This window comes from Dendrobium catenatum, unplaced genomic scaffold (genome assembly GCF_001605985.2).
Source record: "Dendrobium catenatum unplaced genomic scaffold, ASM160598v2 fragScaff_scaffold_353, whole genome shotgun sequence".
In the NCBI taxonomy this organism is placed as follows: Eukaryota; Viridiplantae; Streptophyta; class Magnoliopsida; order Asparagales; family Orchidaceae; genus Dendrobium; species Dendrobium catenatum.
In genome coordinates this window covers 214,668-286,756 of record NW_021318815.1, presented here as the reverse complement: position 1 = coordinate 286,756, position 72,089 = coordinate 214,668, and the positions used below count along the sequence as shown (strand labels likewise).

The following is a 72,089-nucleotide window of genomic DNA, read 5'->3' as shown; positions in this document are numbered from 1 at the left end:
TTTTCTTTAGTAGATTTTGTTCATATTTTCATTCCTCCCTGTTAAGTCACCAACGAATGCAAACCATACCCAGCCTCCAATGAAAGTCTTAACAGAAGCCTCTTACTGATGAGGACATCAGCAGAAGATTTCGGCGTGTCTATCATAAGAGGAATCGTAGATCGACGACTACGATTCGGAGTCTTTATTTATAATGTATTTTATTTTTATTTATGTTCTGGTTTACTATTGTACCCCAAGAGAAATTATTTTATGTTTTAGCCCCAAGGGCATTTGAGTATTTGTGTTTTTCTTTTATTTGAGGCCTATATATGTTGGCCCTCCCTATTGTATGTGATGATGATTGATTAATGAAAATTTTTAGCTTTTTAGTTTTCTTGAGTATTGAGAGCTCTAGAGAAAGGAAAAGTCCTTAGGTGAGGGCAAAGGCAATACCCGTCAGCCGTTGGAAGAGTCTGGGCTCATGGTCTACCTCCCCATCCCTTTCCCCACCACCGGCCTCCTCCCCTTTTCTTCCCAACCGACGGTCCCTCCCCCATCTTCACCCAAACCGCCGGCCAAATCCCATCTTCCACCCAAACCCATTGGCTAATCCCTTCCCCGCCCCCCTCCCAAAAGCCCCCACCGTCAACCCCTTCACCCAAATTGAGCCCTCCCTATCCTCCGACCTCTGCCTAGTCAACCCTAGCCGCCGTCCATGCTAACCCCAATACCCTTGTTTCTATTTTCCAATCTCCACGTTAATGCTTTCGTAATTTAGAGTTATCTAATTTGAAGGATCCTTTAATTCAAATTCAAATGAATTTAAATTTCATATAATTTTCAAATTAAAACAAACTTATTTTAGGAATTTCCCCAATCACCTCAAATCTGAAATTGAATTGGAATTAATTCCAATTTCAACATTCATTACACTTAGACACATTCATTGAACGTGGACAAACCTTCCCTCCCCTTTGGCCGGCCCTCCCTCTCTCCCTCTCCCAATTATTTCCTTCCTCATTAAGGACTTCAATTAAGGAGATAATTAGCAACCTCCCTCACCTCTTTCCCTTTGTATTTCCTACAATTTATCCCTCTAATCAATCACCCACTTTTAATTTCAGAAATCTAAAATTAACCGATCCTTTCCTAGTCTTGGCCGATACACCTCCAAGCCCCTTTCCCCTCCATCACCTCTCTCCTCCCTCGCTCCACATCCCTCCCAAGGAAGAAGATACACAACCACTTGGCCTACTTTCTCCATGAATGGCTAATCCCGAGCACGATCATGGATTCGTGTATGATCTTCAAGGACGAGTAGATATTCTTTGGTCTCCCTTCTTCAACCTCAACTTGGAGATCGACGACACCGTCGACGACTACGTTGATCGAATCATTTTCACTTTGATGACTGCCATTGACGAGCACCAAATCTCCGGACAGTTTCGAGTTATTGGACACCCACCGACTTCTTCCCCTTCGGCTAACTTTTCCTTGGGCAATACTGCAGGCTTTTTCTGTCTTTTGGTGGCATCTTTAAGTTTGCTAAAATTATTCTTCCGTTAAAACCATAACAAGAGTGAAAGTGAGGGGAACTCAAGGTGCAATTTCTATTTGTTAAACGGTGCAATTCCTGTTAATCTTTCTTGTAACTGCATGCCAAAGCACAACTACAACTAAGAAATCCTAGAATCTAATCTTGTGAAACATTAATTTTAAATTAACAAGCTTAACAACTTTTCATTAAATTCCTGCAATTCCTATTATGTTTCACATCACTTACTTACTTGAGCTTAAGTCATGTTAGGTTTTGTAATAACACTGTATGATCTGCAAGTAATTCTCTATGTTATAGCCAATTAACTCTATATTTGTCTTGTATTGCAGTATTGTTAAAAAATATTATTTTCCAGAAATTAATAATTTACTCCCATGATATTTCGGTGGAGGGAACGGTGGTGTTCCTTTTACTTTTCTTCAGGTTACAGGTTGAAGTCTTCTTCAATTGGCTTGTCTCAACACCCGTCCATGCATGTAGTAATGGTATAAAAGTTATATATCAGTTAGACATTGCGGGATTAGGTTTTTGTTTGGATGCTAGGGAATTGAAGGAAATGAAAATTAAAGGATTGAAAAATCAACTATTGCATATTCAGAATCAACTCTTAAATTATTAGGATTTCATTTTATTTCATCCCCTATAGTGGTCCTGTCATAAGTCAGTGAATTATAAAGGATGAGTTCTTCTGTTATCAGCTAGATTGATTTATCTAAAGAATTAAAAATAAGGAGGTAAGAAGCAGAGTTAGGTGAGATGAATACTGACTTTCGTGTGACCAAAAATTTCAGTTATTGATGAAGCGATAAGAAAGTCCTCTAGAAAAATTGAGAAAGAGCATTCAACGGTGTAAGAAATGTCTAATTACATGTTGCTTATTGCTTGATTGAAGAGGCTATTTTTTAAGAGACTCTTAGCACTTTGGCTAATTTTAGATTGTTAAATGTATGTGAAATATTGGGTTTAGTTTTACATTCAATTTTTGAAAAATATGTTAGCGTATAAATATCAACTGGTTTGCCTTCATTCATAGATTTTAGTTTTCTTATTATAAATTGATTTGAACATTGGTCTCAACTTCGCCCACCCCCCCATTGATTCACACTTTCCAGTAAGTGTTATTAGATTTGATAGTTTATTTGAGATTGATGAGTCATGCAGTTTATTTTTTCATGAGTGAGGCTTTCGTTTGAGTAGATCTATAACTGAATATATGGAATGTAATTTTAATAATGATAGTTCTAGTGGGGGATTGTGACTTTGGGTGATAAGTCATTAATAAGAATACACATTTTAGATATCTTGGGTCTATTGTTCAGAGTGATATGGTGAAATAGATGGAGATATTATTTGTAGAATTCAAATTGGATGGTTTAAGTGGAGGAATGCATCGCGCTTGTTGTGTGATAGAAAATTCCCCCTCAAATATTAGAAATTACCTTTATGTATTAGATTTAAATGAAAATTTAACTTTTAACAGGGCACAATGGAGAAAAAGGATTCATGTAGCCGACTCCACATAGTTAGATAAAGGCTTGATGTTGTTGTTATTGTTGTACCATTTTTGAGGAAGGTTGAAGACTGCTTAACTCACACAGTAGATCTACATAGTTGAGTGGTATTTTGGTGCATAATACTTGATAAATCCTTCATCTAAATGAAAGTGATTATTGATGGAGAGAGCGTTCACATAAAGGAGATATTATTAAGGCACGTGATGATTGTATATAAGTTTTAGTCCAATTTTAATTAGTTGAAAAGTAGGTTGGTGTAGAAATTGTAAGTGATGATCTCTCATCCATAGATTTAAGTTTTTAGGTTGAAAATGAGTGTAATCATTGGTGTTGTTGGCTTAATTTTAATTCCTCTTTGGTTCACATACACTAATATAGTTGGATGGAGTAGGATGGTTTTTAGTGATAATTTTAGGTTTCTAAGATAGCATATTTGTTAACTTTTAAGATCCATTTATTTATTTTAAACATTTAGGCTAAGAAGATCATTGTTGCTGGAAAATATGAGGGCAATTAAGGGTTTAGAAAATGTCTAATGCCCAGCTCATTAGTGCTCTTACTAGATTCCAGAGGGTATTTTATGAAAACTAATTGCATTTTGCTCCTTTTAAGTTAGTTAGTGACAACTCCCACTACGCACTGATTTTTTAAAGCATTTTGGGCTGGTGGGTCTCTGTTTGTGACATATAACCATGATGATGATGGCTTTATCTATCGATTTAAAAATTTGAGCATTTTTTATGCTTGGCCTTATGAAAATGGTTGATTGTCTCCTAGTTTTAGAGCTTGTTAGGATTGCAATATTCTTATGATTTATTTTACTGTTTGGCAATAATTAATGAGTATTTCCCATCTGATGCTTACCCCAACCTTTTTCATTTTGCTTCAGACCAACATTAGTTATTGATTTTGCTTAATTTTTTTTCCTTGTCAGCCATTCGGAGGGATGAGTTTGGATGAATTTTGTCGAGCACTCAATACCATAATCTTTTGATAACATTAATAAAGTAATAATTAGTACATGAATTTTACACTGCAACAACACCAACAACATCAAGCCTTTGTCCCATTATGTGGGGTCGGCTACATGAATCATTTTTCTCCATTGTGTCATATTAAAAGTCAAATTCTAGTTTAAATCTAATAAAAAAAGATCATTTCTAATATTTTCTAACCAAGTCTTTTTAAGTCTACCTCTACCTTTCTTAACATAAGTCAAATCTAATACCTCTACTTTCCTAACTGGTTCATCGGAAGGCCGCCGTTCATGTGACCAAACCATCTAAGGTGGCTCTCTCTAATCTTATCCAAACCATCTAAGGCGACTCTCTCTAATCTTATCTTCCACTAGAGCTACTCCAACCTTTTCACGTATATGCTCATTTTGTATCCTATCTCTAAGGGTAAAGTCACTCATCTACCTGAGCATCCTCATCTCTGCAACACTTAACTTAGTATTATGCTTCTCTTTTAATGGCCAACATTCGGCACCATAAAGCATTGCAGGTCTCACCTCCATCTTATAGAATTTTCCCTTAAGTTTGAGGGGGACTTTTCTATCACACAACAAGCCCGATGCATTCCTCCACTCCAACCATCCAATTTGAATTATGTTGATAATATCCCCATTTATTTCACCATCACTATAGATCCAAGATACCTAAAACGTGTACATGAATTTTACACTGTTTTCTTAAAATACATGGGATTTTAAATACTTGCTACTAAATAGACCCATAATATTTTTGACCTTTGACAAGGATATGTTGAAATTATTAAAGATATAAAACATTTATTGGTATTGAAATAGTGACTGTAGAGTTCTAATTATGAAAGGACTGCAATAAGGATTAAAATTAGTATTTATCATTTTGTATTAGTTATAGAGATGCCTACAAATGATATCCTAATGAGGCTCCTGGGTATATGTTTTTCTAGTAACTTGCATAGTTTAGGATTTGCTTGGTAAGTAAATGATAAATCAGAGCAACGAGGAGAAAATATCTAGGAAGAGAAAGAGCATAGGATTATTAAACAAATAGTAAGACTATGCGATTATCCTTCAGTCGATATGATATTAATAATTATTAGTCAAGATTAGTAGAAGACAAAATAATACCTAGCTATGATATATGTTTTTAAGTATATGGAAATAATTATAAAAAAATGGAGATGTGGATGAGGATATTTAAGTTTGAACAATTAAAATGGAGATGTATCTTAGGAATATTTTGTATAGAAGAGAATCATGGAAATCTAATGGTAAAGTTTATTTATTGTGATTACCCTACCTATGTGATATGGATCGAACATCTATCTGTTCAGTGAAAAAATAATTGATAGCCAAATTGAGTTGTGGAAATAAGAATATATTAAAAGGATGAGGAGATAAGATAGAAGAGACTAGATTTTTGGGCTACCCCTTGTGTTAATATTCTATATGTCAAACAATTAATTTCCTGTCCAATGTTGAGCTTCTTAAATTTTCTTAACAGTATTCCTGATTCATTTCTTGCCATGTTGAAATAGGAACCAGAATTTTATGTCCTAAAGGAGGATTTGTCACCTTGCATTTTGGGCCCCATTGAGAAACAGAGGTGGTCCTATGCATGTGCCAAACAACTCACCGAAAGATTAATATATGGTACGGCTATATTCTCTTAACAACTATGAACTAAATAAAGAACATTCACTTATGCTGACCTCCTTGTATTTTTGTTTCCATTTTGAACTTATTGCAGCCGAGGGTGCAGAGAATGGTCTCGAGTTTACCATTGTAAGACCTTTCAACTGGATCGGACCAAGAATGGACTTTATTCCTGGAGTTGATGGTCCCAGTGAGGGTGTGCCAAGAGTTCTGGCATGTTTTAGCAATAATCTTCTGCGTCGTGAACCTTTGAAGCTTGTTGATGGCGGGCAATCTCTGCGAACCTTTGTGTACATCAAAGATGCCATTGAAGCTGTTCTTTTAATGATTGTATGCCTGCATTTTAACTAGAACCCCCTTCTACTTGTACTAACTAACACCTGTGGTAACACAGTGAGCTAAACATCTTTCCTTGCAGGAAAATCCTGATCGAGCAAATGGCCATATATTTAACGTGGGAAATCCTAACAATGAAGTCACAGTCAAGCAACTTGCAGAGATTATGACTGAGGTGTGTGATTCAAACAGTAGTAATATGTAGACTAGGGGTGTCAATATTTGACACGACATGAAAACCGACTCGTACCCGACCCGGAAATTTTGGGTTGGAACTGACCCCGAAAACTCATTTGAAATGAGCTGCCCGAGCTGCCCACACCTGCCCTGGCTGCCCGCACACCTGCCCGCACTCCCGTCGAGACTGCCCGCACCTATCAGCGGCTGCATGCGCGCCCAAGGCTGCCCGCAGCCCACGCACGTGCTCACTGGCGCACGCGCCTGCCTGCTCACCCCCGCGCCCGCGCCCGCCTACAGTCCACTGCCTGCCGTGCCGCCCGCCTACAGCCGCTTGCCGCCCGCCGTTCCGTCGTCCCGCCGCCGCCAGAAGCGGAATTGGGTCGGGTCGGGTCAACCTAGCAACCTGACGGGTCCGGTTCGGGTCCGAATTTCCGACCCGTTTTCATACCTGGTTTGGGTTAGGGTCGACCCGTTTGAACCCGGGTCAGTTCCGGGTTCAACCCCAACCTGACACGAAATCCAATTTTGACACCCCTAATGTGGTCTACCAAATACCAATTAAATCTGCTAGGCAGTTTCCTGTGATTTGATCCTTGAATTCCATCTTGCAGGTGTACTCTAAGGTATCTGGCGAGCCTCCACTTGAGGTTCCAACCATTGATATTAGTTCAGAAGAGTTTTACGGTGAAGGATATGATGACAGCGACAGAAGGATTCCAGACATGACTATAATCAATAGACAACTGGGTAATTGCATTTATATAACTTTTCTTGAAATTTACCTCAACAAATCTTCCTTGGTTGAGATAAAATTTTCAATTGATCATATTTTGTAGGTTGGAATCCGAAGACGTCTCTGCATGACCTGCTGTATTCTACATTAACTTACCAGCGTAAGACATATGCAGAAGCCATCAAGAGGATGATGGCAAAACCTACTGCAACCAGTTAGAAGATGTTTTTCGAAGCAATTTTCATTCGTTTACATTTTGCTTTTACCTTTGTGTTCGAATGCCTAAGTGTTGGACATATTCATTTCTGTGGCTGGAATGGTTTACTTTATTGATGATAAATTTTTGTCATTAGTATTATTGGCATTGCTTACTTTCCAAAAACAAAAACATTTACTTACAGGTTTGTCCTTGTCCTGGCATTGGTGCAAATTTGTTATTTGCAAAGCTAACAGAATTTTGTTTTTGGCTAGTACCATTGTTTTTGTTAAGTTAATTTTACATTTTTTTTTTTAGTTTTTCTATTAGATTATGATAGTTATTAAAAATCTGCTGTTTGACTTGTTTTTTTAAAAAGAGAAAAAAAGCTTATAATATCTCAACTTCTGAAATATATGATGGAGTTCTATTAATAGTGAGAGTATTCATTATGCCAAGCCATATAGATTTGTAGAAATCACATATTTCTATTATTAGATATTATTAAAGTTAGAGGATGGTACACGTGCAATTATTTTTTAACATGGAACAGGTTCAAAAGGACCATCGGCCACACGGTCGATAAAAACTTTCAATGATTTTGTAGATAATGTTACATAAAGCAATTGGCCTGAAGTTAGTGAAGAAATTAACATGCTTATTTTAATTTCATCATCCAGGCCAGGAGCAGAGGAGGAAGCCCAAACGAATACAACCTTTTAAATTTGATGCTTCCAAGGAAGTCAGATTGAATTTTGTGGAGACCGTCAACATGAGATTGAATAATGGAAGAGTTGGCCCATGCTTTCTTTTTGATATCTCCTTTCAAAATCCCAAGTTTGTTATAAAGATCCAGAATCGGATTACCCATAGAAGGGTCATAAAAGACCTCAAGAGTCATTTCCCAATACCTATCCAGTTTGGTCCAGAAGTTTTTAATAGATATCTGTGCTTTGAGTTTTGAGGGTTGCTAGAGTGAAGAATGATGGGGTAATGATATGAGCAGGATGGGCTTTGTAAAGAACAAAAAGAATTAGGTAAAGCATTCATCCAATCATGATTCACAAAAGCTTTGTCCAGCTTAATGTGAATAGAATTGTCAAGGCATTGACTATACCAAGTGTAGCGATTGCCAACTGATTGCAGGTCCATCAATCTCGTGTCAAAATCAGAGAGTTAAGTTTCATGAGGTTATTTTGAGAAAGAATAGTACCACTAGCTTTCAGAAGCAAGTCTACATCCATTGAAATCTCCTATAAGAATTAATGGAGTGTTATGAGACGACATAGACTATTTAATAAGATCACATAACTCCACTCTGTCAGAGGCACTATTAGAAGCATAAATAACTTAAAGATGAAAGGGGGATAGGTTCCCATATATAAATGTACGAGAAATGAGTTGAGCAGAGATTAAGGTAGGAGAGAATCACACTTTATTAGGATTCCACTTAATCCAAATGCGGTCTGACTTAGAGAGCTCAAAATTGTTGCAACTTTCGTCAATAGCAAAAACATGATTGGAAATACTAAAAAAGGGGTCCTGAAGGGAGGATGCATGAATCATGTTCTCCATAATGCAAAACATGTCCAGTTTGAGCGAAACAACCATGCACCTACAGCAAACCACCTTATCAGGGTTATTGAAATCTTTGATGATCCAAACTGCACCAGGCTTTGTTAAGTCTAGAGTATCTACGCAGAGCACACTTTCACTCCATCTTCTGGTGGATTGGGCTTTCCTTATGTGACGTCTCTTCAGTATGCTTTTAATTGCTCTGTGATTAGTAGAATGTACAACCAAGTATCCCCTTTATCTACGTGGCTAATCCATAGATACACCTCCCCTTGGTGACCTGCCTCGTCATATGCTACCTCCTTCTGAAAATCCATATGCAATACTGATGTTTTGGTTAGGAACTCCTTCCAGTTCAAAGTAACCCCTTCTTCTCCCATTTCTATGCACTAGGATCACTGGTGCGGTGGTTCTACCCTTGCTCACAACCCTAAATCCCTAAGGGTAACATTCTTCTTCAGGCATATGAATCGAATGCACTTGTTAAGGATTTAATTTCAGAGAACATCTGGAATCTGCTTGCTTCTCTACCCTTATCCGTTGTTAATACTATAAATGCTACTCTCATATTTGAAAGCTCCAATTCTTGCTTAGTATGGGGGAATTCAACTGAAGGTTTTTTGGCCAATATGTCACGGATTACTACAAAGATGCGCCTCTTTGCCCATAGTCTGCTATGATTTGGCACAAATACTTCGTTTTGAGATATTCTATTTATGCTTGGCTTGCTTTAGTTAATGATCTTAAAACGGCTAATGCTCTGCTCAAAAGAAATATTCGAATTGATCTGATATGCCACCTGTGTCACTCTTCAAATGAAAGCATTTCGCATAAGTTTTTTTAATGCAATTATGCTTTCTCTATTTTATCCAAACTTCTGCCATACACCAGTACATTACTTCTTAGACTAACAATCCCTCTTATGTTGGATTGGATCAATGATCAAGAGTACATTGAGGCTACTGTTAAAAACTTACATTTTCTAATTACATGCTAGGCTATTTATCATATCTAGAGGGAAATGAATGATAGGAGTTTTGGGGGTTCAATGAATAGCCGGACTACAATCATTATCAAAATAAAGAAAGCTGTGTTTGCTAAAATTAGCAAGTGGAAAGGTTTAGAAACTTTACTAACACATCTCTAACGTTAAGGCATTTGTGAGGCTTTCTCATTTTTTGTGTTACCACTGTGGTCTTTTTGCTGAGGTTCCTCATATTTTACATGATTTTTATGATGCCTTTTTTTGGCGTGTTGGGATGTTTATGTTTTTCCATGGACAATGTTGTGATCTCATTTACAGGCTACCCCTCGGATGGTCTTCGGGCAACCAGGGGTACGTATGATTCGTATGGTTTAAACTTCTTGAGTTCTGGCTTTCGTGGTTGCTATGGTTTTTGCGACTTGGTGGATCTCCTCTTTCAGGCTGCTATCATTGCTCTGATTTTGTTGCTATCCAATTTTTTGTATTTTCCATTCTAAGTTTGTATAAGGGTCCTCTCCTTCATTTTAGTTAGTTTGTCATCTTGTTAGCTCTGTTCTTTAACTTAATTTTTGGCTCATCTGAGCTGGCTCCTTTTTTTTTTTATCTGGAGCCGCTTTTTTGTTCTCTATTATATTGTATTTTGGTGATTAATCTTATGTACGGGCTTGGCCTAATCAAACTGGCATACGGTCATAAGCTTTTATTATGACAAAAATCCAATCCTAACAATGCATTTCCTTGGGAACCATTCATTTTTATCAGATCGGACATTTAAAATAATTAAAATTTGAGGATATTAAGTTCTCAATTTTAAATTTATTTTAGGATAATATAAGTGAATTTCAATCTCAAATAATAATAATACTACTACTTAATAGATAATATATATGGTATTATTTTATTCATGATAAGAATAATTGTTTTGCGTTAAAAAATTCATGATGATGAAGTGATTATTTCTTGACTTTGTATTGCATCAAAATTTACACAAAAAAAGGGAAGTTTGACTTTACATGGCTCATAATAATGATAATTAGAGATGAAGTATACCTAAAAGTTTATTTTAGACTAATTGACCTTCCCTTATATTTAGGAAGTCTGGTGCTTTGCCATTCTCATTTCGGCCCCTCATTGCTAACATCATTCATTTCTCTCTCCTCTTTCTCTCTCTTTAAAACGAATCAAACCGTGCTTAAAAAGATATTTACGATTATCCGGACGAAAATTTACATTCATCTTGGGACGATCAGCTTTGTCATATCCTCAGATCACATTTGTACGGACGATATTTGATTTTCGTCCTAGGACGATGGGCTCTATCAAAAAAAATTGTTCAGTTTATATAGACGAACTGACGGTTCATACAGACGAACCTGCACCTTGTTCAGTTTGTACAGACTAACTGCATAAAAAAATTCTCCAAAAATAACTTGAAAGTTTAAGGGTTTCACAATTCGTACCAGATCAAGATAATTTTTTGATGATATATCAGTTACCCCCTTATTTTCGGACGTCGAGGTACATAGTGTCTGAAAATATATGTCACAACACTTCAAATTGATCGAATCGCAAAAAATTGCATTCCATAAAACACGAACTTGCTTAAACTCAATCATAGAGGCCTCGTTGAGCTCCGAAACTGTCAAAATTGAATACATAACGTCAAAAAACGTGTCTGAGAACCTAAAAAATGTCAGATCTAGACTGTCCGGCCCAAAATTGGAGCCCGAACACGCATAGGCGGTTGAACTGGCTGGTCGGCGCTGCTGTCGGCGAAGCGGCCCCCACATCCGCAACTAAAAGGACGCACGACAATTAATTTTTTTAAAATTAAAAAAATAAAATAAAAAATTTTAGAGAATTCCAAAAAATTCAGAATATTCTGGAAGCTTATCCTTTTCCAAGAAAATACTATAAATACCCCCTAGCAGTGGCGGAGTGAGGGGCGGGGGGGCCACGGGGGCACGTGCCCCCCCTCGGTAAATTGAAAATTTCCTTTAGAGTGTTCGCATGTATTAAAAAAAAATTCCTATGCCCTAACCCGACTGCGGACTGCTCGTGCTCGGTGCTCCAGAGGAATCGCCTTCCAGCGACGACGCGTTTGGCCCTCTGTTCGCTCCTCCCAGAGGAATCGCCTTCCACTTTATCGACCTGTTCTCAGTTCTCTCCTCTCGCCGAAGCTTGAATTGACCACGGCTTGTTCACTGTTTGACGGACGAAGGGCAAAGATACGACCATACGTCCAGACCTCCGATCTGTTCGCCACAACTGCATATAAGACTCGTCTAAATGCATCGGTTGATTGTGTGCGCTTTCTTTTAAGGCAAGGGCTAGCCTTTAGAGCCCATGACGAGTCTGACACATCCAGAAATCAAGGGAATTTTCTTCAATTGTTGCACTTTTTAGCTGAACATAACAATGAGATAAATAATGTGGTGCTAAAAAATGCTCCAGAAAATTTAAAGTTAACTGTACCAGAAATTCAAAAGGATATCACTAGAGCTATATCGATTTCAATCACAGACTTTATAAAGAAAGAAATTGGAGAAAATTACTTCTCTCTTTTGGTTGATGAAGCACGCGATATTTCCTCAAAAGATCAAATGGCTATTGTGGTTCGACTCATTAACGAAGAAGGTCAGGTGGTTGAACGTTTTCTAGGCATTATTCATGTTCCTGATACAATGGCTAGAAGTCTCAAAAAATCCATTGAAGAATTGCTTTCAACTTATGATTTAAGTATATCCAAATTATGTGGTCACGGATATGATGGAGCAAGTAATATGAGCGGGGAGTTTAATGGGTTAAAGGCATTATTTCTCACTGAGAATAAGGCAGCACATTACATTCATTGCTTCTCACACCAGCTCCAGTTAGCCTTAGTATATGTTGCAAAAAATCATGTTCAAATTACTCTCTTATTCTCAGTATTTTCAAATATGATGAATATTGTCGGGGTTTCATGCAAGCGACGTGACCAACTTCGAGATAAGCAACGAGAGAAAACTTTAATGGAATTACATAATGGAGAACTAGTAACTGGACAAGGGTTGAATCAAGAAATAACTCTCAAGCGAGCAGGTGATACACGATGGGGATCACATTATGAATCAATTATTAGATTGATTACAATGTTTTCCTCAGTTATTGATATTCTAGAAGTGGTTGTTGAAGATGATATCAGTTCTGAACAAAAAGGCGAGGCTTTCGCATTATTAGGGACAATGCAATCATTCGAATTTTTATTCTGTTTACTATTGATGAATGATATACTTGGTATAACTGCTGAGTTATCACAAGCTTTGCAAAGAAAAGAACATGACATTGTAAATGCCATATCTTTGGTTCGAATATGCAAAAATAGGCTGCAAGTTATGAGAGATAACAAATGAGAAGAGTTCATCACCAAGCTAACTTCTTTTTGTGAGCAACACAAAATAGATATTCCTAACATGAATGATAGATGGGTTGCTCGGGGACGGCCTCGTCGTAGAGCTCAAGATATGACAAATTTACATCACTTTAGAGTTGAAATATTCTACAAAGTTATTGATATGCAACTTCAAGAGTTAAATAATCGTTTCACATAGACGAATACTGAGTTACTTTTATCTATTGCTTGTTTGAATCCATCTAAATCTTTTTGTGCATTCAGTAAAGATAGATTAATTCGAGTGGCACACCTTTATCCATGTGATTTTACTCCTGTTGAATTGGAAATTCTAGACAATCAGTTGGAAACTTATATCATGGATATGCAGTCAGATCCATAGTTCTCATTATTAAAAGATATTGGACACCTTGCTGAGACAATGATACAGAACAAGAAAGATATTTTGTATCCTCTTGTTTTCAGGCTATTAAAACTAGCTTTAGTTTTGTCATTTGCAAAAGCAGGAGTAGAAAGAGTATTTTCTGCAATGGCTATCATTAAAACTCGACTGCGAAATAGGATTGGAGATCAGTGGATGAATGATACTTTACTCGCATATATTGAGAAGGAAATATTGGATTATATTGAAAATAGTGTAATTGTTAATCTTTTTCAAAATATGAAAAGCAGACGCTATAAATTATAAGTTTTTTTTATCTTATATTTAGTATTCAATCTTTTTTAAAAAAATTTTAAAACTGCCAATGCCGGTCCCAAGCCCGGATGCAAAAAAGTTGAGGGAAAATTTTTTTAAAGCATTTGTGCCCCCTCTAAAAAAAGTTTCTAGCTCCGCCACTGCCCCCTAGGGCCAGGGGGAAAACTGTTCCTTCTTCTTTCTTCTCCCTATGACTTTCTTACACTTGAGATTTTTCACTATTTTTTTGTATGTGATTTTTCCTACGCAAAATCAGTGCTCATCTTCTTGTATAAAAGTTATAATTTTTGTAGCATTTTTGTTCCTTTCTTCTTTTTCTAACTTTCTTACAGTTGAGGTTTTCCACTACTTTTTCGTAGGTGACTTTCCCTATGCAAAATTAGTGCCCCTCTCCTATGTAGAAGTTAGAATTTTTGTAGTCATTCCTGTTCTTGTCCTCTTTTCTTCTTCTTAAATTGAAGACATTCCACTATTGTAGATAGACGTCATTCCTCTATCAAGCTTCAGCGTCTCTCTCTTATGTAGAAGGAGATTTTTTCCTCATTCTTCTCTTGTGTTCTTCTTTTTATATTAGAGGCATTCTACTATCGTAGATAATCGACATTCTCCTATCAAGCTTTAGTGCCCTTATTTTGTGTAGAAGGAAAATTTTTCCTCTTTTTTTTTTCTTTTCTCCCTCACTTTGAGACATTCCCCTATTCCTTTTCAGGTTTAAGATCACTGAGTAGGAGTCTCCCCTTCCTTCTTTAAGAGATCTTGCGGTCGAGGGAAAATCGATGATTGTCAGCATACTATTCAAAGTCTGATGAAAGTCCCATAATGAGTAGAAGTCCAGTGACGTGAGAAAATTTAACATATGGTAGAATTTCGATGAAAGTCTCGCGATGGGTAGAACTCTAATGATGGGAGGAAGCTCAGCGTTAGGTAGAATTTTGACGAAAGTCTCACGACATGCAGAAGTCCAGTGATAGGGGGAAGTTTAGCGTTGGGTAGAATTCCGACAAAAGTCCCGCAATGGGTAGAAATCTAAAAATGGGAGGAAGCTTAGCGTCAGATAGAATTTCGATGAAAGTCCCACAGCAGGCAGAAGTCTAGTGACGGGAGGAGAATTTTGATGTTGTTTGAGCAGAAGTTCATCAACGATGGATGATCGAGTGGAAATCTGTTGGCAGACAATAGTTTAGTGAGGAGCAGAAGAAGAGAGTTGGAGGATGTAATACTATTAGTAGTTAAGCGAGAAGCCGACGATGGCTGATATAAAGTAAAGGACCGTCGGTAGACATCGGACAAAGGGCCGATGATGGCAGGTGTCTAATGACATTTTTTAAGGCAATATACATCCATACTGAAGCGTGCGAACATCAGACATCTCCGATGGAAGGGGTCGAAGTAGTGTGCCATATTAGTAATCTAGCGACATATTTATGGTGTCGATTGAGTAGAGGCTTGATGATGATAACGTTATAACCTTTCTTTGAAGAAGAAGTTGTATGAGATGTTTTAGTGTGCAGTAGAAATGAAGTCACTTGAATCTATTAAGGATATATGACATATCCGAGATTGTATATTAGAGCCCTGCTCGATGACATTAACTTATATGGAAGAGGTCGAGAGAATCCACCAAGGATGTATGACCTATCTGAGTTTTTATGTTAAAGCGTTACTCAATGATGTTAACCTATGTGCAGTAGGTTGAGAGAATCCACCAATGATGTATGACCTATTTGAGATTGTATGTCAGAGTGTTGCTTAATGACGTTAACCTATATGAAAGAGATCAAAAGAATCCATCAAGGATGTATGACCTATCTGAGGTTGTATGTCAGAGCGCTACTCGATGATGTTAACCTATGTGAAATATGTTGATTGAATCAACCAATGATGTATGACCTATCCAAGGTTGTATGTCAAAGCGTTGCTCGATGATGTTAACCTGTGTGAAAAAGGTCGAGAGAATCCACCAAGAATGTATGATATATCCGAGATTGTATGTTAGAGCGTTGCTCAATGACATTAACTTATATGGAAGATGTTGAGAGAATTCACCAATGATGTATAACCTATCTGAGGTTGTATGTCAAAGTGTTGCTCAATGACTTTAACTTATATGGAAGAAGTCGAAAGAATTCACTAAGGATGTATGACCTATATGAGGTTATTTGTCAGAGCGTTGCTCGATAACGCTAACCTATATGAAATAAGTCAAGAGAATCCACTAAGGATGTATGATTTATCCGAGGTTGTATATTAGAGCATTGCTCGATTATTGTGGAAGAGGTCGAAAGAATCTGCCAAGGATATATGACCTATCCTAAATTGTGTGTCAGAGCCATGCTCGATAACATTAACATGTATGTAAGAGGTTGAGAGAATCCATCAATGATGTATGACCTATCCACGGTTGTATGTTAGAGCATTTGCTCGATGACGTTAACCTATGTAGATGAGGTTGATAGAATCCACTAATGATGTAAGACGTATTTGAGGTTGTATGTCAGAGCCTAGCTCGATGACGTTAACATATGTGGAATACGTCGAGAGAATTCATCAAGGATGTATGACCTATCTGAGATTGTATGTCAGGGTCTTTGCTCAATGATATTAACATATGTGAAAGAGGTCGAGAGAATCCACCAAGGATGTAGGACCTATCCGAGATTGTATGTCAGGGCCCTGTTCAATGATGTTAACCTATGTGGAAGAGGTTGAGAGAATTCACCAAGGATGTATGACCTATCTGAGGTTGTATGTTAGAGCATTTACTTGATGACGTTAACCTATGTGAAAGAGGTCAAGAGAATCCACTAAGGATGTATGACATATTCGAGGTTGTATGTCAGTGCCCTGCTCGATGACGTTAAACCTATGTGGAAGAGGTCGAGAGAATCCACAAAGGATGTATGACCTATCTAAGATTGTATGTCAGAGTCCTGCTCGATGACGTTAACCTGTGTGGAAAAAGTTGAATTGAATCCCCTTAGGATCGATTTTGTCTTGATTCAGAGGGGGCGAATGCCGCGTGTATCTTGAATCAAAGGTAAAGAATGATCCATCTTTAGAATATTACTTCCTTTTTGATGTCAAGATTAAAATCTTGCTCAAGAAGTAGAATTCTAGATATGAAATGTATAAAGCTTGCAATTGATTGGAAGTATCCTTTCTATTATTGGGATTTTCCTGAAATATCATCTTGATATTGAAAGAATTGGAGGATTTTTTTTACCATGGTTGGAGCCAAAGTTGCCTCCCAGTCTGCATCTAATTCTTATAAAATTGATGCAGCAATGATTGATGTTATGAAGTTGATATGAATGACCTTCTAAAATTGGAGTAAAATTGGACCCCTATTTGGGAACCACATTTCCCACCGACGACGCCAAACTATTGCGACCTGGAGTATTCACGGCGGCAGAGAAATATAAATTTAACGTCTTAACTTTGTATGAAAATCCGGCATGCAATCATATAAGATAGATGGTGTAGAATTTATGAGACACAAAGTTTTTTAAGTGAAAAATCTCTTAAAAGGGGGGAAAACTGCGGGGCCTAGCTCGGTTTGAATGAATGCACTATTATTTAAAATTAATTACAAATGAGGCCCTTCCTTAGGGGGAAGGCCCTGTTTGATGTATATTATATGAAGTATATGATGGGAATACAATGAGTCACTTTGGACATGTTCGTTTGGTTGGAAGGACCGTAGTTGATGGGCGATGGAGGTCGGTAGGATCGATGTCTAACGACAGAGGTCAGAAGGAAGGCGTCAGGTAGAAATCTGGTGACGAGTGAGGTCCGACGTCAGACGTCAGTCGACGACCGGGGAGAACTCGGGCGTTGGATGGTATTCGGGCAAAACTCTAGAGTCACTTGGAGATCAGACATAATTTCGGCATCCCTTGGAGATCGGGCGAAGTTTCAACGCCACTTAAAAGTTGGGTGAAACACTGGCTTCACTTGGAGATTAGGTGGAGTTTTGGCGTCACTTGAAAGTTGGGCGGAACTCTGATGTCACTTGAAAGTCAGGCGGAACTCCGGCGTCACTTGAAAGTCAGGCGGAACTCCGCCAGTGGTCGATAAGGAGTTTCTTCCCTCCTCTTCTTCTGTTCTATTCTTCTTCTTCTTCTTCTTCCTTCTTGGGTACCCCTCTTAAGAGAAATGAGGGGCTATTTATAGTTTTATGAGAGTGACATGACCCGTAAATAGGAGGATCAAGGAAAAATGCAGAGTGGTTTGGATGGATGGCAGATATTGAAGCCCTTTATTGTGGATCTTTCATCAGACATTTGAAGGTCTTAATGATATCGGAATTCAGTGATCTTGGGTTCGTTGGATTTGTCTCGTCGAGCCGCTCGATTCGACTATAAGCATGTCATATTTGGAAACTTTTTGATAATCCAAATTATGGATTGGACCTTCCGAATGTGCTTCGGGTTTTTGATTTGGACCCATTTGGGCTCGGATCGAGTTGAATTTTGTGTCGTTGGGTTTGTATTTTTGAGATGCTCATTTCGACTATAAGTTAGCTAAAATCGGAGTTCAGATGGTCCTAGATTTAATTTTTGAAACTTCCGACCTGATTTTGCCTCGAGATTCGTATCAGATCAAGAAAATTTTTTGATGATATATCAATATAAATATTAGAATATGCGCCTCATATTTATAATAAGAATCTATAATACTTATTTTTATAATATATATATATATATATATATTTATTTATTTATTTATTTATTTATTACTCTCTTCTATTACTTGTTTATAAGCACCATCCCTTATAATTCTAGCTCTCTAACATGCATAGGCATTATTTTGTTGGGGAAGACTTTTGAGTGTATAAATTGTTACTGTGATCTTCTCTAATTTAGAACGCACGACTATAGCTAGAATTTGGGATCATTCATCAAAGAGTGTAGTTTGTTCTCCTAAACTAAAATATTTAGGATTTATTTGAAATAATTTTCTTACTATGCTTTCTAAATCGCAACCATATTTTATGTTTGGCTACTATTTCTTTTCTATTTTCAATAAATTTAGGCTTCGTTTGGGATGACTTTCTTACTGTTTCTTAAAACAATTTTTTAGTAGAAAATTTTTAATTTTTGTATTAGAGCAGTAGCAAAAAAGTCATCCCAAATGGGACAAATTATTGCGTTCGGCGTCCGGATTCATTCGGACACTAATCCAGATGTGTCACCTCACCAAAATACATCGGAACCCGATGTATTTGGATGAGTTGGCGCATCCGGATTGGTTGTCCGGAGGTCAGGTGACCGGACGCAATAATTCGCCCCCAAATGGAGCCTTATATGCTAGGAAGTAGCTTTTTACAACAGTTTTCAAAAAGTTATTTTTCTCATAACAGCTTTACAATTACTTTTCCAAAAAAACGATAGACATCCCAAATTGACCCCTGAATTTAAAACTCTATATGTGTCATGCTTTGATTTTGCGTTTTGTTATGATACTGCATTTTGTGATTGGATTTTTATTTCATATTACAAATAGATAACGTGATGGTCCCCTCTATAAGTATTTCTCTATACGACAACTTCTAGATTTAGTAGTTTTTATTGGGTTGGCTTGATTTTTATTTTATGATTAGTCTTGTTGCATGCTAAAATATTTATCATAATAGAGAGAAGTTATCATCCTAGTACTATAAGAAATAAATGAACATATATAAGCTTAGTTAATAATAACTCAATAAAGATATAAAAATTTTATATGGGAAATATGGGAAGGTGAAAAAACCACCTTTCATGAGTTAGTTGCAATGATTCTACTAATGTGTGATATATATTATAAATGACATATTTTCTCATAATAAGAGAATACATTAATACAAATGTAGTAGACATTAACTGTGAAATATGACTTCTTTGATAAAAATATGAGGAGTCATGTAATGCTAAAGTAGTTAATAAGCAAACAATGGTAATTTGCTATAATATTCACTTTATAAGATGGGAGCTTGGCAAACGAGAAGGTGGGCATTAACCTTGACGGCGAAGATCGATATTTGCTATATTCTTGAAATTGAATATTAACCTCCGAGTTGGTAATTTGACGATCAATGTCGATTTTCTTGATTATGATGGGTGCTAGTGTTGGTATTGACGACGGGCATGAGCTTTGTTGGCGACAACGTACTTTGGAGTGGTGGCAATGAATAGCATTGAAGTTGGCGCTGATAACACATATCGACTGCGACGTTGGGCCTAGCTTTATATTATTTTCCATGGAACCCTTTTTGGGACCTCATTTTGACATGTTTTAATTATAAAATATTTTCTTAGATCTCTTAATACCATAATAATATTGGAACTAAACGACCTTAGAGTTATTTGATTCGTCTCATCAATTTGTTCATTTCAATTTTAAACAAACAATATTCATATATCATTTGATTTTCCATACAATCCGAAGAAAATTTCAATTATCATTTTAGACTTTTATTTAGATCTAATTGAACTTAGATTAAACAAAATTTTTTCTAGCATCATAAGGTTTGTCTCATCAACTCATCTCAATTCCTCTAAACTAATATTAAATAAAAATAAATTTTAGATGATCCCATGATCAAACATGGAAGTTTAAAGTTTGAATGCTTAAATATTTTGACATTTTAAATTTACATGAATGTCCATACTCATACAATTTCATCAGTGACACTAAGGTTTCGTTTGGAGTACAAAATTTAAAACTTTTGTACTCAAAAGCTGCTTTAAGAAGCAGTAAGAAAGTCGTTCCAAATGAAACCTAAGCCTTTATTTGATATTTTGTTGCTTGTGCAGTTGGATGATCACATTTTTTTATAGGAGGATTTTCATACATATAAGGATTTACATACATACCATTTTATTTCATTTTATTTAAATATCTAACTCCTAAAATTTTAATAATCCATACATATCACCGATAGGACCAATATGCATGCAACGAATAAAATATTAAAGTTTATATGGTAGGATGAGTGGTATGGATGAAATATATGAGTGATATATTTGATACTAAAGTTGTATACGTGTGTCAGATATGGAATATTCAATTTTAGGTATTATATATATAAATAACATAAAATAAAGTGGTGTGCATCTTACTCATAGGAATATGATGGACTCAATCTACTATTTACAAATTATTATTATTATTATTTATTTACATATTAGTTTTGAGGTTATTATTGTAATAGCCACTACTTATAATTTCTTTTTTATATTAACCCTCAATTTTTTGTCATTAAAAAAAAAAGCTAAAAACTTGAATTCAACTATTTAAAATGTCAATAATAACCTTTTTTTTCAAGTCAAGTGTCAATATCAAAATCCTACATGTGGTTCTAGTTCGATATCCATTGGATACTCATGCTCTAAGCGGGCGGGCTTCACCCAACAACGCACACTCATAGTAACTTTTGAAACGTCGTACCCATTCATAACTGTGAATTTTTCACGCTTTTTGAATGCAGTCCACTACAGATTGATGATCTTAAAGCTTGTTACGCACTACATTGTAAGTAATACGATAATATATGATATAAGATGATTAGTAATGTAAATCAATTTAACCCCAATGTTGAATGTCCAAGTGGATGGGTATGGTCAATATGAGGAAAAAGCTTCGATTGGCTTCATAATTCATTAGGCTGAACTTTGCCGAGCATCATTGAAAAAAAAAAGTATTGCTTGTCACGTTATTAATCGAGTTCTGAAGCTGTTTGTGACCTCTTTAGGCCGAAATCGCGACACAATCAGGGCGGAGATCACAAGCCCGGAGCTTCCCTCGACCGCCGAAGCCACTCGTCGGAGAACGAAGGGGCTATAAAAGGAAGACTCGGATTTCCAATGAGGTCGATTGATAGAGACCAGAAGAGGCTGCAGAGAAAGAGTAAGCGGAAAGCCCTAGCGAAGAGGTTCGAGGGAAGCGGAGAGGAGAGGTGATGGGGGCTTCTCTCTCCAGCCTGACTGAGAGTAACAATGCTGGCGACGGAGGTCGAGGGCTCGGAGACATACCGGAGAGCTGCGTGGCGTGCGTATTCATGCACCTCACGCCGCCGGAGATCTGCAATCTTGCTCGCCTCAACCGAGCCTTTCGCGGCGCAGCCTCGTCTGATTCTGTCTGGGAGTCGAAACTGCCCGGAAATTACCCCTCCATCCTCGAGTTTCTGCCCCCCGAGAGTTACCAGAACATTTCCAAGAAGAAGGATATCTTCGCAATCCTCTCTCGTTCTGTTTTCTTTGACGACGGCAAGGTGTCAACGACAGTCTAACCCTTTTTAGTTTTTTTTTATTTAAAATTCTTGTTGAGGTTGCTTTTAGATTCTGTTGTTGACGACCGACGAGGGTTTTGCAGGCGATGTGGCTCAATCGGCTTACCGGTGGAGTCTGTGTTTCCGTCTCTGCGAAGGCGATGAGTATAACGGGAATAGATGACCGGAGGTATTGGAGTTGGATTAATACTGAAGAGTCCAGGTGCAAAACGAGATTATTGCGTCTAGTATTGATTTAACATTTGTTTAAAATTTTCCAGCGCTTGTGTATCAGAAAGCTTTTGTTGTTCTTGAGACCATTAGGTAGAGTGGTATTTAGCATGTAGGAGTTTTGAGTAATTGAACCTTAAGTTACTGTTTAAACTAGGTTTCTATTTAGGATCAAGTTGTTGAATTATTGTTGAGTAGGTAGGAGGGCAATGCATGGCAATATGGCATGGACGTTTTAAACCACTAAGGACATTTTTACTAAATTTAACTCTTCGCTCAGTGAGGTGGACGGCTGGTTTTGATGGATTCCAAGTAGTGCACCTCTAGTTAGAGACAATAGATTGAGAAAGAAATGTAAAATCGTTTATCATCATAGGTGTCTTGTGCACAAGAGAAACTAAAAATTTTCTCACTTCTTGGAGTTAAATTTTTTTGATTTGCTTGGTTTTTTTTGGAATTGTGTTATCAATTTGCAATTTGGCCACAAGACTTTGTTAAGAACTTAAGCATTTAACACAAGATATTGTACAGGAGTGTGCATTTCCTTTTCTTTGATATAGTTTATACAATTTTAGTTATGTAAAGAATATTGATACTTTTTTATGGTGAAGTTGTAAATATTTTATCTATCTATTTTTACCTGCAACTCCCATCCTTGTTGTATCCACGTGCATCTTTGATGAGCGAGGGTGTTTGGTAAGGGTTCATACCATGCAATTATGATTTGATATTTAGTCTTCTATATACTATGTTGTCTTCTTTTTAGTTTCTATCTTTCTTATATGCAGTAAATCCATGTTGGAAATATGATTATTACCTTACTTTTATTATGTAAAGTTGTGTTCTACATGCTCCTTCCAACACAAAATTAGATGAAGGAGAGGGTAAATAAGCATCTCGATCACTTGTTCTCCTCCCTATATATTTATTTAATCTTAAACAAATTTCTTTTATGGAACCATCTCTCAATCTTTCTCTTGTTCTTTTCGAATCTAGATGTTTGAGTGTAGAAGAAATGTTGATTTGATATGAATTTGATGATGATTTTTTTGTTGTTGTTTATATTCTTCTTTGATATTTTGAATATCTTTGATTTGTTGATGGATTTCTCCTTGGATATGTGGAAATTAAAGAAAGAAGAAACCTTAAGAGAAGAAAAGGGATAAGGGCGTGATCACTATAACATATCTATTGCACGTTGGGTAATATAACAAGCATTATAACATAGCAGCTTGGGAGGAGAGGAAAATATCACAAGGATATAGAGAGGGCGAAAGAGTGACCAGGACGAGAGCGAAGAGGAGCAACCAAATTTAAAGAGATAGAAAATCAAGCGAAAATTAGTTCAATTCATAATTCAATAATCCAAGTAACAACCATTCCATCCCTATTTATAGAAATAGGGTTTCTAGATAACTTATATTAATTCTGATTTAATATAAACCTAGATAACTCTTGAAACGCCTATTATATAATTTAAAACAAAGATGATCCTAATTATCAAATTAAATAAAACTCAAATAAAATTCTAAAATATTGAAAAATTGTAGAATCTTCTGAAATAATCTTTTTCTGCTGCATCAGATGAATTTGGTGCTTATGTCCTAATATCGCAAGTTTGTCTTTTAACATTATATGGAAACTTAGAGTTCAGTTGATACTAGATCCAATTAAAGAATTCTTATTTTATCAAGTTTGTAAACACCTTTCATTATTTCATTTGCATGAGAAAGGATAAGTTTTTTTTTTTAATACTCAGTAGTCTAGTCCCTTTTGTTTTCATTTGCTTGCACATAAGAACAATGAAAATTAACCATTTATACTATCAATTAATTACCTTTTTAATCATCTTTCCCCTCATCTCTTTCCATTGTCATCTCATCAACCTCACAATGCCCTCTCTAATGATAGACCTAAAGCTAATGAAAATGTGCAAGCTTGTTAGCATCAATCTTGGCGGAATTTGAATCATAAGATCCCTTGTGAGATCTTTGCAAGGGATGACTCGGTTGAAATCTAGTGGTGTCAAGAAACCCCCCAAAAAAATTTCACTTAAAAAAATGCTATCCTTTTTTTGTCTAATTTATAAGGATTGCACCCAATCTAAATATTTCAAAATACGTAGTACCTAGTTTATATAACTAGGTAATGATGTTTGAGTGACACTAAAAGGTTCAAGTTAATGTATATTTTCTTATGATCATGCATAAAATTCTTAGATTAAGAGACAAAATAATATTAAGTTAATTTGTAGAGATGAGGATGCTCAGGTGGATGAGTGACTTTACTCTTAGAGTCAGGATATGAATTGTGCATATACGTGAAAATGTTGGAGTAATTTTAGTGGTAGATAAATTTAGAGTGAGTCACCTTAGATGGTTTGGTCACATAAAATGACGGCCTTTCGATGACTTGGTTAGGAGAGTAGATGTATTAGATTTGGCTTATGCTAAAAAAGGTGGAGGTTGACCTAGAAAGACTTAGTTAGAAAATATTAGAAATGACATTTTTTATTAGATTTAAACGAGAGTTTGACTCTTAACAGGATACAATGGAGAAAAAAGATTCATGTAGCCGATCCCACGTAGTGGGATAAAAACTTGTTGTTTTTGATCATGCATAAAATTCTCAGTTGGTTGCAAGTCATGCATGTATGCATGTGCTAGATGCAATCCCAACATGCTTGCTTGGATGGACCATCTTTTTTTATTCGTTTGAAATATTTTAGGTGAATAGTGATTTTAGTTGTCCTGATAAGTTTGAGTGACCATAGCATTCCCAATCTCATCGCTAAGTTCCCTTAAGCATTGATATTGTTGATAGAGGGTATTGTGAAATTGAAGCCTTTAAGATTGGTTTGAGCAAGTCCACGCTAGCTCAATGGCAAGATTAGAGAGGACAATTAGGCAGCAAGCAAGATTTAGGGGTGTAGCTCGGAGTTAGAAAAAAATATTTAATTAATTAGTTTTAATTATAATTTTCTAGAGGATGGGTAGCACAATGGTTAGGTTGATTCTAATCTTCTATTATGGTTTGGAGTTTCAAATTTGAATGAGGCAAATCTTATCTCTGCAAAATAGGGGTAATGATGCACAAGTCACCTCCTTAGATCCTGTTTTGGCAGGAATATTTATACATTAGGTATGCCAATTTTTTTGTTTACAGTGAAATGAGGTAAGGGTCTTGAATATTGAACTTTAAAAATTATTGTTCCTTTTTAAAATAAGGGAATACTAAAGGGAGTTTTGTGAAGTTTCCCTATTCTGTATTTGTTCGCTAATAGAGAACAACAATTAGTTCACATCTTAACTAAAAGTACCAGTAGGATCTTTGAAAATGCTAGCCACATCTAAGGATATTTTATGTTGCATTTTAATTGTACAGGTGATATGAATGATTTCTTATTATTTTAATATTTATAGGAAGTAAATCTTTAATTTGTTATACATAATCGCTTTAGGCTTTAGAATTGATTAGGAACATTTCAAATAGTTGAGTGATCTTTATGTTGGCACTTGTAGCATTGTTAAATAATGTGCAAACATTTAGAAACTATTAAATTAGAGTATAAAGGAGAAAATAGAACTGTCTTTGAAGTAATGTCATACTTTAAGATGTGGTTGTTGGAAAAAAATGCCATTGAAAATAATACATTGTTAAGCCAAAGCCAACATTTAGAGATGAAATTACAGAGAAAATGTTTTTAGATGAAAGATCCCTCCCCTTCCCCTCAACTCAATGTGTCCCATTTGTTTGATTGAAGCTGCTATGTGCAGATGTATAGGTTTCAATTCATAATTAACTATTCTGTCAGCCTCTTGAAATTTTCCCCACTCCTTCCTCATACTGGCTTCTCCCTGGTGATATCATTAATGTTGCTTGATGTAGGCCCCTGGGTGCTAGAAGAGTGATCGTCGTCCTGTAAGAGCCTCATGAGCAGTTTCCTCGAGTCTCTCTTTCAAACTTCTTCTGGTCTTCCACCAACTTGGCCAACTCCATGGCCTTGCCTAGATTCCTTGGCTCCAACACTCTGACTGCTGTTCTTATTTCCAGTTTCAGTCCCTTCATGAAATTCCCTTCCAGGGCTGATTCCAAGATATGATCCAGTCTACTAGCCAGATACTCAAACCTGTCCCAGTAATCTGCCTCCGTGCCTTCCTGGGTAAGGGCAAAGAATTGCTCATAGAAGTCTCCTCCCTCATCTGCTCAGAAACGCTCTAATAATCATCTTGAACTCCCGCCAGCTCCGGATAGGCTTCCGTCTGTCACGCCACTGATACCAGGCTAAGGCCTTTCACTCCAAGCACATTCCCGCAGCTATCAATTTCTCCTCCTCCGTCAGCCCATTGACAGCAAAATATCGCTCCACCTTATAAATCCACCCATGTCCATCCTCACCCTCGAAGATGGGCATTTTCAGCTTCCTCACCTTTGGATCTCCTCCATTTCTCTGGTATCCCCCCAAGTGTCCCGATCATCCCTCCGACGATTATACTCGAACCCCTCTTCATACTCTCCCCTTCTTCCTTCAAAATCATCACCTCGACGCTGAATTTCTTCAAATTCAGCACCTCGACGATGAATTTCCTCCCTTCTTCCTTCAAATTCAGCCCCTCGACGTTGAACTCTTTCGAATTCAGCACCTCGGCGATGAAATTCCTCCCTTCTCCCTTCAAAATCAGCACCTCGACGCTGGATTCTCTCAAATTCAGCACATGGGCGATGAAATTCTTCTCTTCTTCCGTCAAAATCAGCCTCTCGTTTGTCATATCCCCTACTCATCTCTTCTCTAGAAATCGGTTCTAGAGGGGGCATGTCGTTCTCCTCATCCAGGATCTCCACCTCCGAATTACTCCTCCCTCGCAACGGGTTCGGATTTCCTCCCATGCCATGACCGTCGGTGGTCTCTCTTACTTCCGATGTCGCTGGATTGGTCTTCATTTCAAGTAATCTCTTTATCATTTCTTCCATAACCGTGAACTTCCCTTCCAATCTTTCATTGTTGGAGGTGATTTGATTTTGAAAATAAAAAAAAAAAATCCTTCCAGATATGATTTTAACTGTCCCAATTTGCCTTCCAAAACATCAACCTTCTTTCCGGCCATCGTTCTTCCCCACAGATCTCATGTAACTCACTTACGGAAGCCAAAAGCTTGCTGAAAATTCTGAATTTCAGCCGCCTAAGGTCCCAAATCGATGCTCTGATACCAATTTGATAGGAAACACTTGTAGATCGCAAGTATTTCCTATCAATCTTCGGAAAACAGCGAAAATTCTTCACAAAAGTCCGCACAACATCACAAAAAATGTAGATAATTTGTAATTTTTGATGAAAGGAAAACATAAAATAGCAAGATACAATTGATCCTCTATTCGAGGGGAGGATCAATCGCTCCCAAATCTCTAGACGCAGCTAGAGCCCAAAGAAAACCTAAATCTAAGAGATTTCAAATTTTAGCCAAATTCATGATACTTAAACCCTAGGAAAACCAACTATTTAATGCATACAAATTAAAAAGAATTCCCTAAACAGTCCCTACATTCAATTTATCTCCTAAAAACCATTCAAAAACCTTCCTATTCGGCCTTGTTTGATCTAAAAAAAAAAATTCCTTCCAGATATGATTTTAACTGTCCCAATTCGCCTTCCAAAACTTCAACCTTCTTTCCGGCCATCGTTCTTCCCCACAGATCTCATGTAACGCACTTACGGAAGCCAAAAGCTTGCTGAAAATTTTGAATTTCAGCCGCCTAAGGTCCCAAATCGATGCTCTGATACCAATTTGATAGGAAACACTTGTAGATCGCAAGTATTTCCTATCAATCTTCGGAAAGCAGCGAAAATTCTTCACAAAAGTCCGCACAACATCACAAAAAATGTAGATAATTTGTAATTTTTGATGAAAGGAAAACATAAAATAGCAAGATACAATTGATCCTCTATTCGAGGGGAGGATCAATCGCTCCCAAATCTCTAGACGCAGCTAGAGCCCAAAGAAAACCTAAATCTAAGAGATTTCAAATTTTTGCCAAATTCACGATACTTAAACCCTAGGAAAACCAACTATTTAATGCATACAAATTAAAAGGAATTCCCTAAACAGTCCCTACATTCAATTTATCTCCTAAAATCCATTCAAAAACCTTCCTATTCGGCCTTGTTTGAAATGGGAGACGGAAGTTTCGCCTCGTTGCACCTGGGCTGGTCCCGCGTGGACCAGTCCATTGGACCGGTCTAACAATATGATGCTAGCATTAGGGCATATGAGTGATATGGTCAATGGTGGAATCAAAATTTAAAGACAAAGAACATACTAAAATAATTTGAAACTAGAATTTAGACTCTCTAAATTATCATAAGTAGACAAAAAAAGATTAAATGAAAATACTTTTTATATAAAAATAACATTTAAAAAATACATCTTTTGATTTTGCTACTAATGTCAACTGAAGTATGTATGCCAAATAATAAATATAATATTAAAAAAGAAAATTATTGATAATTAAAGCTTGCTCTCCATTCCGCTCACCCCATTATATCAATAACCTAAAGTGTGTCAAATATTGAGATTGTTTTTGAAATAATATCACAATTTTCTTTTAAAGTTGATACACTAGTTTCTTCAATATGATTAATATAAAAAACCACTTATTTATAAATCCATATTTATCAATAAATCTTAATACAATCATCATTTCCTCCCTTTTTATTCATCTAGAGGTCATGAATTTTGCTTGAGAAAATGGAGAACTTCTCTTTTTAAATTATGAGTAATGTATTAAACATTTTGGAAAGCATTGTGTGCATCACCAGTTTGGGGTGTAAATGATTTTGAGTTGGGTCAAATCGAGTTCTTACTTAATTGTGATAAGCTTGTTTAATTTACATCGAGCTAGAGCTCGACTCGAGTAAAAAATATGAGGCTCTAGCTCGACTAGATTGCTCAAGCTCGAGATTGATTTGTTTTGGAGCTCAAATTTTTATTTTGAATCGAGACAAATATAATTAATTAGGTTAATATAAATGCAGATGTGTTAATTAGTATTAATCAACCCTGCCCGACAAGCCGATGAGCCAAGCTAGGCCAAGTTCAAGCTCAAGCTCAAGCTCGTATAGTCGTATAATATATGAGTTCGAATTTGAACTCCTAGCTTAATATCTTGTGAGCTCGTTTGCGAGTTGAGTTCGAGCTAGCTCAAGATCTGGCTTTACTCACTTACACCTGTAGCAGGAGTGCATCTACGTTCCCTATAATAAGTTAAAAATGTGCTTTTCTCACCACTTGTTACTTTCAAAATCGAAACTCATTTACTAGAAAAGAACTAAATTTGGGGACGTCTATGCAACTTAGCAAAAAAAAATTAAAAAAAACATATTAAGTAGCATACACGTTTTATTTTCAAAGGGAACTCTAATCAATTTAAATTTAATTAATAACATGATAGGAGAGAATGACATTCATTTATGTTTATGTAATCAGGGTTATTTGGAGAAATTGATTGATATGGCCCTAAATTTCAATATGGGAGGAATAATCCAAACAAAACTTCGAATATCAGGATTGAGCTTTAAAGATTTTAAAATAGATTATTTAGATGATTCATGATTAGCTTGGGAATTTTCTATTTGAGAAATATTGGCATTAGAAGATTACTCAGAATTAGAAATATGAATATTTTTGGTGTGTGTGTGTGTATATATATATATATATATATTCTTTTATTTATTTTGAAGAGAAAATGAAATAGATTCAGATTAAATCTTCATCTTAAAAGAGCATAAACTTATTTATTTTGAAAGAAGAAACAATAACATTAAAATTAAATAACTGTTCTAACATAATTCGAATCTAAAACATTTAAATATTAAAATGAGCTTAATTTATTCAATCAGAAAGATTGACAAGCAAATCACGCAAGTTCAAAGGAAAACAATCAATGGAAAGGAATCTGATGGACCGGACCAGCCGGTCCATCCACCTTCAACACCGGCCCAAAAAGGGCCGGTTCTTGTTTACTGCAGGCGGAGAACCCGCCTGCCTGGGCGGTCGGCCGAAGGGAAAGAAGGGGGGCGGGTGGGCCCAAGGGGCCCACCAAATGAATAAGGGAGGGAATTTTGTTTGCCCTAGGGGTGTTTAGGGTATTTTGGAGGGGATCATGTGAGGGTTTAAGGGGAGTTAGGGTTTATTTTGGGAGGATCTTGTTTTGTGGCTGTTTTAGCTTTCTTCTTCTCTAGGGCTTGGGAGAAAGCTTCCCTTCTCGAATTGGGAGCATTGTATCCGTGGAAACTTGTAAGTCTTTTGATATTTGACTAAAGGAAGTGTTTGTGAGTGTTTTCATCCAAGAAATCTTCTTTTCTTCCACTATTTTTGGGCTATTTTCTTGGATTCCGAATTTTTGCAACTTAAGTTCCATCAGAATCAAATGGATTATTTGGTTGTAATAACAATCTTTTCCAGAGCTGCAATTATAATCACGCAGCACGAACTTCCAATAATAAGAATTAAGCTTCAACTTGACAAAGTTAGTCAATGTAGGGAGAAATGATTGAAATCCCAATGTAAAAAAATTTAGTCCAATCTTAGGGCCTTTTTGGTGGCCAAGGTTTAATTGAGATTTAATCAATATTTGTGTAAAATCATGCTATGATGCCAAAGCAAATAAATCTTATGGTTACTATAAATTATGTTTGGAGTAATTAAATTTAATATTTGTGTTAATAATTGAATTATGATAAAAAATTAAATGAAATCATGCCAAACAATTTTTATGCTATCCACCACCACTCCCAAACTTAAATATTTTTATAGGAAGAATCATTCACTTAAACATTTTATATTCAAAATAAAACAAAACAAATCATATAGCAAATTTAAATATATTAAACCATAGTACTATTAGATTTTAATATCAATCATATTTTAAGATTAATTATCAATTATATCAACAACAACAACAACAACATCAAGCCTTTATCCCACTACGTGGGGTCGGCTACATGAATCCTTTTTCTCCATTGTGTCCTATTAAAAGTCAAATTCTCGTTTAAATCTAATAAAGAAAGGTCATTCCTAATATTTTCTAACCAAGTCTTTTTAGATCTACCCCTACCTTTCTTAACATAAGTCAAATCTAATACCTCTACTCTCCTAACCGGGTCATCGCAAGGCCGCCGTTTTATGTGACCAAACCATCTAAGGCGACTTTCTCTAATCTTATCTTCTACTGGAGCTACTCCAACCTTTTCACGTATATGCTCATTTCGTATCCTATCTCTAAGGGTAAAGCCACTCATCCACCTGAGCATCCTCATCTCTGCCACACTTAACATTAATTATCAATTATATCAATCAAATATATTTTTTTTCTTTTAAAAATATTTTATGTTTATGGTTTATTACATATTTATTAATTATTTTTAATTTATGAGTTTTTTTGTTTGTTTGAGGCTTACGTCTTGATCAACCTCATTGTATGTGTCTCGTCTTGCTGAGGGAAATCTTAGATTTTAATTTTTCCTTCTTAAAACTTGAACTCAAGCTTCTGTAATTATCCATACTCGGAAAGAACTCCATGCTTTCATGCATTGGTCAACTTTAAAAAGAAAGGTTGAGTGTGAGATCACATTCTCTTTAAGTTTCTACAGGAAAACTTACTGCTAAATAAGCACATTAATAGGTTGAATATGGTGAATTTCTTCTTCCAATGGATAATACGTTCTCTTGTAAATATTAAGAAAGCTATTGGGGTGGGTTGTAGTTCTAAACAAATAACTGTGAACCAAGATAGCGTTTACTCTTTCTTGTTGTTCTATTGGATGATTTTTTCCAATTGATAGTCAATCTATATTACTTGGAAGTTGGGAATATATTTTTCATCTATCTAATGTGAAATTGAACCCTAAACCTCCTATAATTTAATGATATCAACATTTTTGAAATGGTAGAATATTGGTACTCAATGTTAATAATTTAACTTCGTTACACGATGTGTTGGTTGGAATTTATTTTGAAGATAGCCAGAATGTGATGTTGATGTTACACAAAGTTGATTCTGGCCATCCAGTCCACTTTGGATGCTAAGGGATAGGTAGTTAACCACACATTGTGCAATTTATCATGTTATTTGGAGAGGATCCAAATCCCATCCACACAAAAAGTATGGAAATACCATAAAGTAGAATATTTGTAGAACGGAGAAATTGTTTGGCACCTATTTCGCTTTACACTACACGTAATTGATCTAAAAGTTTTGGGTATTTGTTGATTTATGCATTTATACGCAAGTTTTGCTTAAGTTTGTGAGGAATCACATCTTATATTCTCAACTTAGCTTACCTATTGAATTCATAATCTTCAGCTTAAGTTTGTGAGGAATCACATCTTATAATCTCAACTTAGCCTACCCACTGAATTCATAATCTTCAGCTTGCCTAATAAGAAACACATTGTCCTAGACTACTTATCGTTTGATATTAACCATTTAAACTAGTAGAAGTACAAACTTGAATGAAGGCATGGTTGGCATGTTGTTTTATTCATCTCACTTTGTTTGTATACGCATGATGCCTTGGAGAATTTGATATATCAATGCAAAATATGCAATTATCAGCATTTATTTCCGTATCAACTATCACTTGTAAATTATGGCTAACATTAGGTATAATTAATTATTATTAAAAGAAATATTCTTAGATTATGATTTTTTTTGTGTTAGCAGGACAAATTAAATCGTGCAAATTCTTGCCTCATATAATTTATATATATTTTTTTATATAAAGAGTTGAGCCCTCTAGAGGAGGGCAAGCAATTTGTGCATAACCTCAATTATCATGGTATTTAAGCCACTACTTAAGCTTTTCATCTCTCACAAATACCTTGTGAGGATCTTATTCATCATTAGTGATTCACCTACGGTACCAGTGAAGTTCTGCAACGATCTGTGAACATCGATTAGGATTCGTTGCTGGTGATTCACCCTATTGCATTTTTCTTTTTTCGAGCACCGTTGTTTGGCTTACTATGCTTGGCTCGCTTTATTATTTGTTTGGCTTACTATGCTTGGCTCGCATCATCCCATATTTGTGTCTCATTGTGTTGAGGCCTCATCACATCATGTAAAATATGTCAAACATACCAATAAATAATTTGATCGTTTTCAGCTTGCGACTCACTAGTAAAAATTAATCTACATGAGAATTTCAATTTTTTTTATGTATGGGAAAGGCACTATAGGGACACATTGATGAGAGTGATTATGCATCATCTAAATCACTAAAACTGATTCAATAACAAAATAAAGATGCAAGAGTCATCATGTGGATCATAGGGTCTGTTAATTAGGTAATTGTTCTCAATCTAAGGTCATTTAAGACAACAGAAGATATGGGAGAGTATTTACGAAAAGTTTACAATCAAAATAATACAACTAGACTTTCTGACAGCATGAAATTGCTAATTACACTCAAGGAGACCTCTCAATGAATACTTCTTTAGGTTTTGAAACTTATGGATCGAATTAATTTATATAATTGATGCTAAAGTATCATTTGAATCTCTTTTGGCTATTGAAGAGGTTTACAAAGCAAAAAAAAAAAAAAAAAGACCAATTCCTGATTAAACTTTATCTTGATTTTTTGGCTGTTCATTTCAATTTGATGAATCATGATCCCTCTCCCTCTGTGGATGTATGCCTTAAAAAACTATATTGTAAGAGTATATTTCAACAACATCTAGTGCACAAGAACATTATTTAATATGCAAGCCATAAGAAAATAAAAAAAAATATATGCAACATATACAATTGGTTCGCTTGCAAAGGTTATAGACATATTATTGCCAATTCTGAAAAGAAATTTTGCAATTATCATAAGAAATTTGGGCACATTTTTAAAAAATGTCGGAAATGTCTTCAGAATCAACAACCAAATTCTAGACAAATAATTGTTATTGATTAGGCTATAGGTTTAACAGCTATGGACAAATCTGAGTTTACTCCTAAGTGGATTTAAATGCTTCTAATCATGTGGTTGATATTTCACATCTTCATAATAGCCTTATCATACCATGGATCATCATCTATTTAGATTATCATTGGTAGTCAACTATGTATCAATGATGTTGAAGATATTAATTATTCAATGACAGATATCCTCATATCTCTATGGTCTCTACTAATATCGTCTCAATTGAAAAATTATTTGATTATTATTATGGTGTTTGATTTTATTGTGATAATTGTATTGTGCAAGGTTTGATGATGAGGAAATTCTCATGAAGGCGCTTAAAGTTTGAGAACTATTTCTTTACATCCTTCCATTCATGAGGATGTTTCATTGTCTTGTACTGCATTAAATCAAACTAATGTTCTCTGGCGCAATGATTTGGTCATCCAAATTCTAGTATTTTATCTGATTTATAAAACTAGTTTGTTGGAAAAGAAAGATTAATTTAATTATCATTCTTCATTTGAATGCTCAACATGTTAAGTACGAAAGAGCAAGAGTCTTATTTTCCCATCACATAGTAGTTGTTTTGAAAATTAAATTGATTTTATTCATAAAGATTTATGAGGTATCACTTCAATTATTTTGCATGCAAATTATAAATATTTTGTAACATTCATCGATGTTTATAGTGATTTTACCTAGATTTATTTTCTTCATTAGAAATCTTTAGTACTCACAACTTTTCAAAAATTTATTGCTTATGCTGAGACTTATCATCCCACATCAAAATATTGAGATCCAACAAAATATTGAGATCCAACTTTGAGGTAAAATTATGTCACTTGAATTTCATGACTTTCTTCAAAACAAAGGAATTATTTATCAGAGATCTGGCCCCCATACACATCAACAAAATAGTGGAGTTGAAAGAAAAAATGCGACCTATTAGATGTTATTTGAACCTCATTACTTGAGCTTTCAATTCCACCTAAATTATGGGTTGAAGCATTGAAGAAGACGGCCTATCCAATTAATAGATTATCATCTTTTATATATGAATTTGATCTCATTATTTACTCTTTTAGAAACATCGCAAGTACAATAATTTGCAGACATTTTGTTGCGTTTTTGTTTTACCAATCTACTAGCATATGTGTGTCATAAACTTTCACAAAGGTTATGTGTTATAATCCAAGCTCTAAAAGATTTATAATCTTTTGTCATGTTGTGTTATTTGAGCATCTATTTTTCTTCTATATTAAAGTTAAGTCTTTGTCAAAATTCCCTGTTCTTCCTAGTTTTAATAAACAAAATTTTAGTATTGAAAGATTCAAAACATGAATTTGTGTACAAAAGAAAGCATCCATAATTCTAGCTCCTGAGCATAATCCACCATTCAAGCGCATGCAAATAGATCTGCGACCTGAACTTGAGCAAGTTTATCCATCGCCTAAGCTTATTAATGATATTTCAATAACTATTCTCAGTCATCCTTATGGATTTTCTCATCCTCTAGATTCATATGGCTTTCACGCCACATTAGCCTTTATTTCTATTCTTTCAAACTATTCAAAAAGCAAGTAAACATAATTGTTGAAAAGAGGCTATGGTTGAATAACTTTGAGCTCTTGAAGATAATCATACTTGGAAGATGATCGAGTGTCCTTAAAATGTTAAAGCCATAGGATCTAAGTGGTTTTGCTCGATCAAACTTCACTTTGATGATACTCAAGTGAAATTTGAATCACCATTCATAGACGTTCTTATAGAATTTCGCATCGTCTAAATTGATATGGCTTTCACACCACTTTGGTCTTGGTTTCTATTCATTCAAGCTATTCAGAAGCAAGTAATCATAATTGTTGGGAAGATGCTTTAGTTAAACATTCATATTTAGAAGATTATTGAGTGTCCTCCAAATATTAAAGCCATATATTGCAAGTGAGTTTACTCAATCAAACTTTGCTTTGATGATATCTATGATCGCTATAAAGCACGATTAGTTGTTCTTCTTAGCAAACAAACAAATGGCATTGATTATTAAGAAACTTTTGCTACTGTAGCAAAATCATCATAATATGAATGATTATCTTCATTGTCGTTTCACAAAGATGACCACTTCACTATATGCTAAAAATTCCCTTTATCATGGCAATTTGAAAGAAGAATTCTATGTGGCTCTCCCACGTAGTTTTTCTTCCTCTTCTCTGATAGTAGTATGCACACTGAACATTCTCTATTTTGATTGATACATGTTTTATGTTTTAGCTCATTTCTTTGAGTTTAACTGAAAGCATAAATACCATACTCAAACATCCTTCCTTGATACTGGACCAGGTTTCAAATAGTGGCTTATCTGCAGCAAATGTGGTGGGTTGAGGTGAATGGATCTTTGAACTTCCCTTTCCCAGCTGGAATGTACAGCTTGTCATTCAGGCTGCACCTTGGAAGATTTTCTAGGAGACTCGGGCGCCGTGTTTGTAATTACGAACACACCCACGGTTGGGAGATAAAACCCGTTCGCTTCGAGATTATCATTTCCGATGGCCAGCGATTATCTCGGGATTGCTTCTTGGATGAATATGAAAAAGATGAGGCAAATTGGAACAGCAAGCGCGGTGTTTGGATAGATTATCATGTAGGTGACTTCAGTATCAGCAGTTTGGATATGGTGGAAGTAAGATTTTCAATGAAACAAATTGACTGCACGCACTCAAAAGGGGGCCTCTGTGTAGATTCTGTTTCAATTATACCTACTGAAATGAGAGCCCAATGAAATTATTGGATATGGTGGAAGTAGATTGTGTAGATTTTGTGGGAAATTATTGGGTTCGGACACCAGACGCCGTCCAGAACCCAATAAAATGTGCCGCATCACCTCCTACTCGGTACCGAGCTCGGCATTGCTCGGTATTGGATAAGGTGGCTGCACTTGATTGGTCTCCGAACGATAAGCTGTGTCCGGTGTCCGAACCCAATAATTTCCTGAAATGAGAAGTGGGTAGCAGAACCCTACTCTGCTGGCAACTATCTATCAAACACGCATAAATTTGTGGTAGCCAAATAGTTGCCCACCGCAAGCTTTATTTCATTACGAAAGAGAGGTATTCTCCATCCTCCTGCAAGTGCTTCTGTTGCTTAATACTCCCTCTGTATTTTTTGCAGTGGGTGGTTTTTCTCTTGTCACATAATGGGGCAGATAGATATCGAACTGGTGAATCTTTTTTTTTTTTTTGATATTTTTATTTACAGCTAGGTCATCATAGGAATACACAAGCTTCACAGGTATTTCTTGCTGCCCTTTCTCTTATGTGCTGTGAATTAATTTGTTTTAAAGGGAAATGCAGTGGCTTCTTCAGAAGATGCCAAATAAGCATATAAGGAAAAAACTTGCGCTGTGTTCTGTGGATTTCATGCAGATTTCTGTGCTCATTAATATTAATTAACTGTTCCTGTAGAATAACAGGACTGAAATACTATAGCTCAAAAAATTTATTCTACGTAACCAGTGGCTCCGGGTCCTAACAAATACTATATTGCTGTTGTTTCCGTGTTCAAATTGCACGAACTTATTATTATTTTTTAATTCAGAAAATTAAAACTTCTTTTGAAAATTATTAAGCTAGGTTTTAGTTTATGTTATTTTGTTTATGGATTTTTCATAATTTTTTTATTTAAAGTTTTTTAAATAAAAAAAATTATGGAAATTAATGGATAACCTTATTAATTATGATGCATAGACAGAACAAGGATAAGGTATGAACACAGGATATGTTAATTATTGAAAATATAAGACATGGATATGGGTTTGACATGATATTATAATTTTTATATTTTAAAGTGTATAAAAGTTAAATAAGCATAATATTAAAAAAAATATAGAAATAATAAATCATTTAATTAGAATTTGTGTTTAAAATAATTAATATTAGGATGCCGAGAGTCAGATATTGATGTTATGTAGTAAGTATTGGGTGTTAATGTTAAGAAGGCGTTTGTTGTTGATATTAAGATGACGTCGGATGAAGATGATTTGTCAAGTTGTGGGTGTAGAAATTATTAACGTTGAGCATAAATATTACCACAACGTTAGACTTTGATGTTGAAATAGTTTTGAAATATCGATGTTGTAATGAAGACAAACGTTAATGTTGAGTAACATAGGATATTCTTGTGAAATCAAAGTTGCAGCAGTCAAAATGAAATGAAAATGAGAATATTCGATGAATGGGATGTTGAGTGCGAGCAATTGATTTGTTGTGGATGTGACATAGGAAATTTATTTTTTATATATATTTAAATAAATAAAATTTTAAATACAATAAATTATATTTAAAAAATTATAAAATATTTAAGACACGTATTCAATTTGTATTTAATAGTTTTTTTAATTGGACACATTTTCGATGTGTCCGAAATATGTCAGAGGCGTGTTGTATCAGATACGTGTTGGATATTGCACACCTTTTTAAAAAAAGTATCGATGCATCATAGCTTATTTCATTCTAATAAATCTCTAGAATATGTGGGATGATATATCGAGTATTATTTTTCATTCAAATGTTTAGAGCATCTTTAAACCCTTTTAAAACATTTTAAAACATCTTTAGGCATAGGTTGGCCCCTGTGTAAGCTCTAAAGACCCTAGTAGACATATATGTGTCTCTTAGGTTTTGATACTAATGAATATTGGTGTTAACTATAATCCTATTTGATTAACTTAGTAAATCCTAGGCAAAGCTTAATCTAGACTAAGGCTTCGTTTGGGACGGCTTTATTACTACTTATTAAAGCAGCTTTTTAGAATAAAAATTAAAATTTTTGTATTTGAAAGTTGCTTTAAGAAGCAGTAAGAAAGCCGTCCAAAACGAAACCTAAATGGATCCTTTTCTCTTTTAGATGATGATCATAGTGATCCTAGATCACCTTTATTACACCTTTAGTTAGTTAGCTCAGTCCATCTTAATCATCCTAGGTGATAGATTAGCTTACCTCAACTTGACATTGAAATACATTGGCATGTTCCCTCTCCTACTGAATCCCAGCCGATCCGGTGGATTTTTAAGGCTTGTTTGGGAAGACTTTTTTATTGCTTTTTAAAAGGAGTTTAGTACAAAAACTTAAAAGCAATAAAAAAGTCGTCCCAAATAAAGTCTAAATCTCAACCTAATCTTGGTATTCCACAATTAGTTTTATGATGTTTAATGTCTTATCTTAGCCTAATCTTGATATGTGTAGGAAAATTATCTATCTTATTGGATTCAATTTGATCTGGTTGATCTTCTTATCATTACTTGATCTTGCTCTTTCATTATTGATCTTATGTTATGTTGTGATCTTATCATAATCTAGCTTTGAAATTTATATATATAGGCCATCTTATCTCATTGAATTATCTGGTCTAATAGTCTAGCATAACATGATTCATGTCTTAGGCTTCATTTAGGAATGACATTTTTACTACTTAAAGCGGCTTTCTAGTATAAAAATTAAAATTTTGTACTTGAAAGCCGCTTTAAAAATCAATAAAAAAGCCGTCCCAAAGGACGACTTTCTTCCTGCTTCTTAAACCGACTTTCTAGTACAAAAAAAAGTTAATTTTTGTACTAAAAAATCACTTTAAGAAGCAGGAAGAAAGCCGTCCCAAACAAAGCCTTAGTCTTTTATGTTTGAGCAATCAGCTTAAATCATATCCTATCTCTATAGGTTATGTTAGTCAAGCTTAACTTTAATCTTTCTAAATTTTAGATGATTGCTCTAGAGCATTCACCTTCCGTAGTTCATGAGCATACAATTTTATATCATTATATTTATATATCTAACATCCAAAATTTTAATACTACATACATATCACCCTATATTATTTTAATATCAAATATACCACTCATATTTTATTTATACTACCCTTATATTTTATTTCTATCAGTCACATTTAATATGAAAGTAAACTGTGAGTGCTATGTATGTAATATTAAACTTTTAGATGTTAGAAACGTAAATAGAATAATATAAGGGTGGTATGCATGTACATCTACCATTAATTTTTAGTTTATGATGTTATAATTAAAAGATCCCAAGTTCAATATCTTCCTCCAATTTTATATTTTTTTATAATTTCAAGCCAACCCCATAATGTAAAACTTTCTCATAACAGTATAACACAATCATTAAAGAAATATGATATGAGAATAGTGATGAACACTGATAATTTTAAGCTAAAATGATATTAAAAATATAATAATCTAAATCGATACAAAGAATTTCCTCAAACCAAAAACATAAGCAAGCATGCCATTCCCTTCTCCTGTCTCCTTTTCTTTCATAAATCAACACAACACCTCAAATTTCTTCTCCAAACCAAAATCAATCAAACACTTTCATGTTAATAAAATCAATAATAACAAACAAAACAAATAGCCCAAATCAGTATATCGCAAACATCAAAATCTCAACCAAACGCAACAATACGGTATCCAAACAGCTCAATGGCCCCGGCGAGGAGTTAGAGCCGGAGGAATAGCCATCGGCGGAGGCGGCGGCGTCGCCACCACTGCCTCCTCTGAACCTGCACTCTGGTAATAAGGCAACACACTGTAGACCGTCTGAACAACCGAAAGCACGAGTAGGAAAATGGCAGCGGCAAGCGACAGAAACGCCCACGGGCTCCTAAAGTAAGTATGTATCAAATTAGCCCTCCACATATTCCAGCTCTTCTGGCAATAAGCATTTACCCGCTTCTGCACGGCCTCGAGGCTACTATCCGGATCCAGCGTGACGTCCTTGGAGAGCGAATTGAAGAGATTCGCCACCGCCTTATCACTCCCCAAGGCGTTCTGTATGATCCCTTTCGAATGAAGCAAACTGACGTCTTTAGCAGAGTCGATTATGTTATCCATGAAGAAAACGTAGGAGGTGATCTCGCTGCCGGCGCCGACGTGGAGGCGTTCGAAGGCCATGAGGTTGAGATAGGCGTATTGGGTGGCGTCGTCGACGACGATGGGGGGAAGGCTGAGGACGCCGTGGTGGAAGCGGATGTCGAGAAGGCTGTTGGTGTGGCTCTTTCGGAAGCGAATGCCGGCTTCGTAGAGCTCGATGGCGGAGCGGATGATGCCTGCGGGGGAGGAGTCGGAGGAGCGGAATCGGGGTGGGAGGTCGGTTGGGGAGGAAGGCGGTTGGAGGAGGCTGCGGCGGTAGAGGTCGAGAGGGTGGAGACCGAGGCCGATGCCGGGGGTTGGAGCTAGTGGTTCCGGCGAGCAGAGCTTCAGAACTAGTCGGTTTATTTGATCTGGGTTCTAGGAAAAAAATTATTTTGATTGAAAATTCATGCTTCTAACCAAGAGATTTTAGATTATTAAAAAAAAAAAAACAGGTTTTTTGAATTTACCGCGGGTTTGCCTGTCTCGATCGAAACCAACTTCTCCAGCGCGAGCAACGGCAATTGATTCTCAACAATAAGCATATCCCTCTTAATATAAGGAAGAGTGTGCAACATCCCGTGATTACTAAATATCGGATCATCACTAACATAATCCCCAAACTGTCCAACATTAAGTCGCAGAATCTCCAGCATGAAGCACCCATCCACCACCATCAACCGCAGAAATTCTTCGTCTCCGCCAATCCCCTTCCACCTATCCTCAAGCCCCTGATAAGAGCTCTGCAATCTCTCCACAATCTCTTCCATCCCGGCCACGAAGTCTTCCAGCGGCTTCTTGGATCGGCGCAGAAGGTGGAGGAGAGCGCGGCGCTTGTGCTCTTCCATGCTCGCAAGGTCGGGGTCGCCGTGGTGGTGAGGACCGAAGGAGACGATTTGGGGACGGTAGGCTTTGGGGTTTAGGTCTTTGATGCAGGAGGGGACGCGGTAGATGGAGTGTTTTCTCCATAGGTTTAGTTCTTTGGATGGGTTGGCGGCTTCGTTTTGGATTGTGGTTACCCAGCTCCGGTGGTCGATTGAGCTGGCGGTTGCCATTGTGGAGGAGTGGCGTTTGGCTGCAGGATATATAGTTGCTGAAAGGACCCCTGGTTAGGAGTGCAAATGAGTCGAGGGGACTCGTGAGCTGGTTCGAACTTTATTCAGTAATAGGCTCGATGAGTTGAGCTTATCGAGGTCGCGAGTCGAGCTCAAAAACGATTTCGAAAGCTCTACGGCTTATCGAGCTCGAGCAGGCCTTTGCTCGACTCGGCAGCTCGACGGTGGAGCTTGCGGGCGAAAAATCCAAAATGAGGGCGAAAAATCCAGAACGCGGGTGAAAAATCAAAAATCCGAGCGGTAAATCCAAAATGCGAGAGGGAAAATGACGGCGGACGGGACTACGAGCTCGGGGGCGACAACGGTGGACGCGACTACGAGCTTGGGACAGTGACGGTCGATGGTTATGCTCTGGATGACGACGGATGAGCACTCAACGGCTACGCTCGGGACGACAAGCTCGGACGATGGATCTTGACAGCGGAGCTCGTAAAGACGACGAATGAGCTTAGGACGACAATTACCGACAACATACATGACTATGAGCTCGACAACGCAGCTCAACGAGCCACTCGACATGAAGACGAGTCGAGCTTGAGCTCGGATTTTGAGCTCGATCGAGTTCGAGCTCGGCATTTGATAGTCGAGCTCGACTTGAACACCTCATGGATCGAGCTCGACTCGACTCCTTTGCACACCTACCCCTGCCCCTGGCTTGCTTGATTGTTCTATAAAATTATAAATTTGTGAGGAATATTAATAGTGGTCCAATAATAATATTTTTATAATATTTATTTTGTAGGTTAAATATTTTAACTATATATATATTTTTTATATTAAAAATATGTTGAATGTTCATACAATATAATTATAAATCATAAGATCCGGATAATTATAATTAGGATTTACTAAGACATTAATTACGATTTAAATATGATTAGGAAGAAAATCTTTAATTGAGTGGGGGAAAGAGTATGGAGTGGGGAGAGGTATTTCTGGGGAATCGTTAAGGTGGGAGTGTCCACTCGTTGTTCAGAGCGAAATCACGAGACCGAAGCTTTGAGCCGAAGCTTTGCAAATATTCTGTGATGGCCAGCTCTTTACTGTGCCATCAACGCTGCTTTATTTTATATTGGCGCTTTTTTTCCTTAATAATTTTCATGGAACATTTATCCACCGACGGATAAAAACAGGGGGAAAATTCCGGTTGATTAGGTGGAAGTAGGGGCTCGTGAGTCAGCTCGGACACTTATTAACAAGCTCACAAGGTGAGCTTATCGAGTCATAAATTCGAGTTGGAGTATGTACTTGAGTTCGTATATAATATGAGCTCTAGTATGAGTCAGCCGGGCTCAGATCATAAGTTTGTCAAACCACTCGTTTAAGTTAAAATATATTTCAAAATTAAATTTAAGTTTCGTTTGAGATGGCTTTCTTACTGCTTCTTAAAACAGTTTTTTAATACTAAAATTTAAATTTTTTTTATTATATAACAAGTGTGTATAGTACTATTTTTCTCCTTTGTTCTAAAAAGGTGTATTAGAGGCAAAGATTTAACTAATATTAAGTGGTTTATATAACTTTGTGATTATTGTGAGTTTCTAAGATATTTTCATACAGTTGAGTGAGCTTTTAGTATACGATATCTGATGGTATAAAAATCTCTCTATTAGAGGGTGATTGATAAGTAGTGTTGTGATATCACATGTGAGGAAAGGTTGTTAAAACATGCGATAGTGAGTTTAGTCCCACATCAAGTAGTTAAAAAACATATTTATATAGAAATACCAAAGTGGTCTCTCGCCAGTACACTGAATTTTTTGAAGTTGAAAATATTTGCTACTAAATGTTTATTATTTTCTTTTTTCGTACTACTAATTTATTTAGCTCAAATCTATTGCCCCTTTAATAAATGTTATTCCACTTTTTCATAATAATTTTGATTTAAAAAAAATAATTTCAACAATATAAATATAAATAATTTGGATTACTTAAATAGTTAACCACAATATTTGAAGAGGATTCAAATTCCAAGCATTTTTTATTAAAATAATATATATTCAATAACACTTAATCAAAGAAGCAATGGCCGATAATTATGTTATTGTTGGATTGAAGTAGATGTTTATTATCTTAAGCCTATTATGGCGATCAAAATGAGGTAAAAATTAGCTCAAATAATTAAGATTTTAATCATTTAGATTACCCAATGAAACCATTTTTTTAGTTGAATGGCCTCAAATGAGATCCAATACTACCACTTTCAAGGGTGGAATATTCTCTCATAATTGAAACCCCTCTAATGCAGCGCGATCCCTTAAGTGAGGAGAAATAACAACGGGACCTACACCTGTGGGGTTGATTACTGGCTAGATTGTCGAGGGATTAGTTATGCTGCCAAGCGCCTCCTAAGGTGGGTGACAGTGGGTAGATACCTCGTTCCTAAAAAAAGGGGTAGAATATTCTCTCATAGTTGAATTGATGTAACTGAAGTTAATAGCTTCATTAATAGATCTTATATTCTACCATTAAAGATATTGGAGGTATTCCTCAATCCTCATGATAGATGGTGGTGCTTAGCTAACACTCTTTTTATTCTAAAATTTTTTACTGAAATAAAAGTCATATATTTATAATGCTTTATTAATAAATATGATTAATATTATTTTTTTAATTTTTATTTTTAATCATCATAAAACATATATATTGGTAACCACAATAAGGATTGTAGAGTGACAACCATGAATATTGTAGAATAAGATGATGACATGAATTTTCCAGTGCAATTTACAAGAGAAGTGAGTTGAACATGATATTTTTCAGGCTTTTCTCTCTCACAACTTATAATCTTTATTATTCAAGTTATAAGAGTTCCAATCTCAAAGAAATATAGAACAACATCACATGAAATCAAAATAAGAATTGGTATTATTCTAGGTCCTATTTATATCATCAAGGGAAGCTCCTATCAAGATTAAGTCTTCTTTTGAGATAATTTTCTTAATACTTTATAAAACATCTTTCTAATACAAAAAAAAAAAATTAATTAGAATTTTTTGTACTAAAAAATTATTTTAAAAACTATGAAAAAGCTGTCTCAAACAAAATCTAAATTAGATCATTTTAGATCTATAACAACCCACGAGAATGCTCTTATAATTGGACTAATCTCGTAACACTCAAAAGGATCTATTAATAACGACACATTGAACTAGAAAATCTCAATTCACCTCTACTTTTTTTTTTAATTTTTTTCAATAGACATAAATAATTAAACTTCAAATACATATCTACACCACTATTAAGAATCATGAATGTCAAGTCACAAATGTTTTAAGCCCGAGAAGGAGGCCCAACACAGGAACTTTTATTCTATCCAGTGAACGTACGCAGAGGAAGGTTCGGTTTTAGGCAAAAAAGAGCCTGTACTCGGTACACTTTCAAAAAACTCGGTATAGGCACTTTTTTGTCTAAAACCGAACCTTCCTCTGCATACATTCACTAAATACAATAAAAGTTCCCAACACAAGACACAGCAACCCATTTATGATCACAACGATGGAGAAGAATTAGCAGCCATACGTTTCAATGATAGGCTCATCCGAAATCTCATCCGTTTCTTCTCAACACTCTGAGACCATCCCCTCCTCTCGATCAATGGCTCACTACCATCACCACAATCTCTTCTTCCACTCTCTTTCTTCCCTTTCTCATCTTTAAGCTCTCTTCTTCCTTCCTTCTATCATCTCTTTCTCCATCTCCTACGGCCGGCCCTTCATGGCTTCGGCTACTCTCCTAGTAGCCAATGCCTCTCTCCAGGTCTCTCTCTCTCTCTCTCTCTCTCTCTCTCTCTCTCTCTCTCTGGCTCATATTGACTGTTTAGGGTTTACATGAACAGGGGAATAGCAAGGGGTTCTCGGAGTTCTCTGGGTTAAGGGGATCCGCTGCTCTGCCTTTCTCGAAGAAGGCTTATTCGACTGATGACTTTGTCTCTGCCATTGGCTTTAAGGCTGCTGCTGTGAGGATCGCTAGCTTCTGTTTCTCTTTTTTCTTCTTACTATTCTTTACTGTCTACACTGATCTTGTAGGATTTGTAATCACATAAGAACTATTTTGATAAAAAATTACTTCTTCAAATATAAAGAACCTATCTTTTAATTTTTGTCATAAGGTAATTTGGGTTGGATTGACGATCAATGGATTGTTAATGATCATTGTGAGTTATTGTAAGTTTATAAGTACTTCTGATTTGGAAGTAGTAGGCATCAATGGAATGAATTAGCCTATCCACAATATTTTTCTCCCTGTTTTCATCTCTTCTTCCTTTCAATTTTTCGGAGTCACTGACAATCTCGAATTGACAATCTTTTTTTTCTCTTTTTTTTTTTTTTTGGCTTTGGGTATATTTTTTGTGATCTTATTGAGAAGAAGAGTGTTAATTGATATGCACCCATTGTGATTCTCCCTAAGTCAAGGTTAGTTGAAAAAATATGAAAATAGAGAGAAAACAGAGTGAAGGGGCTAATTCCTTTCATTGATGCTCACTCCTCTCTAAATGGAAAAATTATTACATGTGGTGCTCATATAGGTCTAGAGGTCAGTTCGGATGCGCTATGTCACTCAATGCATAGTGAATTGGATGACGTAGCTTTTTGGATTGATCTCCAGACGTGTTTGAACTCCGCACGGGCTAAACTCTCATCTAAATGAGAGTATTTATCGTCTTATAATAACTTAAAATGATCATCAACTATCTATTAATCACTAATAGAGCCTAAATTATTCATTATAATCATTATCACTCGTATATCTCATTAATCTGCAAAATTAATATATGTGTATATAATGCTATGCAAATATTTGAAAAATGCCTCAAAGATAAAATATGTCTATAAATATATTGCCTATATGTTATGAAGCTCATATGCATAGGACAAGAGATTATTAAAATAAATCAAGTGAAAATTCATGCAAAAATAGCTAATATAAATATTTTTCCATAGCTATGTTTCATATTTTGAATTCTTCGTTCATATAATTTTCTTACACAAAATTTGGGGTATAATATTTTTTAAGATGTATAATTAATCAATTAAAATATTAATTATATTCATCTTAAATTTAATTCAGGATATTTGTAGTCAAAATTTTTTCTTAAATTCCCAAAGTAGTTAAAAATGATTTTTTTTTTATTTTTTGAAAATCTCAGACAAATATGTATGTAAATATAGGTAGGGGAAAGCGTCGCAGGGGTTCATAATAAGGGAGTGGTGGAAGCGAAGCTGAAGGTGGCCATCAATGGCTTCGGTCGCATCGGGCGCAACTTCCTTCGATGCTGGCACGGGCGCAAGGATTCCCCTCTCGACGTGGTGGCCATCAACGACACTGGTGGCGTGAAGCAAGCGTCTCACCTCCTCAAATACGATTCCACGCTCGGCATCTTCGATGCCGACGTTAAGACCGCCGGCGATCGTGCGATCTCGGTCGATGGAAAGATAATACAGGTCGTCACTGATCGAAACCCTGCAAATTTGCCATGGAAGGCTCTCGGCATCGACATCGTCATCGAGGGCACTGGTGTGTTTGTCGACAGGGAGGGGGCCGGTAAGCACATTCAGGCCGGTGCGAAGAAGGTTCTGATTACGGCTCCGGGAAAGGGTGATATACCCACCTATGTCGTCGGCGTCAATGCGGATGCTTACAGCCATGATGAGCCTATCATCAGCAACGCGTCCTGCACTACCAACTGCCTCGCTCCTTTCGTCAAGGTCCTTGATCAGAAGTTCGGTATGGCTTAATCCATTTCTTTACTTTATCTTAGAACAATCCGTTTTACAATGCCTTGTTATCTCTGGCTTGCATTTATCCCTTTTGAATCAGGCTGATGATTACTATTCTCATACTTTAACACTAGTTTAATCGCTTCCCTGAGTTCTGCTGAGCTTTTCCTGATATAGCTTCATTACTTTTCATTTTTTTTTGTTTCCAATTGTTAGTTATTCTTTCTCTTATTATTATCAAGGAAGAAATAGAACTACCTGTCGATTATAAAGTATTGTGACTAGGGATAATGCAAATATTTTTTTCTCTCTTGAAATGTGAGTAAAATTAATCTGACCAATCTAATAAATTTTGCAGTGACACAAAATTGTCAGTTATAATGATGATTTTTAGTGAAAACTATTATATAAGATTCTGGAAATATCTTTTTAAAGTTTATGATAAAATTATTTCAAAATAATATATCTATACTAGTTTTTTGTGTAAGATTACAAGTTATTTTCTTGTTCATTTAAATAACTGAACTATAAATGCTTGCTCGATAATTAGGTTTCTAGTTTGTTGCTATGATAAATGCACTTATTGGAATTATATATGTTTTTTAAACACTTGTATGTGCTAGTGTCATTGCATTTACATTGATTCTTATGAGGCATCTTGGATTCAAGTTTCAATTGGATTCTTGAAACACGTTGGTGGCATCTTCCATATTGCAAGGCATGGATCATCGATACGGCATTATGAAGAAAGTTAGGGATAAGGGGACTGGGATATGTTACAATGTTGCTATCACTGAGAAGATTGCCTGCATTATAGGACTACGCTATCACATTCCTTCTATGAAATTTTATGCAGCACCTATTATAATTCATATGAAGTGGAAATGCTTTTATATTTTTTAGAAAATATCAAGATAGATATGAATCTGATGGATATATTACTCTATTTTGTTGGGACATACTATGGGATCCTATTTATGAGATAACAAATAGACATCCTTCAATGCGTATTTTGATTAAAATTGCAAGTTATATGTCAAGTAGGTTCTATAGCCTTAGATTGATAGGTAACATTACAATAACAATATTTTTATATTATTTTCATTCGTCACTTTACAATACTCTTCCTAGATTACATTTTGTCATATATATTTTTTGAAATCAATATACTTATTCGATTCCTATAATCTTCCTTCCCTAGTCCTGAGAAAATTGAAAGACTCACTTCGTAGTAGCATTAATTTAGTAGCATGATATTATGCTTCAACCTGCTCATCTCAAGGTCCAGTTGCATGTGGATCGCTACGATTGGCACAAAATTGCACATGTTTTCCTTGTTACATAATGCAACACATGAAATATTTCTTGGAATTTGTAAATTCCCTAACTAATAATTTACATATTTTAATATTTTGAAAATTGAATTAATTTTCAACAGTGAGAGACTACATTAGAGCAGTGTAAAACTTTGGGACTAAATTAGGCACTTGTTAGTAATCAAAGTACTATTTTGGGATTTCTCTCCTTTATCAAGCTATTATATTTTCTCTCTTTCTTGTTACTAATTCAAATTTGAGAATGATTTCTTCATTGGCCATACTCATTGAAGATCTAGGAAAGCTTGCATACTTATGTAGTTCTGTGTCAAATGACCTTCTTTATAAAATCAGCGAGGATACTCAACAAGTAGGGGAAAAATCAAAGAAAAATAGCCCACTTTATTGAGAAAAATCAACTAACGGAAGAAAAACAAACAAGATACAAGTGATCCTCAATTCGAGAGGAGGATCGTTCTCTCCCGATTCTCTAGACGTCACTAGAGCCCAAAGGAAACCTAAACCTAAGAGATCTCAAATTTCAGCCAAATTCAAGATGCCCTAATCCTAGGAAAACAAACTATTTACTGCATACAAATCAAAAGGAAATCCCTAAACAGTCCCTACATTCAAATTTCCCTCCTAACTCCCTAAAAAATCTAACAGCTCACGCACGCCCGGGCGTGTGTTCGATGCGTATAGGAGGCGGACATTTTTGTTTCCGCCTCTATTCGCGTAAGCCGGTCCCGTCTGACCGGCTGGACCAATCTAACAATACTCCCCTCCCAAAGATCCACCTTGTCCGCAAGGTGGAAAGATGACACCATCCTCCATTCCTTCTTCATCACAAATGGTAAGAATCTGAAAAGTTTGATCCTTACACCAGTACCTCGGCGGTCTAACACCTTGCTAGTCATCATCTCCAGTGACAAACATTGATTTCTTCTTGAGAAGGCATTCAACTTCCAACTATCACCAACAACACTTATTATATGACGCTAGCTAAAATAACTACAAACCTCCAACCACTTTTATGACCTTCGCATCTATACTTGGTTGATTGAAGGAGAAGAATGAGTTATACCATCAACCACGGATTCTTCTTTTATAAAGCAATATATGATTTAGGCATGAAAGGCTATGGTTCAATAAGATCTTGAGTTTGACAGCCACCTATCTCAAAAAATCAAAAGTAAATCTTATTTAGGGCTTTAAGATCAAATAGAGTCCACATCTGCGAAGGGCCTTCTTTTTAGTAATGAATATATTGCCCATTCGTTGAATATACCAGCAGATATTTGCTAAAAATATGGCTTATGCATCAAGTTCTAGTGTTGACATCAAATGCTTGTTCTTGGTAGTATGTGACAAATTTAAACAAGCTGGGTTCTTTTCATTCAATTGCAAATTCATGCATGCATATTTCAGTGCAGTCTTAGCGGAACACAAAGAATGCTTGCTTTATCCTTTTTCTTATACATTTTGTTAGATGAAAGGGATTATTAGAATTTGCTGGGACATTTTTTCTTGGGATTGCTTGAGAAAGATACTTGGTATGATTTGTTGAATTTCCTAAGAATAATAGGGTTGCTGAATAGTGATACGTCTCCATACAATTAGTTCTTTATCATTACCAATATAAATTGTAGATCTGATTGGAGGCATTGATTTATTAATATACAATAAATAAGTATTTGTGTAGGAGGTGAGGGACATTTCCATGTACATTTGACCATAAACTTCAACATTGAAGATGAGTTTTGTTTTATTGACCTTCAATGTGACAACTATTTAAGGATACAATCTCATGATAACGACCGTAGATATTGTAACATGGATATTCATAATGTGTTCCCGAAGTAGCACTTTTGCCTAGTTTTTTCAAAGACCAAAACCAGTGAATAAGCTCTGAATATTGTTAGTGCCTGGTTTTTTCAAAGACCAAAACCAGTGAATAAGCTCTGAATATTGTTAGATTCATGCTTTAAGAAAGGCATCTGATTTGAGTGCTCATAAACCATGGTTCATGAATCATTCATTTACTTATCTAGACCCTCTATTAGCATACGAGTATATATACTAGATGCATTGCCATCTTATTGCATAAATTTTCAAAATTTATTGTTCCAATTCTTCTCAGTTCTCATTTTGTAGAAGGTGAATTGAATGTCCTTAAATTTCAATGTGCCACATGGGCACACTTACACTTGGATGGGATAGAACTATTGTTCATGTTGTTATTTCACGTGTGTTAACTGCGATAGTTTCTTGATTTTCATTGACATCAAATTGGTGGTCTCTGTTTTTTTTTTATACTTTGGAATATTCCCAAAATCTACATCATCGTTGGCATATTGGTATCTGTCCCTTGTGAGCATAATTTGAGGTTTATGTTTAATGAGAAATTGAGATTCTTTTTGGAATAGATGTTTTCTGACAAAATTATATATAATATTAGCTTTTGTTTCAGTGTTAATTCCCCTATTATTATATTTTGTCGAGTTTATTATTATGATGGAACAATGATATGGGAACAGGGGGAACATTTTCTTCTTTTTTATTAAAATATCAGTATGATCGCATATAGTCAATTTGTTGCAACACTCGGTGGCTTAGTAACTTGCATAAAAAGTCCTATATCTGGCACAAATGGCTAGCTTAACTTAAATAAGTGGCACTTTCAGAGTAACGGATAGAACGAATGCTTTCATACTCACACAATTAGGAATATTAGGTTTCTTGATTCTGATGATGATCTAGTGTGTGTTTTGTGGAAGCAGAAGACCTTGGTTGCTCTCAGCTCTAACTTAAGAACTATGTTACTCTTCTTTATATGATTTTAATTCAACAACATTGTACTTCATGGATAAAATGTGCTCTTATCCTTTATTCTTATTTCTAGGTGTTTCTTAAAGTAATGATTCCTTAAGAGGGTAAGTCTTCCAAGAAAGATTGTTATGAAAATTTTCTATACCCATCTCAATTTTTCTTCACATAATCCATAGCTAAAAAAAATTACAATCTTATGCTTTTTAAGTGTATTTAAACAATTGTGAAGTCTCGTATTGTATACCTTTACTATCTGCTAAAGTTGAAGACATTTGGACATTACAAGCTAGGCATTCGCTTTCGGCTTACTCTTGGTTGGCGTATAGGAAAATCTGCCCTAGAAATAATTATAATTTTCCAAGTGTACTTACCGAACCATTAACATCATAGGCTGTTGGGACATATCACCAGGGAATGCTTTACACATTCTTTTAAAAAGAAATGCTTTGGAGCGCTTAAACGGTTCTTTGTTTTGATAATTATTATCTCCGGAAGGAGACTTTCTTTCTTAGGTAATTTATCAAAATTTTCTTTTTTTTTTCTTTGTCGTTTTCTGACTTGACATATTTATGCGCGTATTAGTAAAAAATATATTTTTTACTACATTATCTTCAAGTATTCTATTATTTATTTATTTATTTGTTTTGGTATGATTCTTCTTTCACACGTGAGGTAAATATTTATGGTTTTTAGTTATTCTTCAGCATGTTCTACGTCACTTTTTTTTTCCCATTCTCCTAGTTTTGCTATTTGTCCCACACATCTTTGTTTCTTTTAGCTTCATCAGTTTTGTTTATAATGGTATCAATCAATGTATTATGGCAAAGTGCCCCAAGCCAAAGCAAAAAAAAAAAAAAACGGAAAATATATTTTAGGCACAATTTTCAGTTACACTATTTTGTAAAGGATTGCAAAACTAGTCATTTTCTGAAGTCATGTATTCTACTTTAGTGGCATGTAGCCATATAATAAATGTGATTAGATCCATATGCATGTCATCTAATATAGATCTGAACTAGAGCATCCTAGAACAGTTGATTATTAAATTCAAATTAGTGGATTGTTTTAATGCTATCATAGAAGTTTATGATGCCCGGGAAAGCCTGGAGCAAAAGTTCTGACCGAACATCCAAAACTATGACCACTCATTTTTTTCTTAACCGGTGCGAAATGTTTGTTTTACCAGCAGATCACAAAGATTTTAGTGGATTTAGAATTTCCCTCAAGTGACACAGATCAGTGGGTTTAGAATTTCACTGAAGTTTCAAGGCATATGAGAGAAACATTTAGATTATTGGCTTCCTATATGATATAAACATTGAGAAAATTGTAGGTCTATATATTTAGAATCCTGAAAATTTCTAGGGTATTTTAAATACAGGAAAAATGCAAAACTTATTCCCTTTATGTTATATTCTTATGAATCCACAAAATTTATGATCCCTCTTGATGCCTTTCTTTGGATATACGCTAATATGTTTTAACCATACTTAGTTCAGTGTGCGCATCTAGTACAAGCTGTCCTGATTGAAATTTCCAGATTATCCATTGGTTTTCCAATGATTTAGGAGACATATACCTTAATTTTACTGAGCTTACTTCTTTGAATTCCAAATATGCTTACTGCCGTAATGCACAGTAGAATAAACTTTTGACTTGCTTGGTGTTTCTTTAATCAAGCAAACTTTAGCTGATAGGCGTCCCAGGTGGCTAATTTACACCACTCTAAATTTTTCTCACATTTGTTAGCTCACTCTTTTTTCTTTCAAACACTTTATGCAACACACTGACAATGAGCAAGGTGGGGTGATGGTAGAGGAGAGACAAGGAATGCCAAGTTTTTTCTCTTTACATTTTTTCTTCCTCTATCCAAATGCCTTACAAGGCTACCATCTCATAAGTTATCTTCTATTTACTATGAGAAACTTATTATATTTAATGTAAGTGACATTAAAAACTCATGGCTCATATCTTTCTATAACTCGATAAATTTATTTGAAGTTTTCTCAACTCCAACACTAATCGAGGTAGCCTAGCTCTAATTGTGGAACTATGGTAGTTGAGGTTGAGAATGGTCTAAGTCGAAAATGGTGAAGTGTGATTAATTATGATAAGTTCAACATCAAACGTTGAGACATTGAAAAAGTTGATTTGTCTTACCGTCTAAAGAAGATACTTGGTGTTAGATTGCTTCAGATTTGATGAAGCATGCGGAAAAAAACTAAACTGTTGCTAGCCATAAAACGCATTGTAGTTTTGATAAAATTAATATGGGATGCAGACTTATAAAAGAGGTAAATTTTTGGAGTTTGTGAAGTAGTCACGTAGGAGCCCACCACCTCCTCCCATTGTTTCTTTCAAGAGTGGTATGGTAGGCTATTACTTCTGTCCTCGAAAGATGATACTCAATATGGGATCATCCAAATGTGAGATTGTTGGGAGATCCTCACCAATGGATAATGTAAACCAAAGCAATAGAGTAAGTAATGACAAAGCTAACTTCAGTAGAACATAGACATCGGAGTGAAGCATGTCGAGGCTAGGCTAGTGGCTAAGGAAAAGGATGAGTTCAGTAAAGTCAAGTTTATGTTGAACAAAAGAACAACAATGGGAGAAGAGGTCAAGGATGATCTAGACATGATTGAGGCGACCCAAAGAGTGGGTAGTGGTACAAATGTGAAAGAAAGCATTTTTCTTCAAAATGAAGTAGATTTTTATGTCATTAATGGGAGGAGGAAGTTCTTCTTGAACTTCTTGGAAGAAAGAGAGAGGGACAAGAAGGGAAAAGAAGAGCAGCTCATAGGAATTCTAGGCTATTACAAGAGGGGCACTCTTTACAACATCCTATACATCCTATATATAGGAATTAGGCACCGTTGTGGTGTCTTGCGGAGTATCGCAAGTAAAACCGGACCAAGAAGTTGCAATCTCCACCTTGGTTCGATTTTATGATCAAAGAACCACTAGTTTACAAGAACTCACGCTTGCTGCAATTCGACCGGCTCCCTATACTAACTCCACAGGCAAACCCCTTGAATCGACTCAATGATGCTCGCAAACAACCTCCTTTGTGTGTTCTGATCCATGGCTCCAGCTCACGCTCTCGCACGTTCTAAACCACACACGCCTGCGCCCCTCGCTGTTCCTCCCGTGATTCGCACACTCGTACCTTGCACATCGCCTGTTCCTATGTGACATAATCGTGCTCCAACACTGAGCAACCGCTTACTTGTCTTCCCTAGGTATTTGTGCGCGCTCCAACCTGTGACTTCGCACGATCAGAATGCTTAGTGGAGGCTTGTTTGTGAGCAGGATTGGGCTCGATTCAACACATTTTGCTCGTTAAATTAGGGCAAGGAGCCGGTCGAATTGCAGCAAGCGTGAATTCTTGTAAACGGTGGTTCTTTGATCATAAAATTGGATCAATGTATTGGTCCAGTTTTACTTACGATGTTCCGCAAGACACCACAACGGTGTCTAATTCTTATATATAAGATGTTGTAATGGGTGCCCCTCTTATAATAGCCCATTAATAAAGGAATAAAATTCATGTGAGCTGCTCTTCCTCTCTCTTTCCTAACCCTCTCTCTTTCTTCCAAGATGTTCAAGAAGAACTTTCTCTCAAGAATGACATAACATAGATCTCTATACCAAAATGAGCAGTCAAACTTTTTGAATTTTTATATGATAACGAAACACAGGCCTCTATAATTTCATCCAGAGACGAAGCATTTGTGTAGGGAGAAGCCTGGCCTCTTGCCTCAGGAAGTGTGCAACCACTTTAGCGAAGAGTTTTTGTGTAGCTGGTAGCCTGGTAGAAGATTTGGATAATATTGTCAGTTTAGGCAATGCTTCAAAAAATAAAATGTGAAGAAAAAGCATATAAAAGTTGGAGACCGTGTATGTATCTGCTATACATAAAATGTATGTAAAATGCAAAGTAACATTCTCGGCATTGGATTTGTTAGAGGTATATAGTGAATATAAAGGATGGATCTCTTACTAAAATAGATGAGCATCAGAAGTCAAAATTGACAAGAAACAAGACGTTTCATTTTTAACTCAAAACCAAGTTCATGACGTTTCTTAAAGAACTTGACTGAGAATGAGTCCGGGAGGTGTCATCCTTTGCCTTGGTCATCTCAACTTTGTCTAGTTGCAACAACTTTTTAATGCAGGCATGATTAGGTGCTTGTCCAAGATTATGGTCATGAATCATTAAAAAAAAAAATGAATTCATATAGCCGACCCCACATACTGGGATAAAGGCTTGATATTGTTGTTGTTGTTGTATTGATTACAGCATGAGGAAGTTGTTTATTTATTTTTCGAAAGATAAGTTTGCAGCATTCTTTGTATTTATAGCATTGTTTTCAAGAGTTAAGTACAAGGTGATGCATAAGGCTTCATTTTTTTTCTTTAATGCACAAAATACAAAGCAAAGTGGTGCTTTTACTAACTAGAGCATTCGTGAGTTATGTCATATATACGTATATTATATGCATTATTGAATCCCCCGGATGGTCAACAGCACTCCTCAGCATTCTTTGCCCTCCTCTCCTACATCTCCTTCTCTATCAGCCTCTTGAAATTTTCCCCACTCTCTCCTACTGGCTTCTCCCTGGTGGTCTCATTAATGTTGCCTGAGGCAGACCCCTTGGGTGCTAGAAGAGTGGTTGTAGTTTTGTAAGAGTCTCTTGAGCTACTGCTTCTGGCTCCCTTCTCCGGATTCTTCTAATTTTCCACCAGCTGTGCCACCGGATTCTTCTAATTTTCCCCCAGCTGTGCCAACTTCATGCCCCCCCCCCCACCCTCCCCAAGTCACGGGGCATCAACACCTTCACTACTGCTCGGATCTCCGCCTTCAACCCTTTCATGAAATTCCCCTCCAACACTGTATCTGAGAGTCGCTCCACCCTGCTAGCTAGGTGATCAAACTACTCCCGGTAATCTGCTACTGATCCCTCCTGTGTCAGAGCAAAGAACTGCTCATAGAAGTCTCCTCCTTGATCGGTTTGGAAACGCTCTATTATGCAGTTTTTAAATTATCTCCAGTTCCTGATCGGCCTCCTCTGGTCTCTCCATTGAAACCACGACAGGGCTTTTCCTTCCAAGCACAGTCCTTCTGCTGTCAGCTTCTCCTCCTCCGTCAGCCCATTGACGGAGAAGTATCGCTCAACCTTATAAATCCACCCATACGCATCTTCTCCTTCGAATATGGGCATTCTTAACTTCCTCACCTTCTGATCGCCACCATTTCCCCTGATTCTCCCATAATTTCTCCTCTCCCAAGTGCTAGGTCCACCCCATGTTTCCTGATCTTCCCTTACTCTGCCATAGCCCAAACTCCCTTCTAGACCCCCCCTTCTTCAAAATTAGCAGCCCGACTGCTGTAAAACCCCTCATGGCGTTCCCAATCAGCCCCTCTTTGCCCCGCTCCCCATAGCCATACCTTTCCCCATGTCGATCTCCTCTTTCCTCCCTATGGAAAGGTTCCACATAGGGTCTTCTTCTTTCCCCTTCCACGATTTCTACCTCTTCTTTCTCCTTACGGATTTCAAAATTGGTGTTTTTTGCTTCTGGGCCCTTCAATTCGGATGCCGCCGTTTGTGCTTGAAGATCCAGCATTCTTTTCATCATATCCCTGAGATCGGCCACTTGCCCCTCCATGAAAGAAATTCTTTCCTCCACGGTTTCTTTGATGTGATTCATCTCTCCTTTGAGTCTCTCATCCAAAGCATCAACTTTCTTGACCGCCATTACAATCCGGAGTTTGTAGATTCACAAAATCTGGATTTTGGAGTAAAAAACAGCAACTTCCTCCTTTTCCGGGCAAAAAGCTGCTGCTGGAATTTGCCGAAAACAGCCCTCCACCGGTACCAAGACTTGCTCTGATACCAATTTGATAGGAAACACTTGTAGATCTCAAGTATTTCCTATCAATCTTATAAAAAACATCAATAATTCTTCAAAAAAGTCCACACAATATCACAAAAACAGTAGATAACTTGTATTATTTGATGAAAGGAACACGGAAAATAGCAAGATACACTTGATCCTCAATTCGAGAGGAGGATCGATCTCTCCCAAATCTCTAGACGCCGCTAGAGCCCAAAGAAAACCTAAATCTAAGAGATCTCAAATTTCAGCCAAATTCAAGATGCCCAAACCTTAGGAAAATCAACTATTTAATGCATACAAATCAAAAGGAATTCCCTAAACAGTCCATACATTCAAATTTCTATCTTAATCCCCCTAAAAATCCTTCCTAAAACGCTCTACTTGGATGGTCTGGCCGCTCAATCTCCGCAGGAGGCGGAGATCCCGCGACAAATTGCGAAGGGCCGGTCCCGTGCGGACTAGCTGGACCGGTCTAACAGTCAACAACAATTAGTCAATCACTAATGAAAGCATATAAGAATTAGCAGTGGAATACACATGAAGTGAATAACAATTATGAAGTGACTAGAACCAGTGGGAGAGAACAGAGAAGTAATGAGCTTTGCAGCGGGCCAACGCATCGCTTCAATTCACACTTAAAGCACACTTTGAATAAGACTTTTAAAATCATGTAGAAGTACAAATGAGATGAAAGATTAAAGCTTTTAGGTTTGATAGAGGTGGAGAGTACACCTCATATGCATCTGAATATTGTGGCAGGCTACATCACATTTATCATCAATTATTTCCCTTTGAAGAGTGTGAAGGGTACAACTCCAGCAGAAGATTGGAGCAATAAGCAGCCTATTGTAGCACACTAATAAACTTGAAATGGTTTGCCAAGACACGAGTATCATATTCAATAAATGAACTGGCTAACCATTATAAATGAATCTGCATCTGTTATTGCGTCCAATCAAATGCATATAAACCTACAATCCACTAGCAAGGAAAACAATGTTTAGCAACCATGAGGGAGGAGCATACTTATGGTGTACTAATAAGGACCCCAAAGGAACCACATTGGTAAGAGAATAAGAACGAGTTACCAAATCTAGGATGGGGGAGTAAACGATTTTATAAATAAACTAGTCGTTTAGTTGTTATTTTACTAACATTAAGAATGAGTTTGTGATAACAAGTAAATGATGAGTGATGAACTAGTAAGTAGTAACCTTATAGTATTTTTTATTTTTATTTTTATTTTTTTAGTAACCTTGTACTATACAGCATGCAAACCATCCAATTAGAGGGAAAAAAAACAAGGGAAATAAAAGAAAATATATTGGTTCATAGCTCTCAAACACACACAACACATGCGAGAGTCGAACCTGTAACCTCTTAGTTGAGAGCCAAATTCCTAACCAACAAATCAAAGAGAGCTATGTATGGGAGTAGCGTGAATAAGATGATGGGATGTGAATTTGTATTTCAAAAGAAACAAAGAGGGGTTTAGTTATCGTAATAGACTAGTAGTTATTGCAGCGTACTGTAGCAGTATTTTTTCCCCCAACTGTGCGGTGTTTGACATTTTTAGTCATCCATTTATCTTTCAGTTCAGTTTCATCCCCACTTACGATGGAATCTTTGCTTTAAATTGTTCTACCCATTCCATCTTAGCAACATTTTTTTTGTTTAGGGTTTACATTTCTATCTTACTATTTGCTATTATCTTCAATAAATGCCGATGACACATTTCCGAACAGATTCCTTTGGGGTTACCTTTTTTAGAATCCAATCTGAGCAGTTTCATTTCTACCTTATTTAAATTATTTTTTTTAAGGAAAAGCTTCATCAAGGAATACTTATCTAGCAAATACTATTTTATGCCATCAATATTTATATAAATAGTAATATTTCATATAAATACTGCTGACATAAAATAACATTTGTTAGATACACAATCGTTGATAAATATGACCTATGTTAAGAAAGATAGAGTTAGACCTAAAAAAACTTGGTTAAAAAGTATTACAAATGATGTTTTCTTAATAGATTTAAATGAAAATTTGACTCTTAATAGAACATAATGGAGAAAAAGACTCATGTAGCCGACTCCACGTAGTGGGATAAAGGCTTGATGTTGATGTTTTTGTTGCACTATTTATGTATTATTTCAATGTGTATGCAAGGCGGCAAAGTTCTGCAAATTTTAACAAAAATAGATAACCATTACGTTGTCTCTTACACCTGAGCGCTTTACCAGTCTAGACTCCAAATCATAACTCTGTTCATTCCTTATGTCCACATGAAAACACCAAAAACTAAAGTAGCATTTGTGAAGCTCTGTGTTACAAGTTCTGGACAAAATCTGGGAATATAAACGTTATGACCCCCCAGTTTGATACAAGCTTTGCATAACAAATGTACATTTGCAAACAGGTATCATCAAAGGAACAATGACAACTACTCACTCCTACACTGGTGACCAAAGGCTACTGGATGCCAGCCACCGTGACCTCCGCCGCGCCCGTGCCGCCGCCCTCAACATTGTCCCAACATCCACCGGTGCGGCCAAAGCCGTGGCCCTTGTCCTCCCCACTCTCAAAGGCAAACTTAACGGGATCGCCCTTCGAGTCCCCACCCCAAACGTCTCCGTCGTCGACCTTGTCGTCCAAGTTAGTAAGAAGACATTCGCCGAAGAGGTCAATGCTGCTTTCAGGGACAGTGCAGAGAAGGAGCTGAAGGGTATCCTCTCCGTTTGCGACGAACCGCTTGTCTCCGTCGACTTCCGGTGCTCCGATGTGTCTTCAACAGTTGATTCATCTTTAACTATGGTGATGGGTGATGATCTGGTCAAAGTGATTGCATGGTATGATAACGAATGGGGCTACTCGCAGAGGGTCGTAGATTTGGCTCACATTGTTGCGGATAACTGGAAGTAGTCATTGAGCAGTTAGCTGTTCAAATGTAATTTTTCCTTCTTTTGTTTTTTTTTGTTCTTCTCATTGAAGTTTTTATTTTTTTTCCTTTTTTAGTTATATTGTCTTTGTAATGAGGCATTTGATCTTTTTGGATCTTATGTGAAATGTAAAACCTGTATTTGATTTACGTGGAAGCAGACTTTTGTATCTCTTCGTGATATCATTGATGATTTTGTTAAGCATTTTTTTTGGTTCTCACATTGTTATGAATTTCATTGATTTTTGATATTTTATAAACATAAAATAATTAAAATTTAAATACAAGAAAATTTTCAAAATTAAATTTGAAATTTGTAATCATATGATTCATTTTTAAAAGATGTTTAAATATTTTGGCAGTTTATAAATAAAGTTTGGTTTAAAATAAGATTTTGTTTGAGATAGTTTTTTTATTGTTTTTAAAAACAACTTTTTAGTATAATAAAAAAAAAATTATACTAAAAAATTTGTTTTAAAAAAATACTAAGAAAGTTGTCTCAAATGAAGCTAAAGTATTTAATGCACAAAGAAATATACTATGAATACTTACATGTAATTTGTTGTACTAATATTTCTATTTAAATAGATAAAATTTTATTTATAATAACTTAAAATATAGTGATTTAGTAAATTTATTTAAGTTATATTATGGAGCTATTATTTCCACATAAGATGAAAGAGGTTTTTAGCGTCGTAGCGCTCCAAACTGACGCCACAGCACTTCAAGGTGGAGTGGACAATTTTTTTTTCATTTTTTTCTAAAGGGTGACGTCTGTTGGTGTTATCAACTTGATTTTCTCGTGTTTTGAGTTAGAAAATTGTGTAAGAAAGAAGGGAAACAATGAGAGAGCGAGAGAGGAGAGATCTGCCCTTATTTTCCCTCATTTTCATAGTGGTATTTTTGTGTGGTGTGGTTCTGTGATTTTTTCCCTATTTTGAGTTTTCCATGTTAAATCTTGTTGTCCTTTATTTTCTCTGCATTTCTATTTTTATTGTTTTGTTTTGTTGCGGTGTTTTACTTCCATCCCTAACAAAGACAACTCGCTCAAAGCAGAAAAGCAAATCTCCATTATTTTGTGGATTAAGATTTCATTTGGGATAATTTTCTTATTAGTTTTTAAAGCATTTCTCTAATATAAAAAACTATTTTAAGAAGCAATAAAAAAATCGTTCAAAAGGAAATCTAAGGTAAATCAGGCAAGCAACTTCATTCTCTAAATTCGACCTCTATTAAACAATGAATATATGTTCTTTATGAATTAGAGTTTCATGCCTACAATCCTCATGTATTTTACTTGTACCGTTTAATATAATCTCTTTCATAGCATTTTATTTTGACCTAAACTTTATAAATAGTGGTCAAAGGGAGGAACAATTATTACGTCAGGTCACCGGACGCATTTATAGACCAATAATCACTCGCCAGCCACCTGAAACTCAATATTGAGTACTCAGTATTGCTCAGTATACGTCCGGATTTCTGATTTTTTGTCGGAACGTAATAATTACTCCAAAGAGAGAGGCTGAGACATCAAATCACTCTAAGTGATCTTCTTATATATTTAATAATCCCCAGAATGTTAAAGGGTTCACGGCCAAGTAATTAGAGAAAAGGGAAGATTATTTTGTATGCAGGTGAACGGATGGGAAAGTTGCCTGCCAATTTTATTTCCTTTTTTTTTGTTTGACGACCAACCTTAGCTTATTCATGTTAGTTTCTTCTTGAGATTGGTCACGATCGATCGGTTCTTTTCAAGATTTTCTATAGAACTGAAATTGATTTGGTGTTATTTTATACGATTATATAAGGCTTGTTTCGTTTGATAGACTTTAAGAGAGGAAAGGAGCAGGAAAATGAAGAGACGGAGTGAAAGTGATGGAGAGATTGATATGATAGTTTAAAACACTACTAACTTTTTTTTTTTTGGTAACCAAAATAAATTTATTCCAAAAGAAAATGGACATACAACCAAAAGGCAAAAAAAGGCAAAAAAAGGCAAAAAAAAAAGCAAAGATACAAAGCTGAAAGAAGGCCACATTAACCCAAAAAAGCAAAGTAAGCCGAGAAAGATAAATAATTCGAAGAGCCGGGACTCAGAATCACCACCTGGTTGTCAAGCTTGGACCATCCATCGGAAGAAGAATAAACATTAGCGAGAAACCCCAAATATGAAATCCACCCTCGAATGCACCGAAAAAGGATCCACCAAGGTTGCCAAAACAAACCATGGCCTTACAAAGGGACGTGTAGGAGGTCTGCCTCATCATAGTCCGAAAAGCAAAATACAACAACTCTCAGCCTTGCCATCAAACCACAAAACACCAAACAACACCAATTTGCTAACAAAATGATATTAAACATTACAAGAAACCTCTCAATTACTTCTTTTTAGCTTTCCGGCATCGCTTGCCACCGCTTTGGACAAGACGACTCACTTTCAAATTATACACATCATCCTCTATAGTGTCAAGGTGAGTCCCAACATCCCCACATTGTGATGAACAAGAACCATCCAACCAATCATTTTGATCCAAACACTTGCCAATAACTTGAGAATTCGAATATACTAAAGAAATCAACTCAGTAGGAACATTCACCAACGACACAGCATTTAAAACACTATAACTTTATACTTAAATAAGTATAAATGTAGGGCTAACTTTGGAACAACTTTCTTACTACTTTCTAAAATATCTGATACTCGGTTGCGAAACTCGAGGGAAAATTAAATTAGAAACTTCAAAAATTAAATCAGAGACCATCTGAACTCTGATTTCAACAAGCTTATAGTCGAACTGAACATCTCGGAAATACGAACCCAACGACGCCAAATTGGACTCAATCTGAGCCCAAATGGGTCCAAATTGCCGACCCGAAGGGCATTTTGAAGGTTCAAATCATAATTTGGATTATCGAACGGTTTCAAAATGTGACGTGCTTATAGTCAAATCGAGCGGCTCGATGAGACGAATCTAACGAGCCCAAGATCGTTAATTCTTATATAATTAAGCTATTTAAATGTCTAGTAAATGGTCTATGATCTAGGGAATCAACATCAGTCGTCCATTCAAACAACTCCCAATTCATCTTTGATTTTCCTCCTATTTATTGATCATGTCACTCTTAGAAAACTATAAATAGACCTCTCATTTCTCATAGAAGGGGACCCCCAAAGGGAGATGAGGAAGGGAGCTCAAGCAAGAAGACAAGGAAGATAAGAAAAAATTTTCTTGCCATCATACTCCTTCTCGACCACTTCCCGGCCAACAACCGACTCCAGATTTATGTCCGTCGTCGGACTTTCTCCTGTTGTCGGACACCTATCTTACACCGAATTTCTAGCAGACGTCGAACTTCTGTCTGTCGTCGGACTTCTACCCAACGTTAAACTTCCACCTGTCACCGAACTCCTATCCGATGCCAAATTTTTACCCGACTCCGGACTTATGTCCGTTGTCAAACTTTCGACATACTTCTACCTGACGTTAAACTTTTGCCCGTCACGAGACTTTCTTCATACTTCCACCCGACGCCGAACTTTCACCCGTTGTCGGACTTATGTCAGTCGCCAAACTTTCGTCAAACTTCTACCTGATGTCAAACTTTCTCCTGTTGCCGGACTCCTATCCAATGTCAAATTTCTACCAAATGCCAAACTTTTGTCCGTCGTCAGACTCATACTAGAAGCTGAACTTCTGTCCGTCGTCAGACTTCTATCCGTCGTTGAACTTTTGTTGAACTTCTACCCGATGCTTAACTTTCACTCGTCGTCAGACTTCTACCTGATGTCAGACTTCCACCCGTACACCGGAATTCCGTCTGTCAACAGTCCTTCCGACCTTCGTCTCCCCCCGACTATGGTCCTTCCAAACTCCGGCGCTAGACAATGGTCTTTATGACCTCCATCGTCCGCTAACTACGGTCCATTCGGCCTCCATCGCCTGCCAGCAACGGTCTTCCGACCTTCATTGCTAGATAATGGTCTTTATGACCTCCATCGCGCACTAACTATGATCCTTCCAACCTCCATCGCCCGCCGACTACTATCCTTCTAACTTCTGTCACCCGCCGATTATGGTTCTCTGACCTCTATCGCAAGACAATGATCTTTCTGACCTCCCTCGTCCACGGATTATGGCCCTTCGGACCAAATGAACACATTAACAATAATTATTCATGTTTCCATCATGTAATACATTCTATATGATGTATATTTGTTACATCAAGGCCAAGGCCTTCCCTAGCCAAGGTCTTCCCCCCCCCCCCTCTTCCCCCCCTATGAAGGGCCTCAGTTGTAATCAACTGTAAATAGTTGTCGATTCATTTAATTTGGGCTAGGCCCCATGATTTTTCTCCCTTTTCAGGGATTTTCCATATAAAAATCTTAGTGTCTCTTATAAATGATGTACTATCTCTTTTTATATGTATGCGTGTTGGATCTTCGTTCAACACTAAGACGTTAAACTTTATACTTCTCTACTGCCGTGAATATTTTAGGACGCAACATTAGCTTTTTTTATAAATTAATAATTTTGAATTAAAAATTTTTGTACTATAAAGTTGCTTTAAAAAGTCGTAAGAAAGTTATCACAAATGAACCCTTAGACAGCATGTAATAATGCATTTTTTATATATAATAATTGATGGTACTTTTAATTGAGAGGAAAGATGATTAATATCTAGAGCTCTAATATAAGAAGAAGATCCATAAAGCATATATACCTTTAGGGTTAATCTCATAACAAATAATTAAAAATTACATTGATAAAAAAAATTAAATTATTGCTTTCTCTTACATTTTTTAGTAAAAAAAAATTTATTATTCATTTATTAAACCCAACTTTTGTCCTATATTAGTTCACTCTCCCTAACTTCTTTTACCACTTAATTTTTAATTTGTGCCCATCTCGATCACTATAACATATAAGATATAATGATGATGGTGCCAATAATGATAATAATAATAATAATAGACAGATAGACAGAGAGGTTTGAAGCAAAGAGATGTTATTTTAGTGATATTTTATTTTAATTATATATTAATATCAAATTTATGATATAATTTTTTTATACCAAATAAAATTATTATTATTTTAAAAAAATGGACAAATAATGTTGTAAGTGCCACCATATGATTGTGAAGGTATAAATCAAGAGTTGGCTCATTTATTTTGCAAGAGAGAAAATTATTATAATTTAAACAATGTTGTAATAAAATTACAAAAAAGAATAATAAATTAATAGAGAAATAATAAAGAATCACTTATTAATAAATAATATTATATATGATTTAAATATTTACAATTTTATCCCAAACTCCTAAATATTAATATATTTTTTTAACAAAATCCAAGTTGAGATCTAAAGAGTGGAGTTGAGGTTTGGTTAAACTTAACTCGTTCGTTCATTTCGCACGACTTACGAGCCATTTATCGAGTAGAGCCCGAGCTGACTCACAACTCAAATTGAGTTGCTTAAGCTTCTCACAAAAATGATAAATTTATCAGAGTATTTTGTTAGACCAACTAAATTAATTTTTTATTGTATTTAATTGAAAATACATTTGATTGAAGTTAAATCAAGAATTGAAAAAGTTTATAAGTTTGATCCTACTTTTTAATATTAAATTTAATAGAATATCTGAATTTTGAGTTGCATAAATTATAACGTAAATTTTTTATTCTCCGCAAATTTTAAATTTATTTTATCAATATTATTTGTGGAAGTATAAAAGAACCCAAATCAATTGATTGGAAGAAAGAGGGGATTGGTGTAAAAGAGGGGAGATTAATTTAATCTTTTTTATAAAATCAAAGGATTAAATTAATATTTTGTTATAATCGAAAAACTATTCAATCATTTTCTCTTCATCAACCCTTCAATTATCTTATTATTAATGGACTTGGAAGAATTCTATAGTACAATTTGTCATATTTTAATCATTAATTAATGTCGTTCTATAATATCTACAATGTAATATTTTATTATTAACATTATTATGATATTTACAAGCCAGTTTATTTGATATAAATATATAGTTGTTAAATAAATATTAAACTATTATTGAAATTATGAAGATAATGATATTTTGTTAAATATAATAAAATTTAAATGGCATTATCATTTAATTATGTGATTAATGTTGAACAAACTGCCCTTAAAGAAGAAGAAGAAGAAGAGAAATCCTGAAGCGCGCGGTTGTTTGCTTGTTTTCAAAGGCGAGGTGTCAACGTCAATGTAAATTATTCTTTATGGACACTAGATCGTCCGGAGTAAAATCAGAGCGCGTAATGTCACCTGGTACACAGTGGATACACATCCGTGATACACAACAAAGAAATGACGTGACGCGCTCTGAATTGCCTCCGGATGATGTCTGTAACCGCACAGAATAATTTCACCAACCTCAAGCATTTTATTACTATATTTTAGTTGATATTTCATATTTGTTAAAAAGTCAGAAATAATAATAGTAATTATTAAATTAATAATAATAAATAATAATGTAATGAAAGATTTTATCTCCTTGAATATTCTTAATAAACTTAGGCTTCATTTGGGACATTTTATTACTGTTTTCTATAAAAGCTTTCTAAAATAAATAATTTATGAATTAAAAAAAATTTATTAGAAAATAGCTTTTGAAAACAATAAAAAAAAATGTCCCAAATGAAGGAGTTTTTTTTTTTTTTTCTCCACTGACTTTTTTTCAAAATTTATTTATTACTTTTAATGAGAATATAATTTCTTTTGAAAAGTACTATGGATATTATAAACATATTTGAAAAAAATAAAAAAAAAAGTGTATTATTAAAACTACCAGCCGACCACATATTAGTAATTATGATGGTAAAAAATAACTCAGCTACAAATAAAAAAAAAGCAAGAAAATAGTAACAAAATGAAATTGTGATTACTATCAGAAAAACAAAACAATTAGAAAACTATCTTAATTATGTTGCATTTGGGACAACTTTCTAACAGCTATCTCAGACATTTTTTAAATATGAAAACTTCATAAAAAAGCAAAAAATTAGTGGCCAACGACGGTCCTAAATGAAATCTTAGACACAAAGTATTTTTATATGAATAATTAAGGCATTGTTAATTTGATACTACTTTCTTATTATTTTCTAAAGTAATTTTTTAGTATAAAAATTTCTATTTTAAGAACTTTTTTATAATCAATTTTGGGGGCATGATGTCAAGAAGTTACTAATAATAATTTTCTTTATAATATCTAAATGACGTTAGGCCTTATAATTAATTTATTAATTCAAGGTAATTAAACGTATAGTACAAATTGATTTGAATGTATCACAAATTTTTTTTTTCATGACATTGGACTGAATCTCATTCTTGACTTTGTAAGAATGCTTACTATTAATAATATAATTTCACTGATGGTGAGGGTTAATGTTATTTTATGACATTATCTTACTATTTTGGATAATTGGTCAAAATTCTACGATTGATGTGAGGTGAGTTAGATTTATCTTAAATTATTGAATTTCTTTTATATATATATATATGGTTATGTTTGAGTTGTCCAGATGTAAATGAGTCAAGTTGAGCGCGAGCCTTATTAGGCCTTATTGATTAAGCAATGTTCAGCTCGATTCGATGAGCTAGTTCTTAATTTGGCTTGACTCAGTTACACCTTTATTTACATGATAGTATTTTTTTATTATGAATAGTAAAGTGACTGAATAAGATATATTATACGTACACATAAAAAAGACAAATTTTTTAATTTGCTGATACTAGGGGAAATCTCCCCACCAACGCAAACTCAAAAGGCTTAGCTAGATGCAAAAATTCTTCCTCCGAAAACCACAGAGAAGGCATTCCCCGATTCGAAGAAATACGAAATTCCGGAAAAACACTCGAATCACTAGAGCCAGATAGAGCATCCTTAAATGATTTAGGATGCTTACCCGAAAGGAATCCAGGATCAAGCAACTTTTTAGCCATCAAGAAGCGTACCGGCGGCAAGGAAGAGGCGGCGCTAGGGCAAAAGCCCTAAAAAGGCGAAACCCTAGCAGACGGAGAGACGGGGGGCTCCATTCATAATTGACGGGTGATGTATAGTTTAATATCATCGTTGAGCTAATTCATCTGTAAAACGTGAAGGAGAATCTTCATCATCTATTGTCCTATGACTTGCAAAATTCTCTTAGGAAGTCTTTTGAGGACTTCTTCTTGATCTAGAAATATTTTATTTTATAAAATTATCAGCATATACCTTGTATGATAGAAATTTCACACAAGTAGAATAAAACTATTTTTTTGCCAAAAAATTATATTATTTTGCAAGTTCAATGTCGTAATTAATAGCCGAGATGATTGAGTCACATTATTATTATTATTATTATTTAGATTCAACAAATTGTCATTAATTAGACCATGTCATATCTCTACTCATCAAAGATTTGACATTTATGACCAATTGAATTTGTCAAAATAAAGTTCTTGATCGGAGTCACTAGTTTGCTCTATTTTATCGGAAAAAAAAAACGCTATTTACGTGAGGGTGAAGAGTGTGACTCCAATATTGTCGTCACACTGTTCACCCACTAATTTTCATTATAAATATATGATTAAAATAAATATAAAATAAAGTTTGGAAAAGAATATACAAAAATATTACTTTGTTGGTGTTAGAAAATGGAGATCGAATAGAGAAGATTTACTGCATTTTTGTGTATTATTATATTTTGAAGCGAAAATTGAATTTTTCATTTGGAGATGCCCTAAGCAGAGCTACTCACTCAATGAAGAAGAACACATCAAATCAACCTACTAAGTATGTTTAAGCTACTCATTAACCCAAAGTGAACGAACTAAAGACTTCAACACAGTTGATCACCTTCATATGTTAGTTGAAAGTTTTAATTACCAACTAAGAGGTGTTTCGTTCGAGTTTAGGGTGACGACGAGTATTTAGTTTGTTAAGTCTTACTTTTAAATTTTACTTTATGTAGTTATTCTTGTAGTATTGCATCGCAACCTAAATCGATAAATATGGGATTATAAAATCAGTCCATATCAGTATATCACTAACTCCTATCTTCTATCCGATTATACATTTAGAACAATTACATATGGCACAAAAATCAGCCAATAAAGTAGATGACAATTAAGATCATCTCCAACCGAATTGCTTATAGTGATATGTCGTCCGTCAGTCGCTCTATTTGAATACTAAATCGCATGGCATCACCCAATTCACTGACTTACGAAATAAATATATAAAAAAAGAGAGAGAAAGAATATATACAAAATATTCTTCTTCTTTTTTTTGTTAAGAAATGTAGTTCGGTACCCCACCGGGCTTAGCTGGGTTGGTGGGAGAGCATGATTGGGAACTCCCAACTCATGTTCGAATCCCCTCTCATGCGAGACGACCCCTTAAGTGGGGAGAAAGTAACAGCGGGTCCTGCACCTGTGGGGCTGGCTACTGGAAGGCTTGCCGAGCGATTAGTTACGCTGTCAAGCACCTCCTAAGTGAGTTGGCGGATGGTAGATACCCCGTTTCCAAAAAAAAGAGTTCACTTGAAGATAAATTATTGCATTTTGGAGTGGAAAATGAGTTTTTTGGTTGGAGATGCCCTATTGATGAACAGATCTCCTAATTTTTTTTATTTTTTGGTAGAATTTTCATATAAAAGCTTATGAATTCTACATTATTTGCCCTAATCTTTGATTTATGTGTGCATTGGATCTCTACCGCTACTAACATTCCGACATATAATAAATATTAAATATTGTTATAATACGAATTCAAGCATGTTCATCACAATTTTCACAATCCTTTGAATTTGCTCCAATATACAGTGACACGCACAATACAAAAACTCATTAGAAGATCTTACAATCTTTGACGAAGAAAATAAAGACTTTTCACAGTCAGCCCATCCGGTAGAAAACAGAGTCTTAATTGCTTTAGATGGGCGCAACTAAAAGAGGCGATCACGTGAAAGCATTTATAGCCTTAATTGCCGATGTGAAGATGGCGATAGATTTGGCGCACAAAGAACGGTTTCTTCTTCTCTCTTTGTCTTCAATAAAATTGTTGACTTGCTTAAGATTCAGAGCATTCGTCGCATAATTCGTTGTAAGAAGTCTTTTCCTTCGCAGAAAATGGGAATGAAGATTTTGAGATTCTGTAGAGCAATAGTAATGTGAAGAAGACTTCAAAAAAGTAGTTAAGGCCTTATTATTGTTATTATTATTTATAATTTGACAGGGAACAGCCAACGGTTCAGAAGTTCTGAAGTCTAGATTTTAGCTATAATGCTTTGGCCAGTTTTTCTAACTTGTAATGGAAGTTTGGAAGATATGAAGGATGGTCGACACGAATTTCGCCGCTCATTAAAAGTTGAATGGAAAAAGTCACACAGGATGGATCTTAGATTTAAAAATTTGGTACGAATTTATTATTGTTTCTTAAAATAGTTTTTTAATTTAAAAATTTTAATTTTTTTACTAAAAAATTCTTTTAAGAAACAGTAAAAATGCTGTCCCATATAGCTTTCTTGAATAATTTTTTATTATAAAAATTTATTATTCAAAAAATTTTGTACTAAAAATTTATTTTAAAAAGCTACTAAAAAGCTGTTCTAAATGAAGCTTTAACAACTTCAATTAAACGTCTATATATAGAGAGAGCGAAAGAGATTTGTTATAAAAATTTATTTTTTGATCCATCTTTTACATGGAGCTTTTTTTTTCTTATTTATCAGCAGGGCTTTTTTTTTTTTTAAGCTCTTTCATTTAAGATTTTTCTGGAGAAATTTTATATTGTCCTGCCCATAATTCAAAAAAAATCTAAATTTTTTGGCAACCAAGTTTACATAAAAATTTTGTTTGTAATATAAAATGATATGATATTATTAAATCTTTGCGCTCATCACATGTTATCCCATTCCAAATAATTTGAAATACCTTTTTTATGAATTAGTTGGTAGATATAATATAAGAATTTTGATCTTTAGACATAGTTGAAGAACTTATCAATTTTGATAGAGAACTCTGATTGTTGTATCCCAAAATATTAGTGGCGGTAGAGAGATATAAGATTTAGCATTCTTGTTTTGAATGAATATACATCACACAAACATATAAAAGA

At 35.6% G+C, this 72,089-nt stretch overlaps 5 protein-coding genes across 5 annotated transcripts in view; 4 read left to right on the top strand and 1 right to left on the bottom strand.

Moving 5' to 3' along the window:
* Positions 1 to 7,423, top strand: part of LOC110100478 (UDP-D-apiose/UDP-D-xylose synthase 2) — a 10,163-nt gene extending 2,740 nt beyond the window's left edge. Inside the window, exons 4-8 of the mRNA XM_020828001.2 lie at positions 5,584 to 5,698; positions 5,796 to 6,031; positions 6,120 to 6,212; positions 6,829 to 6,964; positions 7,054 to 7,423. Coding sequence (XP_020683660.1) covers positions 5,584 to 5,698; positions 5,796 to 6,031; positions 6,120 to 6,212; positions 6,829 to 6,964; positions 7,054 to 7,169 — 696 coding nt within the window. The 3' untranslated portion in view covers positions 7,170 to 7,423. The remainder of the gene's footprint in view (positions 1 to 5,583; positions 5,699 to 5,795; positions 6,032 to 6,119; positions 6,213 to 6,828; positions 6,965 to 7,053) is intronic.
* A 2,573-nt stretch (positions 7,424 to 9,996) lies between these two features.
* On the top strand, positions 9,997 to 13,098 carry LOC110100487 (zinc finger MYM-type protein 1-like). The gene is made up of 2 exons (XM_020828015.2): positions 9,997 to 10,187; positions 11,781 to 13,098. Exons 1-2 carry the CDS (start codon positions 9,997 to 9,999, stop codon positions 13,096 to 13,098), a joined length of 1,509 nt encoding a protein of 502 aa, XP_020683674.2.
* An 8,360-nt stretch (positions 13,099 to 21,458) lies between these two features.
* LOC110100475 (F-box protein PP2-A15) lies at positions 21,459 to 37,516 on the top strand. Its single transcript, XM_020827998.2, has 3 exons — positions 21,459 to 22,045; positions 22,147 to 22,265; positions 36,558 to 37,516. The coding sequence occupies exons 1-3, from the start codon at positions 21,734 to 21,736 to the stop codon at positions 36,994 to 36,996; spliced, it is 870 nt and encodes a 289-aa protein (XP_020683657.1). The 5' UTR covers positions 21,459 to 21,733; the 3' UTR covers positions 36,997 to 37,516.
* Positions 37,517 to 40,537: 3,021 nt separating this feature from the next.
* On the bottom strand, positions 40,538 to 42,189 carry LOC110100474 (UPF0481 protein At3g47200). Its single transcript, XM_020827997.2, has 2 exons — positions 41,605 to 42,189; positions 40,538 to 41,512 (listed from the first exon to the last, which is right to left on the bottom strand). The coding sequence occupies exons 1-2, from the start codon at positions 42,187 to 42,189 to the stop codon at positions 40,703 to 40,705; spliced, it is 1,395 nt and encodes a 464-aa protein (XP_020683656.1). The 3' UTR covers positions 40,538 to 40,702.
* A 3,652-nt stretch (positions 42,190 to 45,841) lies between these two features.
* LOC110100469 (glyceraldehyde-3-phosphate dehydrogenase A, chloroplastic) lies at positions 45,842 to 61,128 on the top strand. The gene is made up of 4 exons (XM_020827989.2): positions 45,842 to 46,008; positions 46,088 to 46,207; positions 47,421 to 47,976; positions 60,437 to 61,128. Exons 1-4 carry the CDS (start codon positions 45,967 to 45,969, stop codon positions 60,937 to 60,939), a joined length of 1,221 nt encoding a protein of 406 aa, XP_020683648.1. The 5' UTR covers positions 45,842 to 45,966; the 3' UTR covers positions 60,940 to 61,128.
* Positions 61,129 to 72,089: the final 10,961 nt, after the last annotated feature.

What these genes read in the sequence shown, in the direction of transcription:
- LOC110100487 (XM_020828015.2), top strand. Translation starts at nt 9,997, where the DNA reads ATGGACAATGTTGTGATCTCATTTACAGGCTACCCCTCGGATGGTCTT. An exon ending in TTGTTGCTATCCAATTTTTT is followed by an intron (nt 10,188 to 11,780) that starts GTATTTTCCATT and finishes TCGGTGCTCCAG; the next exon opens with AGGAATCGCCTTCCAGCGAC.
- LOC110100475 (XM_020827998.2), top strand. Translation starts at nt 21,734, where the DNA reads ATGGGGGCTTCTCTCTCCAGCCTGACTGAGAGTAACAATGCTGGCGAC. An exon ending in TTTTCTTTGACGACGGCAAG is followed by an intron (nt 22,046 to 22,146) that starts GTGTCAACGACA and finishes AGGGTTTTGCAG; the next exon opens with GCGATGTGGCTCAATCGGCT. An exon ending in ATTAATACTGAAGAGTCCAG is followed by an intron (nt 22,266 to 36,557) that starts GTGCAAAACGAG and finishes ATACTGGACCAG; the next exon opens with GTTTCAAATAGTGGCTTATC.
- LOC110100474 (XM_020827997.2), bottom strand. Translation starts at nt 42,189, where the DNA reads ATGGCAACCGCCAGCTCAATCGACCACCGGAGCTGGGTAACCACAATC. An exon ending in TCGAGACAGGCAAACCCGCG is followed by an intron (nt 41,513 to 41,604) that starts GTAAATTCAAAA and finishes TTTTTTTCCTAG; the next exon opens with AACCCAGATCAAATAAACCG.
- LOC110100469 (XM_020827989.2), top strand. Translation starts at nt 45,967, where the DNA reads ATGGCTTCGGCTACTCTCCTAGTAGCCAATGCCTCTCTCCAG. An exon ending in TAGCCAATGCCTCTCTCCAG is followed by an intron (nt 46,009 to 46,087) that starts GTCTCTCTCTCT and finishes TTACATGAACAG; the next exon opens with GGGAATAGCAAGGGGTTCTC. An exon ending in GGTCCTTGATCAGAAGTTCG is followed by an intron (nt 47,977 to 60,436) that starts GTATGGCTTAAT and finishes ATTTGCAAACAG; the next exon opens with GTATCATCAAAGGAACAATG.